Source organism: Choristoneura fumiferana, chromosome 20 (genome assembly GCF_025370935.1).
Source record: "Choristoneura fumiferana chromosome 20, NRCan_CFum_1, whole genome shotgun sequence".
In the NCBI taxonomy this organism is placed as follows: domain Eukaryota; kingdom Metazoa; phylum Arthropoda; class Insecta; order Lepidoptera; family Tortricidae; genus Choristoneura; species Choristoneura fumiferana.
This window is the reverse complement of record NC_133491.1, coordinates 6,530,547-6,602,635: the sequence shown is the minus strand read 5'-3', so window position 1 is coordinate 6,602,635 and position 72,089 is coordinate 6,530,547. Positions and strand designations below refer to the sequence as shown.

The 72,089-nt window shown below is 36.0% G+C and overlaps 2 long non-coding RNA genes across 2 annotated transcripts; both read right to left on the bottom strand.

The window, feature by feature from the left end:
* Nucleotides 1–45,112: 45,112 nt before the first annotated feature.
* LOC141438976 (uncharacterized) lies at nt 45,113–47,297 on the bottom strand. The gene is made up of 3 exons (XR_012452539.1): nt 46,947–47,297; nt 46,643–46,780; nt 45,113–46,445 (listed from the first exon to the last, which is right to left on the bottom strand). It is a non-coding gene; the product is annotated as an uncharacterized lncRNA (long non-coding RNA).
* A 1,712-nt stretch (nt 47,298–49,009) lies between these two features.
* LOC141438977 (uncharacterized) lies at nt 49,010–51,153 on the bottom strand. Its single transcript, XR_012452540.1, has 2 exons — nt 49,834–51,153; nt 49,010–49,735 (listed from the first exon to the last, which is right to left on the bottom strand). It is a non-coding gene; the product is annotated as an uncharacterized lncRNA (long non-coding RNA).
* Nucleotides 51,154–72,089: the final 20,936 nt, after the last annotated feature.

Here is a 72,089-nt window from a genome sequence, read left to right as displayed (position 1 = left end):
GTAAGTAGGTAAATCTACCTACAAAGATCATTTACCGAACGTGTTAACAATAACTCCAATAATATTTTAACGAGTTTATAAGACCGCAAAACAACTGAACAAAGTTCGACGACGTGGAATGATAACAAAATGTTCGCAGTTTTGATTTAATCGGTTACAAATTAATTAAACTTTTGAATGAGTTAGCACGCAACAAGAACTGATTATAACTTAATAAAAGCAGAACTTTGTAAATTCTGTGTGGGGGCGCGGCACCTAACGCGTGAGAAAATTATAAAATCCCGATCACTTAGTAATGCGCAAAACACAAAACACTTACAAATTTAACTTCAACACCTACATGATTTTTTTAATGATCATTAAAAAATAAAAATAACCTTCATAATGTGAGTCGACGGCATAGTTTCCAGGAGACGTAGTTCTTAGTTGGTAAAGTTTCAAAAAATATTTTATAATATTTCCTTTTCCACATTTATATATTACAGTACTCGTAGTCTATGTAAGTAGAATTATTATTCAACTATGTACGCGTTACCTAACTAAACCTATAGCTTATTAAAATTATATCATTTTTCATATACTAAACAAGCATAACTATATGAAACAAAGTGCCTTCAAAATTGTACAAAATCGATGCCTAAGCATTTCGTTCATTCCACAGCGGGCCACGTCCCCAGGCGCCGCGGGCAAGTCTCTCGCAACTCTGATTCCTTTTTTAAACCTGACGAGTGGAGTGCGACTCGTAAAATATTGCAAATTCAATTTCACTGAATCAGAAGGTGCGAGATGTTACAATGATGGCAGAGTAACGGGAGGCGCCAAGGCGGTGGGAAAACGCGTAACGTTGTACGTTGCTTATTCGTACGTGAAGTTGGGCTGTTTTAGTATTTTTTACCCGGCTGCAAGGAGTGGTATTGTTTACCTGCCTGTACCAGTTTAGAGATTCCACGGCTTAAAAATAAAATGCAAACCCTTATGGGATTCCTTTGCTGTCAGTCTGTTTGATAAGTTTTGACACCCGCTTCCGCTCCGTTGACCTCAATCTCGAAATTCAGCCAGAATTATATATGAATTTGACATCCCAAGTAAAGGTATAAATATGAAAATCTTTAATTTGCAGTGTTATCATGTTAAAAAGGAACTTTTTCGGAAATATAACACATTTTTGGAGTTTGCGAATTAGCTAGATGCTAGATATATCGATTAGATCGAGTTAGATGTTTCTGCAACAAACTTGGTCAAACTTATGTTAGAAGTTTGTCTTATGATTACGGGAACTAATATTTAAAAAAAAAACCGAACTCTGGCTGATTCTCAATGTCAAGCGCAAACCTTTGGACCTAGAGTTTTACATAATGTCATAAACTGAATATTCCTTCATGGAGGATTTTGCTAAATTGCCAAGTGTTATAAAATTCTGCGAAAGGGCCGAAGCATCAGACTTTAGTTAGTTAAGTAATAGATACAAAAGATGAAATTAAAATGTACTTAATACATTTTGCATCACAATTAGTATCAGACAAAGAGCTCACTTAACCAGTAAATAGTAAGCTGCCTCATCCAGCTAACCTGAAAGATCGTGATTTTGCTCCAGACGTTTTGCATAACAGAGTTGAAGTAGGCAACGATAATTCTCAGACAAAATGGCTGCTACAACGTTCTTGAGATCAAGGCGAGCAGCGCTGCCTTGTCTTATTCTGTTTATTTTGAAATGGTAAAACCTATTGTTTTTTCGTGATACATATTTAATCATGTTACTGGTTCAGTTCATTAAATCAAATCAGGGGCACCCAAAATTATATACGACAAATGAGAAAAAAAATTTCTAGCTCTAGCTGAACATTAATTTTCCACCCCGTCAAAAACTTATTCTGTATTGTTATAACTTTGGGGGCGTGTTATGATAAAGAAACAATATAAATTCTGTTTGTTTTGTATAATTATTCTTCGTATTTGACGATTTTCAATGAGCTAGACAGACATCTGTCATCCTTATATCACTGTAGATAACTTGCAAAAAAAACATAGCTAACCCTGAATTTTGCTCCCAATTGGTCACCGTAAAACCTTGGGCTTAAACTTTTGAAGACTTTGGTGATACAATGCAATATAACAACATGCCAAGTAACATCATTATTCATTGACAACGTACAATATATATTATTTAACCGTTTCCTCGCTCCATTTTGTGGCAATTTTTGACAAAACTCGTCGTTTAAGTGATGCCGGAGGGAACAATTGGGGCATGCTTCGTTGACGCCTTTGTGCCTGATTGTATTAAGCGTCGATTATTTTACGCGATAGCATAAAAATTGCCTAAGGTGTCTTTGGTTATGTTTTGGCACATTTTTGACCGGCTAGCGCAGAGGAGGGTTATGTTTTACTCTCTACTCACTGCTGGGTAGAATGAAAGGGTTTGGGCCATATATTCCACGCAGGCCCAGTAAGGGTTGGAAACTTCACACCACCACCATTCGCACCATTGAATTTCTTCGCAGGTGTGTGCAGGTTTCCTCACGATGCTTTCATTGACCACAAAGCTCATGGTAAATTTAAAATGTAGTTTCGCACATGAACCTACTACATACTCGATTGTAAACTACTCCTCTCTAAACATTAAAGAAGCGCTCGTTTGTTTTGTAATTTTAACGCCTTATTGAGGTTTTTTTTGTTATAAAATATTGTGACTTTTAATAACATACGAGGAATAAACAGATGCGGTAGGTATCAATTTTAAGAAAATATTTTTTTAAGAAGTACGAAATCCATTCACAACTTTCTCTTAAAAAATTGTAAGTTTAAAACTATCTACTAGGATTGGTTTTTTGGAATCTTTTGTATTTTTTATTTCAATTCCAAATTTTTACTTTTACGGTCATCCCGTAAAACCGAAATTGAAAATACAAACTGAAATACAGATGCACAGAAAAAACAGAAAAATGAGACCATCACTGGGAATCGAACCCAGGTCCTCGGTAATCCGTACCGCGTGCTATACCACCACCATCCGTGGTGTTGACCATCAGTGGTGTAGCGGTATAGCACGCGGTACGGATTACCGAGGACCTGGGTTCGATTCCCAGTGATGGTCTCATTTTTCTGTTTTTCTGTGCATCTGTATTTCAGTTTGTATTTTCTATCTACTAGGCTTGGAACGAAACTTGAAACATGGCAACACATTTTGTCATAGTTTATGTAAAATGTATTACAAACTTTCTTTTTTAGTCTCGCGTGGTCTCGCTCCTATTTTATGATTTAAAGTTTAATATGAAATAACTCCAAAGTCATCCAACATTAAGTCTATACATATGAGTCTACATATAAGTTATACAATTCATAGCTGATCTGAGCTAAAACATTGTAAATAAGCTCTAGGATAACCCCTTTCAAGGAATAGACCGAATTACAAGTCACCCTGTATATGCTTCACATCACGACCATATACGCCCACTGCTGGGCACAGGCCTCTTCTTAGAATAAGAGGCCTTGGACCTTAGTTGCTCCGTGCCTAGTGCAAATTTGAAACTTTACACATAATTATAATGCTTCATCTCTACGCTACCACGGCTTTCGTATACATTCTGATCTCTACATATAGAGTGTGTTACCGACAGCTAGGCTTTTTTTAAGGGAGATTAAAGTAACGTATTAACTTAACCGTGACATTAATTTAAATAAGAAACTAAAATTCAGACTTTGTTACCTGTCAATCTACTTTGCTGTACATTGCTGCCAATTATAATTTTGTTAGAAAGTTAACAGTCTGAATTTTAGTTTATTAAATATAAGGTTAAGTTACAGAAATAGGTACGTTACTTTAAACTCCCTTAAAAAACGCATGGCTGCCGGTAACACGGTGTATATAAATATAAATTAACTGAAAAAAATGTATATATTCGCGAGCTTCAGAAACACCATGCACTATCAAATAGGTGCAACCGTTTTAATCATTTTAATTTATCATTTAATTCGCACGCAGTTCCGCCTATTTTCTCCTGTATTTTTAACTATCAGAAGAAGCTTGGTATAAAAGAAAATGTTTGACAAATTGTAACAGAAAGAAAAGTAAAAAAAATATGTAAAAAGTGAGTGAGTGATACAGAAGATTTGATCTCATTTTGTTCATTAGCACAGTCGTGCGAAGCCGAGACTGGCAGCTGGTATTACTATATTTAGTCTTTTGTCTCTCAGGCTGTCTCGAATACAGGGCCTGGACTAAAACTTATCCTTAAGTGCACCATCTGCAGCGCAGCCCCAACACCGGATGTCCGGCCAGCAAACTCTTCATCTACAAATAACTTACTCAAACTGTAGTAGGTATAGCTACTAAAATCCTTACTAATGGTATAGAGTGGTACGGAATTAATTCGAGACACTAGAAAGGCCCTTATCATCATCATCATATCAGCCGTAGGACGTCCACTGTTGGATATAGGCCTCCCCATAAACCTTCAGTTGCTTCGCCGGTTGGAAGCGGCCTGCATCCAACGTGAACGCCCGCGGCTTTCCGAGGTCATCCATCCATCACGTTGGTGGACGTCCTACGTTGCGCTTGCCGATCCGCGGTTTTCATTCGAGAACTTTTCGGCCCCAACGGCCATTAGTTCTCCGTGCTATATCTATAGCCTGCCCATTGCCACTCCAACGAGCTAATTCGTTTGGCTATATCGTAAGGAGCACTATCTGTCATCTTGTAATAATTAAGCTTTATCATAGTTTATTTATTTATATGTTGCTGTTTATCCCACTGCCTATATTTATTTTAGACGTACGGTGTATTTATGTACGATGTATGAATTATTTGTTGCTTTTTAACATTCTGATCTACTGTTGATGCACCATCTGCTCTACCTAAACTGTCCTTACTTCTTTCTGTAAAAAGGTTGCCTGAAAGAGAGCGCTCTTAAGCAATAAGGCCGCCTATTGCTTACCTTGTAATTTTCTCTCTGTGTAGGTACTGTGGGGTCTGTAACTTAGTAAGAGCTTAGGTACTGGGGATCAACGCGCGTGACTTTAAACTATTATGAAATAAACAGCATCTTCAATCATTAATTAATTATATTTTTATTTTAGAACTTGGTAGTACTTATAAATAGATTTACATAAATGGTTCCAGCCGCTTAGGCTATTGGGAGCAATCTGCGCTCCGGCAGTACCTATCTGTTTTCTGTATCGCTTACTATTTCTGGTGTACAATAAAGAGTCATTGTATTGTAATTTAACCTAACATATCTATTTTTTCGTTTTCAGTATCCAAAACAACGTTCTCTAATTTAAATCTCAAAATTTCACACCTAATTCCTCTAGGCCGCTGCTGGCAGGAAATATGAAAATTTGTTTATACGCCTTGATTGCTTAACACTCGTAGGATTTGAATCGCAAATAAACCTGAGAATGTTCGGCGGCTTTTTGTGATGGAAAGATTTTCATAGTAAACAAGGACAATATGTCTCGTCGCGATTGCTCGTGGTTCCGTAAAGCCCGTTTAGAGCTGCAATAAGAAACATGTGTACTCTGTTTATTAAACCAATATACTTATTAAAATGATGTTTCATGACTGTGTTACCTGAGCCCGTATTGTCTAGCGGGCGATCGCTTGCTATCGCATACACTATTTCTTTCTGTCAAACGGTGTACGATATACACAATAAGGCCTCTATTTTTTACATCTCATAAATAGTGATGTGCTACAACCGGTAATCACCGAAAAGTTTCGGTAAGTACCTAATGTTATACGTATAAAAAGTACTCGTGAAGATATGAACTAACACACATAGGGCACTTAAGGCATTCAAAAAAAGGTAAAATGGGCCTAGTGAAAATGCCATCGTTTAGGAGATAAGTATTTAGAATTTTTGTAAATATTGATGTTTAAGTTTCATTTTGATTCCAAGCAAGACCTGTTTAAAAGCTCAATGCTTATGGAAAGTAGAATATTGAATGATATTTCATTTTTTTTTGTTTCCATAAAATATTGTTTTATCGATTATTTGCAATTATATCTAAAACCAAAATCAGAGAGTATTACTACTCGTACTATGCTGGTCACATTATTTTTACATTTGACATTTCATACTGTCACTATAGTATCTTGGTTAAATAAACAGAGAATAAGTAGCATTACATAGCGAGGCCGTAAAGTGAACGAGTATGAAGTGGTTAATTGAGCGGCGCAATGTACATAATGCAATTATAAAAAAAACTTGCAGGTCTAAACTAGGGTTTAGATTACAAAACTTTTGTTTTTAAACATGAGTTGCAGGTTTAAATAACATTAACAAAACGTGAATATCTCGATTTTATTTTGAGTTACAATATCATTATCAACGAATTCTGCGCATACGAAGTCATAAACAACAGCTGGTATTGATTAAGTTTAATATATTCTTAACTAGCTGTTGCTCGCGACGCCGTCCATCCAGAATTCGTTTGTCGCTACCCCGCGGATCATAGGCAATTTTCTGGGATAAAAACCCATTTCCCAGGATGTCATACTAAATATCAACGACATGGGTTCCCTTAGAGGTATAAGCCTTAAGAAGTAACATACAGACAGACAGATAGAATTATTTTTCGCATTTATTATATTAAGTAAAGTTCCTAATTTGCACGGAGCTCGCGTGGGAACTATGGCCCAAGCCCAGATTCAGAGGAGAAGCCTGTGCTCTGTAGGACCTATATACGCCGAGATTATATTTTTATATAAGAAGGAGCAAACATTTTATTATGTGAGGATTATTAAGGATGCTAAACTGTACTCTTCTTTGTACTGCAGAGAAATAATAACTCTGCGGAACCCCAAAAAGCTGAGGATAAATCTGGCTCGGCGCTAAATCCATTTCGTTCGATTCAACGGCTTCGCCCAAAATCCGGATTCCAGCTAATACACTTTGTGTTTATTATTCTAATATTTGCCGCCTAAGTCTTGAATAAGTTTGGTGTCAAAAAACACTTTAAATGTAAGCTTTTTTGTTGATGAATGATGATACTACAATATTAAATATCTGCCACAGCACAGCGGAGGCCACTGCCACTTACTTGTCGTACCTACCTACCTACTAAAGGATTCATCATTATGAAATTTCAACCTCTAAATATTTATGTAATGTAATAGCTATTCATTTAAATAACGGTCCAAATTGTAGATAGTTCCCACGCGGGCCCAGTGCGGATTGGGAACTTCATCATTATGTTTATCCTAAATAAATTAATTGGTATTTTCAATGTACGGCATCCAATAGTCTAAATGACATCGCCCGTTATGTAACAAAAAGACGGATTTCGCAAAACATTGCTTGGCCAATTAAACTTTAAACTATAACAAAAAACATAATACAAGTTATTTTCAAAAGTTGTAGAACTACATAAATTAGCTCAAGATGAAGAGTGGAAGCTGTGGTTTAATTTTTTGCTCCTGTTACAGGGCCTAACTTGTATACAACAACAAAGTACCTATTTGAACCCAAATCGTAATTACTTAGCAATTGCTAATGAAGCTGGTTTCAACTCGAATTGTTCAAGTGAAATCAGTACTTAATTTACCTGCCTAATAGTTTGCTGATAAATCTAAAATTGAGTGAATTTCGAAATTAAGCGAAGTAGTTATAATCCATCTTGTGGATTCCAGAGAGGATTTGAAATTGAATTTTCAAAGCGGTGTACTTACAACCACTCTACGCTGTGCTGTACAGTCGCCATTAGATATTTCTGAGCGGCCATGATGGTCAAAAATATCGGAATATGCACTCTATAATTGACAAGATTATTTTTTTTTAACACCTGTAACATACTACAGGAATCGAAAGAGTTTTGCCTCCTGAAAATGGGAAAATATTTATTAAAAAAAATACAAAAAATTTAAAAAATATATCTTAATTTGCCAACACTACCACAGAATAGACATGTTTCCTTTGTCTTTTTCAACAGAAAAAAGAGCTGTCATAAATTTGACAACGTCTACGTCCGATTTACGTGATCTTTTTTTTAATAGAGACTAGACAAAAGTAATGGATCTATTGTGTAGTAGTTTTGGCGTTATGCCCTTTTAGAATAAGCACATCTTAAAAAAATGTAATAAATTAATTAATAATCGTAGCGAAATTTAAAAAATATCAGCGTCTTTCTCTTTCCAAACAGAATACAGAGAACGAATCAAATTATAGTGTTAGAAATATGAAATCTTGTCAATTAAGGTATAGAGATACTTAGAGTTCATTATTTTTTTTGGGGAGAGGCTACAAGAGATGATGATGATGATGATGAGAGATCATGTTCCGATATTTTTGATTACCTTCGCCGCTCCGAAATATCTGGTGAAGACTGTACTAACATTAAAGTTAGGTCGGTACACAAAGAATAAGTATAAGGCACATAGGTATGTATATTTTCGCTATCGGCATGCGAAAGTACAGAAATGTAGAGTTCTTGTAGGTAATTTGTTATAATATTGTCTGATATATCTGAAATTAACTTTCCGTACTTTTATTAATTCCAGTTACGAATTTCCGTGATCTATTTTTAGCATTCACATTATTAACTAATAGGCCCTTCATAACACAGTCAGTTTCCGACACGCAGTGTGTCAGTCTGCCCACATAACACTGACCTATGAAACAGTTAACGAGGCTTCAAATTTTAATGTTATGTGAAAAAGATAGAGGTCTGCTTTCGTTGGTTATTGTATTAAATGTCATAGCCTTGCGTGTTGTGATTAAATCTGCTTGTCCGTCATGGGAAATAAATGATTCATTCGCGTATAGGGTTGGATTGGTGATTGAAAAATTTGTCGGGTTATCATCAACACAATACGAGAGGAATAGGTTTACTTGGGTTGGTCTATTTTTTTGTTTGTAACGTCATTCAGCAGTCCATTTGTTACGGTTTTTGATATAGGTAGGCCCCCGTAACGAACAGACAGCGGATAGGCAAACAGATAGTGCAGATATCAAAACGTTTTGATTTTGAATTGATTCTTCGCGGCCGCAAAGAGCTCTTCGAGATATTGTAGGTTACCCTTCGCATACGGAACCCTACGTGAAATAAAAAAAAACTTATTATTATGATCTTAAGATTGTATGTATATCAGTGGAATGGCGTTTTAACAACTCGATTTCCACTGGGTTGCCTACATTTCTTACACGATATCATTGATGACAAATGTGGCTTAGTTTTTGTACACTTACTTCGAGGGGTAGCATTCGAAGATATACCTAAGTAACTCACGTTTCTCTCTCTCGGGGTTGCCTAACGATAATGTTTTCTCCACACCACTATTGTATAGTTAAAATAATCAGATCCGGCTAGCTGCTTAATTTTATCCAAATCTATCTAGCCGCTAAGTGTAAAAGAGTAACAAGCAAACTCATATTATAAAAAACCGGTCAAGAGCATGTCGGGCCATGCTCGCTCAGTGTAGGGTTCCGTAGTTCCCGACTAAAATCTAAAATACGACTTTTTTAGTTAGAATAGGTAGGTGCTAACTATTATAGTTTAGAGGGGAAAAACGGGCCAATTTCCCACAACACATGTCAACTCAACAGTACCCACGAACGAAAGAAAACTAGACAAAGACCAAGGACCACCAACGCAAATTGAAAACGAGATTTATTTGACCTAACATCAAGCATATCCGTGCCGATCCCGTTAACTCAGGAAAAATCTTAACAGTATAAAGTAGAATTTCAACGTCGGGGTTACAGCGCCATCTATCGGCAAATTGGATAACTAATTGGCAGGCTAGAACTATAATTGTATGTTTTTTCAGAGGTAAATTCTAGGTAATAGTTGACTACGGAACCCTTAAAACATGCAAGCAAACGCACACACACTTATAAGCTATCGTATTTATAACATTAAGTATTAAATTTACTTGTAAGATATGAGCGCTAAAATCAACAATATACGCAAGAGACTAGAGCCAAACTTTAGTTACCAAAGATTAAATTTCACTTATCGAATTAAACAAGAAACTATGGGCCATTAACGGCAGTACCTAATTTCTTGGACCGAGTTGAATTGGCTCCAGTTCAAGATCTACCAATTATAAGTTGGGCTTTCCATTACATGTTGTCAATTAGGGCATAATGTAGCGAAAGGTGTGGCCCAAGTGAAACGTTTTACTATTACAACTCGCGCACTGTATTCGCGGCATTAGAGGGTTTTGCACTACCCACCTACTTCCGATTCAAATCTGAACCGAATCCGTGAAATATGGTCCGTAGTAGTCGTAGAACTATGTATTTGTAGGGTAGTTTAGATCTTTTGTTGTATAGCGAGATAAAAGATAGTAGAATAAATATAATTCAACACACATTATTGATATTTGTCTCTTGGTGTTTGTAGTGATGTGGCAAAAGAATATTTGTCAAATCTAGAAAGGTTGATTTCATCAAAAACATAAATATTAAAACATTTCTGAGAATTTGGTTCTACTCGGAATTTGGTCTTTGTCCAGGGCATGCACGACGAATTGCAAAATTCGAACTTCGTAACTTGCCGTCCCGCGGACGCTTATATTATTTAATAAGAGAGTGAGAGGGACGAAACGACACGAACTTCGATTTTCGAATTTCGTAGTAGCGTCCAGGGGGCCTATTTCGAAATTCAAAAATCGAAGTTCGTAGCATCCTGTTCCTCTCGCTCTCGTTATAAATAGTATTTTAATTGTAAGAGGGACGAACGACACGAACTTCGATTTTCGAATTTCATGGTAGCCCTGCAGGGATAGACACGTTTTATTCGGTTGTATAACAACGTCGTTAATCGTTTGAGACTTGTGACGCCTGCGCACTAGATTAATGTGATAGCGGGATTCGCAAGTCGCTTCCATTACACGCGTCATAATTGTCAATCCCGTTGGCAATGACAGATGGCTCATTAGCGACCTTATCTGCGAGCGAACTTGTACCGATTGACACTTTGGCTGTTGGTTCGCGTTGTGCTACATTTACTAAAATATACATGGTGTAACATTCATATCGGTCAGTATGGGAAAGTCTGAAAGTATAATATACTTTTCCTTCACTGTGGAACTTTTCCTTCACTGTGGAAGCTTGCTCATGTAATTCCTCTCCCAAAAACCTCAAATCCAACATCCTTCACTGAGTACCGCCCAATTTCGATACTCCCTGTCCTTTCCAAGGTTATTGAACATTTTGTAAATCGCCGTCTGTCATCTCATCTCAACAGACATAACCTGCTTAATCCTCTACAATCCGGTTTCCGCCCCGGCATAGCACGGTCACAGCTTTGGTGAAGGTCACTGATGACATTCGTCATAATATCCAGCGTAAAATGCTTACCATCCTAGTTCTTTTGGATTTTAGTAGTGCCTTCAATACCGTGGATTTTGATATCCTAATCGGAACCCTACAGAATCTTAACTTGTCTCCATCTGCTATTTCTTGGTTTCGTGCATATCTCTTTGGAAGACGCCAGAAAGTTAGGATTGATGATCACTCCTCAGAGTGGCACGATCTTGCTGCTGGTGTTCCTCAGGGTGGTGTGTTATCTCCTCTTCTTTTTTCAATTTTTATTAATGGTATTACCAAGTCCCTTTACTCATCTTATCATTTATACGCTGATGACCTGCAAATCTATGCGGCGGCTGGCTTTGACGATGTGCCGTCTCTGATTGATCAAATTAACACTGATCTGAATACCATCAATGGCTGGGCCACACAGTTTGGCCTGAAGGTTAATGCTGCAAAGACGCAGGCTATAATAATTGGCAGTTCCTACTTTATCGATAGACTGTCGGAAGTGGTAATACCTAAAATCTTATTTGGAGGGACTACGATCCCGTTGTCAAGTACGGTTAAGAATTTGGGTATTATCATGGACCAAACTCTTTCGTGGACTGCTCATATAAATGAGATTAGCCGTAAGCTCTTTGCATCACTTCACTCCTTGAGACGTCTGCAGAACTTTTTTCCGTTTCAAACGAAACTTACTCTCGCTCGTTCTCTGCTCTTGCCTCTCCTCGATTATGGTGATATTGCTTTTGTTGACCTAAGAGAGGAGTTGCTTGACAAGCTGGAACGTTTGCAGAATGTGTGTATCAGGTACATTTATGGTCTACGTAAGTATGATCATGTCTCCCAATTCCGCAAACAGCTTCATTGGCTACCTATTCGTCATCGCAGAGACATTCATACCCTTTGTCTTCTTTATAATGTCCTGTTTAACCCTGCTTCTCCTTCTTACCTGTCTGAAAGATTTAGCTACTTGGCCACTGGAAGTGGACACCGTTTGCGGTCGAGTTCCAAACTTACACTTGCCTCCCGCCTAACAACGCGCGCTCTTATGCTAAATCTTTCACTTTCCATTCAGTCAAGCTGTGGAACGATTTACCCTTGTCTCTAAGGGAATCTCCGTCTGTGGCCTCGTTCAGGGAGAGTTTAAAGAAATTATGGCTGGACACTGACACCTGAGATGAGACTGTTTCGATTTTGTAATTGTTTGTTATATTTCTTTTGTTTTATGTTAGTTTTAATGTAAATAATGTTGTATTTATTTTATCTCTTTTGAGTATTTCTGTTTTGTCTCTTGACCGCACGTAATTTTCACTGTCTGCTTATCCTTTATATAACCAAATGTTTTTTCCTAACTAGGTTAGCTGGAAGAGATCCCTTTTTAGGGATAAGCTCGCCTTTGTTCTCCTCTCTGTGTATTTGTATTTTTATTTTTATGTGCAATAAAGAGTTTACATACATTACATACATACATACATAATACATACGAAGATCCGTTCTTAGGAACCATGTCATCGATTTAAATAACAAGAAATCCATACATTTTCAAAAACTTGTACTCAGCTCGGGAATCAAAAATGGATGTTTTGAAAAATAAAACTTACATTATTAAAGAAGATGAAATACAATGCCTTTTATTCATTTTAGATATCGTACCTACTTCATAGTAGCATTTATTGCTTATGACCTGCACTACCGATATCGAAATATAAATAATGTTTTACTTTTCAAAATGACCGGGTTCGATTCCCGAGTAAGTTTTTTTTTTTGTAAATGTATGAATGCAGTTTTCTTCTTATTAAAATCGAAGACCTAAGAATGCCCGAGTGCTCGACACGGTAATCCCCAATAGACGAAACCCTGCTGTCATTTCTATTGCTAATGACATAAGATTAAATATGCCAACTATTGGGGCAGTGAGAAGCACTCGTACGTATATCTTACCTATCCAAAAGTACAGAGTGTTTTAATCACAATCGGCGTATGAACGGACGAACGAGCATTGATGAGCTTAGGTCAGCTCCACAGAACGTATAATGCGGTATATAAAGAAAGAAAGAAAGAATATTTATTTGCTTAAACATGGTAAGTACAATGTAGGTGGTTATTATAACAATTACCTATAATTGTATTTATTTACATGTTTATATTCTACTTAATATCTAATAAATATAAATATCAGTAGCAATAGGCGGGCCCCATCGCTCGAAGAACAGATAACCGTTGAGAGACGACCACGAACCGGAATACGAAGCGTTAGCACGCCTCCCACTAGGTGGACTGACGACATCGTAAAAATTGCGTGTAACCGGTGGATACAAGTGCCCAGTTATCGTATATTGTGGCGTTCTAAATTCATTTTCGATTAGTTAAAAAAAACGGTAAATGACTCCCTAAAATAACACTAGCCGTTAACCGCGACTCTGTCCGCGCAAAATTCGTTTATCGCTATCCCGCGGGAACTACGCAATTTTCCGGGATAAAAAGTTCCCTATGTCTTTTCCGGAATTCAACCTATCTATATACCAAATTTCATTTTAATCGGTTCAGTGGTTTAGACGTGATGAAGTAACAAACAAACAAACAAACCAACAAACAAACAGACTTACAAACTTTCGCATTTATAATATTAAGTGGGATAAAACTAAACATGCCAAATACTAGGGCAGTGACCAGCACTCGGACGCCTACCTTATTTCAAATTACTGCCGAAGCACGATCTTAAAACTCACAAATTGAATTACTGTCGGTCGGTACTAAAGTTTTCGCCTTGCACTTGAGGTTTCAGTTACCTGAGTCAGTTGTAACTTTCCCTGTCGGAAGCTAAATCGCAAACTCTGTGGATCTTACACATGCTTGTAAACTTGCAGATGTATTACCAAATAGAATTTGTATACAGGCTAATTCTGGAAACCCACACAACTTAGGAAATGTATACCGTATACCTACAAATCCTAAAGAAAAAGATGGACCAAAGTTATTAATACCCGGGCATATTAAATGATATTGTAACAGATAACTCACGTCTTAAATCGAGTTTAGCTCGACATGTTTCGGGCTATTTCGTAGCCCTTCTTCATAGGAGCACGCGACTCGGCGGCTGCCACAACACGCGCACTACGCGCCACCGCTCCGCTCGCGCGACTGCCCGGTTGCGGTGCGCGGTTGTTGTGAACGTGCTTTTACGGAGCGATGTTGTTAGTGTTGTGTGCTACCCTACATTTGACAGTGACAACAAAAATGACGATAAAAATGCGGGTAGTTGAACGCCGGTGCTAATTTCGTCGCGAGCAGAGCGGTGGCGGGTAGTGCGCGTGTTGTGGCAGCCGCCGAGTCGCGTGCTCCTAAGAAGAAGGGCTACGAAATAGCCCGAAACATGTCAAGCTAAACGTGAGTTATCCGTTACAACATCATTTAATATGAGTGAGTCTCGCGGTAGTTTCATGTTCAAAACACCCGGGCATTATGTAATAGCAAGCTATACCGGCCCAAGTGATAATTATTATCTAAACTTTATTAATTTATCACATTGTCCGGTCATTGATCGTTTAGCAATTTGATTGCAACTGATCTTTGGGCAACTTAAGTTTATGGGTTTAAATGGCTTGAAAAATATGCAAGTTGAAGTGGCAATGAGCGGGCCACGTCGCTCGAAGAACAGATAACCGTTGGGGAAGAAAAGTCCTCGAGTAGCGACCACGACTGGGAGACGAAGCATTGGCTTGACAGGCTTGGCTGATCGTGAGAGTTGCGGGCAACCGGTAGATGCAAGTGACGAGTATTCGTTAATTGAGACGTGCTATGGTGACGCCTTTGTTAAGCAGTGGACGTCTTTCGTCTGTCTGATGATGACGATGATGTCATCTAATACTGACTAGAACCAAAAATACCGGTACATAACGCTTTAGCAACCAGTATTTTCAGTCTCGTTTCAAGCACTAGTACCAAAAATACCGGTACTAAAGCGGTATATACCAGTATTTTGCTACGCTGATTGCCAGCGACAAACATTTCAAATATTGTTCGAGTCCACAGGGGATTAAACAAGGTCTATTACCTGGCGTGAAATGAGGAATGTCTACGGTTTCCGACATGCAAAGCACGTTCACTTGCAATGTCTATCTATCTCGATATTGTCTGTAGGTTAATATTAAGTAGTGACTTGATACTGATAGCAGATAGAATATGCAAATTAAGACTGCATTTTAGAATAGTAAACTTGATACTTGTAATAAACAATCATTGGAAGTTTCATCATTATAAACACTAATGAGTGAATACAGCGGTAATTAAACCTTGAACAGTTTTATAATGCTTAAAACTTTCGTTATATTCACTCATAAATATTAAGACACTCGGGTCTTTCATGCTTAACGAAACGAGTAATAATTACCTCGACGTTTCGGCCACATGGCAGTGGCCGTGGTCACGACTAGACTGAAGTGTATAGGGTTTGCTTAGCAGCACGAGTTTTTCTAACTATCCGCACTTGATTCCTTTAGTATCAGCGCCCGTATTTTGATCTACTTGCACCCCCATCACATTAGTCACCAACACAACAGTGACAATATCCGGCAGTCCTTCCAAAAATTCATCCCGTCACCGATATTTGTTTATTATAGGAGTCTATGGCGATGAAAACTTATTACGAGTATTCATCATCCCGGTTGAAACTTTTGTGTGCACTACAATGTGTCCGAAACGTCGAGGTAATTATTACTCTTATCTTTAATTTTGTTAAGTCCCGGATGTCGTCACTGTGCTATAACCACATGACAGTCCGACGATACCATGCTGGTATCCAAAACCAAAATGCTTGAAACCGTCCGTGGATACTTTAGTATCGTAAAGTTTAACCTGGATTTTGTGAATAAATATACATGCTATTGTATACTCTTGTTTTATAAATAGTATTTGAATAAGTAAACATTAACTTACGTCTTAGTATTTCTTCTTTATTCAAAACCCTGTAGTTAAAAAAATTGTGGGAACACAGCGCGTTTTATCCGTCGATAAAAAACCCGGACGGTTTGAGGCATATTGGTCGCGCGCTCCGGACTGTCAAGTGGCTAAGCGAGAATCACGAAACTTTAAAACATTACAACGGTCATTCTCATTTTATCGTGCACCTGTCTAATTACCGTGTCATTAGTGCGGAAAAAGCGCTACGGTAATTTAATTAGACAGGTGCGACAAAGAGACGTAAACGAAGACCATAATACAAATTTTTGAAATTCACTAAAGTTGTTAAAATATAGTTCACGCGCGAATCCACGGGTAAAAGCTAATCCACAATATATTATGTCCATTAAACCGACACATACAAATCGTAATTTGGATCAAACTAAATAGAGTCTGCACGGTCCCCACGGGCCTCAATCAGCCAATACGAATGAGCTCCGCAAATACCTGAGAACACGCTCAATTATACACCTAGGGGACCTCCCGCATTACTGTTTATAATTGCAGCGCCCTAGCTACCAAAATAGAGAAAGTTTGGAGGTAAACATGACGTTAGTACGTTCGCTTCTGGTCCACAGATCCATTGTTTTTAACTTCTGACATAAAAAGAGGAGTGTTATAAGATTGACGCCAATATCTGAATGTCTGTTTATCGCGATTTATTATGGAAAGCTAGTTTCTTAGCTATGTTTGATAAAAAATCAGCTTCAGCTGTTTTGAGATATTGAACTTGGAAATGATAATGTCGGAAGTTTCGACTTTACTAGGTTGGTTAAGTAATTATAAAATTGTGGTACTACGAGCTGTTGCTGGCAACACAGGTTTTTAGATTGTTAAGCCTATTATCGACCTGCGAGAAAAAGCGTGTAAGTTACATTACGTTCGGAAGCCGTAAAGCGAACGAGTTATGCACTCGTGAATATGTGGGAAGAAGGAAGCGGGGCGCGGCGGGTCAAGATAGGTTGGTGATATTATAATATAATACGGGTATTTTTAGGTAAGTAATTCTTTCGTGTTACTAAAAAAAACATATTTTCAAATATAACGTGTATACGCGGTATATAAAACGTCTAGTTTTCTGATCGTTCGAAAGCTTATGACCTACCTACCGCGCACTTGCTACGCCGTACTAAGGGCTTAAGCTTATTTTATTTTTTGAGGCGACTTTGGGATTTTTTACTATCGAAATAATTACAAGTAATCGTATTTCTACAGTGTTTACAGAGTAAATTTGCAAAACTTACCTACATAATGAGTTTCAAAACTAAGCTTTAGGTAACTAGTTAATGATACAACAAGGAATTACTTAAATGAATGAAATAAATAAATACGCCTAGAAACTATCTCTTAAAATATCATTCGACTGTTACTTGCTGGGCTTTATAATGCAATAGCTCTTGCCCGCGGCTCCGCCCGCGTGTAATTCGGTTATCGCGCGCCGTTCCCTCGGGAACTGTGCATTTTTCAGGGATAAAAAGTAGCCACTCTCTGGCCCATAAACGCAATCTCTATGCCAATGATCCGTCGCTCCGTTTCGACGTGGAAGACGGACAAACATACAAACACACTTTCGCATTTTTAATAAATATGGATTGTCCGACACTTCACTACATTATCTACTACAAAGCTAGGCCACGTCGATCGCTAAAGGAGCATGTCAGTGCTCCCACGCACCATTTGACCGTGCAATTATGCGTGCAGTTCAGAACGGAGGTAATTGTAGGTACAAGCTGTAACAGCCTGTACATACAAGCAGAGTACCTACCAAGTAAATGTTTGACTGTCTACATCGATGACTTCTTGTTGTTAGATGGGGGAAGCATTCTAAACTTCCACTGAACGTAGATAATAGTTAAGATGTTTAGAGCTAGGTTTCTAAATAACATATAGCCTGTTATTTTTTTAATATGTTTTTTTTATGAAATTTGCAAACATCAAAATACAGTAAATTTTAGAAATTACCATAGAATTCCAGTTTTGTATAGAACAGATGTATTCATATTTTGTTTTCTCTTTATTCGTTTGAGAATGACGTAACAAAAGCACCTCCAAGTTGTAATGTAACCGGCAGTTGCCCAAAGTCATTATCATGCGAGGGCTGGGCACAGTTACTAGTCTTAGAACAGTATAATGTTACTTAGGTGCATTCAAAAATACTATTTAACTACTACCTACCATATACCTATACTACCTTAAAATATGCATGACAGAGACATAAGATGATTGCGAGGTTGATTTAGTCGAGTTGGACGGCTATAGTTCCTAATTGATATAAATACATTTATTTTGAGCAGCATCTTGGCATTGACAGAAACATCGATATATTTTACTGGAAAAATATTAGTATCCGTGCCCTAAGATAGCACACGCATTGTTTTATTTTTAAGTCTTATTTAACTGAATTCGGGAACTAAAAATATTGGTTTAATTTAATAAAGTTCCCGCACGAACTGTAACAACGATCATAATAATCATTTCAACAAAACACCCAGAAAAACTGGTTAGATACATAACCAAGGATGTCTTTAGTTGTCTCTAACAAGCGCCGCAAGCCGTCAATTCAATTTATTTCTAAACCCCCGGTTAACAATATGCCCCAATTAATAAGTAAGTATAACTTTCTAATCCCCAGGAAAGCCTTATTCTATGCTTACTCTCAGCATCATCCATACTAATATTATAAATGCGCAAGTGTGTGTGTTTGTATGTTTGTCCGTCTTTCACGTCGAAACGAAGCAACGGATCAACATGATTTTTGGCATAGACATAGTATGTAAGCCCGAGAGTGACATTGGCTACTTTTTATCCCGGAAAATACACAGTTCCTGAGAGAACAGCGCGAGCTAGTTTATTATATAATTACAAATACAAATACAAATATTCTTTATTGCACACCATAAATTAGTACAAAAAACTTATAATATAAACACTAACTAACTTATAATTTCGTGGTCTTGTTCAATATCAGCCACTAATCCATATCAAATACATCCCTGTGAGTTTAATTAAACAAGACAATGGTTGTCTTGAATGTCCAGCTTCTTGGTGTTTTTATGAAATATCCCTTAAAAAATTACTTATCTACATTAACTTTACAGTACTGTCGCATCTTTGGAGACTGCGACCATAACCCGACACTCAACTCTAGCCGATTGGGCCCAACCCGAAAGTTGGGATTCCTCCATCACCTACTAACATGCCCATTGACTTTTAATCCCTAGTTACGAAGGTAGATTAGGCTGTGTAACGGATCGGATGTGTCACACGACCGTCACTGGGAATAAATTAGTAGAAAATTGTTAGTGGGGCCATCTATGAAGGTTTGATGGAAACTCGAAACAAAAACATGTCGACAAAGACAGTTAAATAAAAGTAATTGAGATTAGAATGTCGACGTAATTAAAGCAGGGATAATTTAGCAGTCAATTTAATGAGTAAATGTTAAATTTAATTGGAGATTAGAATTGTGATGTTCGGGTATAATAATTAATGTAAAGAAACGCCATCTATGGTCAATTAGAGGAATTAATGGTAGGCGCCATGGAAAATTAGCGAGCTAATGCCGAACTGGGTTTAGCGGCAGATTAACCTGGGAGGCTATTTAGTTAGTTTCACGTGGAATTATAGAGGTCGCTTTTGGTAATGGAAATGTAAATTTTATCTAAAAACAAGAAATATGGTCACAAATTCATCAAAAATAGACTTGATATAGTAATAGAATCATTAGTATTAGTCTAGAGTAGATCTTAGATACATTTGATGTTAATAATTATGTTAATTTAAAGAAATATCAACGGAAGCATCATGGAAACGGCAAGTTGTCGAAATTAGCTAAATAAGTTAAGAAAAACCGAAAATGCAAGCATTACGTAATCATAGTATAGATTATTGGTTCATTATCTATTATAAATTTAAGTTTTCATTCAAAACGGAGTAGTATTAGCAGAGTAATTACACATTTAGTTAAGACGAAATTACAAGTACTCTGTCGCACTGATTTAAAGTAGGAACGTGGCGAAATTATAAGCAAATTTTGAGTGGCGCTAATACGACAAAGGGAACTATGAATAAACGGCGCGAATTGGGGATACCAGTTTATAATTGTAGGCAAATTAGCTATTTTTTAACGAACAATAGAAGTATGTAATTGGCTATTTATATTCAAAGAGTGTAGGGAGTAATAAGTAGAAAATTATCATTAGAAGTAAGATTATTGTTAGATAGGTTAAGGAAATTAAAACGTTGAGGTAAAATTGAAGTATTTGACAAATACATATAAATATTTATTGAAAATTGTTGTTGTAGCACAATATAAAAACGAAACGTATTTACTAGAATAGTAAGCTAGGATAGTGTCAAGATAAATAGGAAATTTTAGTTCAAAAATAAATTTTACGGATAAAATTTGGCTATTTTGAGATAAGGATTTGGCAGAAGAAAAAGCGAGAGCTGGCAATGTCAACGTTGTCGACTTTGGTAAGCTTGGCGTCGTTTGGTCGCTTGGCGCGAAAATACCAGAGGTCCCGGGAGAGAAGCTATAAATAGAGGTGACACAAAAAGGGCGTAGGCCAGATGGATTTCGATTTCGTAGAGTCAACACCGTTATTTTGCTAGTCGGGGGGTTTAGTTTCTGTGCGCCATTTTGTTAACAAATTAGAGTCAATAGTATCGGGTAATTTTATTTCATTAATGTTAATTGGGGTTTTTGATTTTATTTAATTAGAATTAATTTTAATTTACAAGAAATGTGAGTATTTCTTCAGGAAGTAAAGTGTCGGGGTCTTGATCATTAATCTTCGGAATAATGATTAACTCTCTGGTTTTTTATTATTTGTGAAATATTTAGTGCTGATTTTCATTCGGAAAATCTTTATGTGAGGGACTTTGCGGTCTTGTGGCGGTGAAGTCCTTTATTTGTTCTTGTAGTGTGGAGTGATCGTTTTATAGCGTTTCATTTCAGCCTACGTATATTTTGTACTAACCCATAACTTTTCTGTGTTTTTCCCAACTTAATGGAAATGACTTTGGTTCCTCCATAACGTACCTTGGTTGAGCTTTAAGTCCGTCTATATCGTCTGACACCTAACGGTGACAACCGTGGATGATATAGGCTTCCACTTCCTGAAGCTGTGGCGGCTTCAGCGGCAAATTACTGTCGTACCAGCCACCAGTGGATTCTGTTTGTCTTTTGTAACGACTAAGTAGCGCTCGTCGAAGTGAATGCGTGTCTTGTTGACGCTTGGTTTGTGCTTAAGAAACTCAGAATTCCTGCCCCCTATTTATTTACGTATTTATGCACAACGTTAGGTATTCTGCTGTTCCGCGGGCTCCCCGTCATAGGGACTTTCCTTCGGGAAAGTTGGAGCTCAGCACCATTTAGGGACCGATAGGGCTTTAGGTATACACACCATCATTGTTGATAGGAGATTAGAAGAAATTCATTGCACCGTGAATTTCTACATTACACTAAATGTACATGTGGGATTAATTCCCTAGTTTTGCTAATCACAGACAGAGAGTAGGGGCCTCAGGCAAGCTTAAAGTACAATTGTAGGATTTATTAGGGCTATATAGGTAGGGAAGTTCATAGGGCTTAGCTAGAGTAGCGTTTCCTTACACCGGGAAAAGTTACTATTTTAACTCACCACACAATTAGTTCACCTATGAGGTTTTTCTCCAAATTGCTAAACTTCAACACAGAGCTAGGGAAGGTTAAACTCGCACACACATAGTTTTAAGGCATAAACTAGATTTTAAGAAAATAAAATAAAACATAAAAATTATTTAAGTACTTACGTCAAAACTTCATTATACAAAACTTAGTTCATAAGAACTTGACTACGAATAACGATATTAAATTCAATGAGTTGATTTCAAATTAAACCCATCGTTTGATCATTTTGTTAAGAGTAAATAACAATAACATATTTTAGCTGTCTTTCCTATAATGAATAAGCGGGAATTGATATGACACGATCTCATAGCTAAGTGGACAATTAAATGCCAGATAACTTACTGAATAATATTTAACACAATTATCATCTAATTTCGATTTGAATTACGATTGCCAGCTAAAATAAGCTTTGTTTTGATAAAATTAATATCAAACATCATATTCATACTTTTGATTAAGATCTCATCAAATTATGTCTAGTAATAAGTTAGAGATAAAATCGTAGAGGGTTTTGGACCATCTATCAATTAGAATACAAAAGTCTATCGTGTTATAAATACATACTATCTGTTTAGTTGTCGTCCTTACATTGAGTGAACGGATGTAGAAATCCTGACTACGGTCGATAGCTTACGTTGACACATACCAGGCAACAGTCTATCTGGAAATTTATGTACTTTTCATTCGATCTCGATTTAAACATAATTGATTAAGGATTGATAGTTGAAACAGTTTATTGTTCATTTAAAATATATGAATTGAGACAAAACTAGTCATAGACGAGTCCAAAACCTAATACAAAGGTTATCTTGAATACCCAAGGGTTATCTAGTTATAAGCTAGTTAGATTATTATTAACGCTTGTGTTCTGGGCGTAAAGTATAGAAATCGGTACTTACTTTCTGCTTTACTCTGGTAACGCCAAATGCTGGTAGAACTAGAAAATTAGACTAAGTAGATAGCTCATTAAAATAAGTGAAAGTCACTATGAGATTAGTAATTATACCAAAATAAAATTATGTCAAATTAGACATTTCATATATCTAAGATAGATAAGACGTAATCTAAATTAAGAGATACTAGCGCCTATAGTAAATGAAAAGCTATAGTGTCTAAACTCATTCCTGAACTAATTATCAAAGTTATAATTAAGCATCTCATAGAGTATTCTAATATAAGCATAGAATAAGTAACCATAAGTCTAAAATTAGATTCAACTTGTTACAAAACATTGTGTTTGTATTTCCATACTTTGATTTGAATGCACCGAAAGTTAGTGCTTAGTCTAGTAAAATCACAACTTGACATATCCATAGAGATATATTGCTCTGGAGTGCGAAAGGAAAGGATCGGGGGTGGCTGGAAGAGATCCTCCGAGACCTCAGGTCTCGGTATTAAACTTAGTTTTAAGTCTAAATAGATTCAGAAGTAATACAAACACAAACACTATCCGTAGTAGAAATATTTCCTCTCATTTTTCCAAACTGATTATTCTAGGTAACCTGAAAGATCCATTTCTAGAACCATCCAGTCTAAACATACTAGTATATCTAAATTCACATCTCAGTAATTAAAGTTTCACCCTAAAGTTCAGTAGAGTTCAATCTAGAGTCAAAATTATCACGAAGTTAGGTACTGCTTAATTAATTATAACATTAGAAACACAACTGTAGGCTTTTCAAATTAATTCTCAAATAAAAGCACTTAGGTTATTGCTGGGCATAAGGTAGGTTCCTAATCCACTAGACGATTCACGATCACAAGGCCATAAATTAATTTAAGTTAAATCACCATAGCGTTACCTCAAGTTAAGTGTAGTATTAAGTAGGTTAAGAAGGGGTAGTTAGTTAGTCTTTAAAATTAGCTATTAATTCAAGGCCAGTATAATTAAAAATAAAGCCATCAAAAGACTGTTACAATTTGTTGGCCGTGACCAGCATAAGTACAGTCAAGTACAAGTACAATTAAAGATAATAAAAAAAATACTTATTATATCATCACCTATTACAAACAGACTATTACAATCGTGACCAGATTCAATAAAACTATTACATATAGTGATCAAAGGGATTACAATATGGTATGCCATGACCAGGAAGAACTTAATTTAATTTACTTAAGTAATTTAGAGTTTGGTGTTAGTTTAATCATAGTCTGTTTACAGTTTGCAAAGCTGTGAGCTAGAATACAAACAAAAGTAGAAAGAAAATCATGACCAAAATGAGTATTTAATTAATAACATAGATAAAAATAATAACAAGTGTTGTAAATAAAAAGATTTGAGGTTAAGAATTAATTTAGATATAGATTGTAGTAAGTAAAAGATAGGTAATATAGCATAAAATCAGTAACGTTTTCCAAAACAGTGGTTGTTCTTTTAGACTGCCACAATTTGCTGTTCGTGAAATGGAGTTTGAGATTAATTTGAATTAAAGTTGTGATAGTATAGAGAATCAGCTCTCTCATTCTGAGAGGAGACCTGTATGCTTAGTAGTAGGATATGCATAGGCTGGGGTGATGATGATGATGATTATAATCAGTTTGTATAGCAGTATGGAGATAGGAATAACTTGAGAATAGTTTAATAATTTAATAAATTTAGCGGGTCACAACATAAAGAACTTCTTGTCGAAATGAAGACGGTCGTAAGCACTTCCTATTTTAATTCACTTCACTAAAAACACTAAGATAGGTTATTCTTGATTGACGAACATTCACAGAAGTAAGACGAGGGTCCACCCTTGGTTAAAAGCTGCAATGATCACAAGATCTAGGCGTGATGTAGGAGTAATCGATGCACTGTTTTCTTCGGCCTTAGTAATGAATAGTCATCTGTTTCATTAGAAGTAGCGTAGACAGTTTAGTAATATCAGATTTGAGAGCTAAGCGGATTAAAAACTCAAATAAAAGTAGCGTTTTTTTGTTCGTTGACAGTTAGAACACGTTAGAACAGGGTTAGAACTGCAGGACTACTACAAACTCGAAAATCAAAGTTCGTATCGCATCGTCTCTTTTACTCGCATATTAAATGACTTAAGCGTCGGCGGGACGGCAACATGCGAGGTTCGAGTTTTGCACTTTCGTGGTATAGGGCCAGACTTCACACATGCGCATGCGTAGACGTGAAACAAGACGCCATTTTAGATATGAAAAAATACCGGTCAAACGACATTTCATACATCAAAAGTTAGAGAGAGATAGCAATATTTTAGTTTAAGCCCAAGTAAAGCTCGGTTGCCAGGCATTCTTAAGTAATAGGGGAAATGATTTATAAAGTATGTATTAATTACTCAGGATTAGTATATTAATGAGAAGTTTGTGCTTTAATCAGATTAGTCATGAGTAAAATATTATTTTTAGTCACAATGCCTAGAAAGTTAAGCGCAGAGAATAGAAGTTGAATCAAGCAAAACAGTAATATATGATAGATTACAGAGATCAGAAATTAACATAAAGTAAAAATCTGTTACTTTAGAATTTAATTTATGAGGGGAAAGCGAGAAAGTCAATTACATTTTATTACATTAAGTTTACTTTATAAATTGGTATAAACAAATCAGTAAATAACTAACGGGGTCGCTTTGTTGTTATATGAAAGTTGAGATAATTGTTATTAATAGTTTACCAAATTTAATGATTGAGTAATTAATGAAAATAATAGTAGAGGGTTATAGGTAAAGAAATAAAACAATATACCAAAATTAATCATAACCTAAAAGCGTTAAAATTTATTTAAGAGGAAATGTCTGCGGGGACAGCGTTTATAGTTAGAGTGAGATAGTTCAATGATGGTAGCAGGAGTGCACACAAGTTCAAATCGTGAGAGGTAGACACATAGTTCAATCCATGCTCAAGTATGTGTGATATAGTGATGTTCAGCGCTCATCTGTCATTAGATTATCACACTTTCTGTAAATAAAAGAAAGAAATAAATAACAGAAAGAGTAGTTTGAAGTTAGAGTAGAATGAATTTTAATTGGGTTTTAGCTTACACAAACATTTGGAGTATAATGTCACNTAGTTCGCATTCACGTGGATCAAAGACAAATTGAGTCGATTTTCTGTTTTAAATGATACCTAATATTTATTCGCGAGGATAGGGTAGGTAATATAGCGATAATATTCACATTCTTTAGTAACTTACTCGCAAGTAATTTTGGTAAATACCTAAATACTTACTAAATGAAAAAAATACTTGCGCAACGTCTAATCTATTCTTATAGCATCATCATCAGCAAGGAATATAAAACCCAAGTCCATAAGATAAAGAATGAGAAATTCAAAGGTGAAAATTATGTTTCTGTGTATAGCTAGCGACAGGTGTTCACGATGCCCATTGGTTTATAAAGTGGCCCAGATGCCTAGTGAGTTGTTTAGGGTGACCGTTTGTCATAGCGATTGAGCGTCGCCGGGGCCGTAGCACGCGTGCTGATTAAGTATATACGCATAGCATCGCAATCAGATGGCGGCGGGAGAGATCGTACCAAACAGCTACCGAAATTGGGGTTAGGTTTTTTGCGGTGCGCTTGCGCCTTGCGCCGAGGAGGCGCGGGGTCGATGCGCCGGCGCGTCCAGCGCCCCCGCGCCCCCCATCCTTGCGACCAGTTCCACCACAAGGTGCAGCGGCCGCTGCGACCAACCAACCCTACATACCTATCACCTGTCAGACACTATGTGGGTATATGCGGCTTCAACTCGATACAATCGACATTTGACTTTTGAGAGGAACAGGAAAAATCAACTTATTTTTAAACTTTAAACGTATTGCTTTATACATATAAATATATATTATAATATAATAAATAGACCCGTGTGGTGTCAGGTTACAATTACACCTCTCCGTTTCTTCCGTGGATGTCATAAGGGGCGACAAAGGATGTTAAGGTATACCGTAGGCGACAGGCTAGCAACCTGTCACTATTATACCTTTTTTTTGTCAAACTTTAAACCTAAAATTGCTAAAAGAGGCTCCGAAGCGGTAACGTTTCGTGTGCTCTGCCTAACCCATTTGGGATACAGGCGTGATGTTTGTGTGTGTGTGTGTGTGTGTGTGTGTGTGTGTGTGTGTGTTTAAATTGACTCTACACAAAGTAGTTAACAATAAAATAAACAAACGTTCACACTAAAGAGTAAATAAATGCTGTCCAAAATCAAATAGATATTAATGTAAGAAAGTAAGCATTACGGGCCGAGGCAAAAGATGCCCTGGGGGTCGAGTTTTGAAATTATATCTGTAAAAACAGCGTTCCAAAGTGAAGAAAACTGTGATGATTTATAAATGTGAAATGAGTAGAAAATAATTACTATCCAAATACAGATATGGTTTTAAAATCAGCCCCTGGACGATACAGATAGATACTAGATTACAGTGCTGCCTGCATCTAATACTGTAGGCAGGTACAATATACAAAGCCTCTCATAAAATCTAAAACGGCTAGCTTGCCACCAGCCAATTTGCAGTTCTTAAATGGAGACTGCGTTTTTCTAACGCTCTTTGTAAATTATTCTTTTTTACCCGTCGCGTCGAGATCGGCCTGCAGATAGACGCGTATGAATGACGCGTCTAGACTCAAGTCGGCCCAACTGTCATATTACAGTCTGGCTGGCCGTTTTTTTTTTGTACATGCTAAACGTGCTATGCAGCGCGCCTCGCGACATATTTTTTTTTATTCGACTGGATGGCAAACGAGCAAGTGGGTCACTTGATGGTAAGAGATCACCACCGCCCATAAACATTTGCAACACCAGGGGTATTGCAGATGCGTTGCCAACTTAGAGGCCTAAGATGGGATACCTCAAGTGCCAGTAATTTCACCGGCTGTCTTACTCTCCACGCCGAAACACAACAGTGCAAGCACTGCTGCTTCACGGCAGGATTAGCGTGCAAGATGGTAGTAGCAATCCTAACAATAACAATATTGCGTTTTTTAAACCCTCGCGTCATTTTTAAAATAATTACAACAATACAATACAATAACTCTTTATTGCACACCAATACAGTAAACAGTACAGAGAAAACAAGTATATACATAGAGATTTTCTAAGGTAAGCAATAGGCGGCCTTATCGCTTCAGAGCGATCTCTTCCAGGCAACCTTTACAATGGACAGAAATAAGGAATACATTTTAGCAGGTGGTGCAATTTACAGTAGATCAGAGCTGAAAAAATTAAAGTCTGATTAAAGTCTGAAGTAAAGTTATCTTCTGTTTACATTTAGAGCTCATAGGTACTTATATGTCTATCAGAGGCGCGGAGTGAACATTGTCGTTTGTAACTGAGTGAGAGAAGCATGCATAAGGGTGCAACACACTACCTATGCCATACTAAAGGCAGAAGAAGCCTATTCACAGAATTGTTGTTTGCCAAATGTTTAATTTGCTAAATGTTTCATTTTCCCATCTCTCAATATTCCCCGAAACCAAAAAAAAAATTTGGGTGTATTTTCTTATGCTTATAAAGAACATACTAGGTTAGGTAGATTTATGGAATTTATATAAACATGGTTTCATAGAAAATCGTGTGTTGGGAAAAGAAACAGTTGGGAATCGTGAGTCGGGAAAAGGCAGAGAACCATTACTGACACTAATAAAATTTAGCCAAGTTGGTTTGAATCGAGTTGTAACAGCGCCATGCCACTGTTAACTTTAAAGGAATCGATAGCTAGCTATACCTAGGTTTGTTTCACTGCGATTAGTATTAGAAAGGCACATCAGGACCTTTTGCCACACTGTGCCCCGGACCGGGTCTGTGCTGCAAGCGTGCATTGAATATAATGCCACTAAATTGTGTTTTTACGATGCTTCTTACGCCCTGCTCTTTGAATACGAAATTTTCCACTATTATAGTATAAGTATATTTAGATGTGTCAGCTTCAATTTAATTTACGTAGGTAATCAATAACACAGTGCGTTAATTTTATTGAAAAAAAGTTTTCTTGTGAAAAAGATCCCGGATTACAAGTAACAAAAATATCAAATTATCTCGCGGCTGTCTGCATAAGGTGAATATATTATCCTAAAAAACACAATTAGTCTTTCTGAATTAATGGTATGGAGCACAAAAACATCTCTGATTATCTAAGACTCCAAACATTAATGTAAGGCTTTTGTTTTGCAAATCAATTAATGTCTCTACCCCATCTCTACCCGATTTTATGAAGTCATGACACATTTCATCCTGAACGAATAGTGGTTCATACATACCCATTAACTGATGATGATGACAGATAAAGAGGACAAAAATTCTAAAAATGATTGTTTTCTGTTCTGAATATTTACAGTTTTATGTTATGTAAAATATCCATTTGAAATTTTGAGTTAAGTACTCAAAAGTTAGTGTGTCAATTATGGCAGCATTAAATTTAAATTCATCTCGGTGGCCAATTTCGAAAATGGTGAAATTTGAATTACCTAATGTTGTTCAGTTTGACGAGTACGATATAGATCGTAGGTTTTAATTGTTTGCTCGTATTACATGCCACACCCGGTACCTATATCGTTACAAAATTATCGCTGGATAAATCGGATTCGCCCATAAAGCGGAACCCTTGCAGTTGGAACATCTTTTTTTGCCAAAGCCGTTCGAAAATTTCAACTTGAAAATAAAAGAAACTTGAGTACCTACGGTGTAAAGTTTAAATAAAAAAAAAAAAGTAGATTTTATCAGGTTTTGTTTTATGGTATTAAAATACTGAAACTCTTAAAACTAAGATCATGGCACCATGGACATAGAAGATTGCTTTTACTATTTTTTACCAAGAAAAATTTACAAAAATGCGATCTCTCCAGCCACGCTGGGATATTCACTAAATACTAACTTACTTACAGTTATATTTTTTTTATATTTTTATTTTTCATATAATTCATACTCGTAGGTACCTACTCGTAGATACCATATACCTAACCTACAACCTTCGAGAAATTCTAGCGTGTAGATGTGTATCACGGTTCAAAGTTACTAACCGGCAAACAGATAGTCCAGGTGGATAGACAAAAGGTGGCGCTTTACTAATCCCATTAATTACGACTTAAAAGTGAATAAGCACAACCAAGTGCAAAAATATGTAAACCTACTTGTCGATTCGAACCGCTATAATTATGTACTTAACAGTCACGAAGGTTAATTTGGTACCCACTTAAGATCGAATATAAGTCATTTTGCATGACAATTCAAAGGATTTTGTTCACGAAATGGGTTCTAAATTAATGTTCTTGACCTTACCACGACCTATTTACTGTTACATATGAATAAGTTTACGTGGTTCATATTTTTGAAGCGTTGCAGAAGTACATATTTTACACTCGACTGTATAAACTAAAGAGTTCGTTGCCAAGTACGGATAGAGCGTCGACTTGCAGCGAAGTCTAGAGAGTTTGAACTGTCTCCAACTTGCAGTGCAGACGAGAAAATTTCATTACAATTGCATTCTGCACTCGTACAAAGTATACATCAGAACCCCGCTTATATTAACACCGCGAGTGCACTTACAAATAATTCCTTTTGTACCCGTAGCTGACCATTTCAAGCTAACTCGGAGTTACTGCTATAACAATGAAGCTGAGTGCTTTAAATAACAATGTGGTTCGTTAATTCAAGCTAAGTTTAAACAAACCCAATTGCAAATTATTAAATTATTAGTTCTCTGTCTCGCTGATCTGTTAGGTTCTAACACCTCAAGCAATTAATCTGGAAGTTCTTTAACTTATAGGTCCAAATGAAACCCATGTACGGGTCCAAACCAAAGATAATTATTATTGATTCTAAGTCTGAGGTAAAGTTAAACACTGGTGGTGTTAAGTAAGCATCAATCCACAAAATATAAAAAAGGCATCCATGTCTTATGGAACAACGAAGTGAAAGACTCCAATGCATTAATAATCGTGCCTTTTTTTTAAACAAATGCAAACTTCATGAGTGTTAAGTTCAATTAAATTCGCCACCTACATTATTAATTCTCTCGAATCACGCGTTCACTTTGAATCATCGAATAGGGAAAATTTGAGTTTAGGATGCGTGACTAAGTAAATACGTAGGTATGTCGATACGCTGAACCAAACTAACACAGCTACATTTGTGGTATCACGTCACATTGTAAGCGGAGCGCGTCTAGACAGGCCGCAGACGAATTTTTAATACGGTCACGACCGCAGCTCTACGAGTAGGTACTCGCTAAAGCTGCACATGACACAATCTGCTGCCAGCGACGCACGCATTGTGTTAGTGACAGCTGTCATAATATTAATGTATCGTAATGCTGGATGATTACACCCGTATTACTGATGTGCACAAATTGAGTAAGTATTAATAACTCAAAGCAATACTTACACGAAATACAATACACCTTCCTAAACTAGACCGAGCCTCGGCGACAATTCGTGGGACTACTCTTGTAAAGAATGTTTGCCAATGATTTGTTGTTGTTGTTTCTTTAAAAAATATGGCTCTGTCCATTGGAGGACAATTTTGCCAGTGTCTAGTAGTTTTTGTTTTGCCGTTGTACGGTAAAAAAATTCTAGAAAACGAAATATCTGCCAATGATTTATTTTTAATGAAAAAAAATTGTTTAGCCGCCTAAAATTTAATTAGTGTTCGAATGTCGAACACACCAATGAATAAGACGAGGGTTGTCTTTTATTCAAATCAACAGGCCTTCATTAGGGTGTTACCAAAATCTAAACAGCGCCATTCAGGAATGGCATGCACTCATTGTTAGCCGAGTCAGCGACATCCACGGGAGAATAAATTATCTAGAACGAAACTAACTTACCTGAGGATGACCAAAATTATTAAACTTAACTTAATTTTACCCTTTTGATTAGTTGCATTCCAATACCACACCCTTTTAGCTAGAAAAATCCTGGAATTGAAAAGAACCTACAATATTGTCAATGAAGTCATTTTACTTATTCATTTTACTTGATTTGTTCAAAACGGAAGCCGTAACTAAGACCCCTAGCTGTTTCGCAATCTTGCATTCCGTTGAAGAAGGTCGTCAGGTCTTTTGAATCCTTGGGCTTAATTTCACAGCATAACACACAGCTGGCCAATGACATTATGAGATCAATAATGATGGCACGAGTAAATGCTGTGAATCAACAGTAATGGACTATACACATAAATAAACCTACGTACTTAGTAGTTAGACTTAGATGTAAAGAAAAAACGGCTTCATGGATTTTATCGGTAGGTAACAGGAAAATAAAAATATGTTTATAGTTTTACGCAAACACATAATATCCAATAAAAAGTATATCTATTTTATTTTATTCGAATTGTATTGTAATATGTACCTAAAACCCTAAATTGAATATAAAGTTTTTTAAAAATACACATTATTATTCATACTTTTATTTTAACGATGAAACTCATGTGGTCCCTTATTATCTTTTAAGTAATATAATATATTTAAATAAATACTAGTAATCTGGACTACTTATTCAAAGTAACTTCAAATATTAGCACTGTCTGTCAACTTATTCTTAGCTCACCGACCAGTTTTTCTACCGCTTCATTCAATGTATTTTGGGATGTGTGACGCCGTAGGCTAAATTTACTAAGTTAATCAATTTCCCCACCCTACCTGCAATTCTGCATAATAATAATGGTTAGTTTTTTTCTGATTTCACTGTCCCAGGAAGTCAACCAGACGTTGGAAACGTAATAGTTCCAATTCGACTGTCATTAAGGTCGACCGTAGATTTGCATACAGATTTTTCAATGGATATTATAATAGCATACCAACTCCTGACAAATCGCCATTATCGTTGTTCATAAAGGTTGCTTGATTTATTTCCGTGCTGTTCAATTTCTATGGCTGTATGGATGTAATAAGTGAATAAAAAAATTGAGCTTCGTCACTTTTTGACGTCGGTCTAAAACCCAAAAGGTAGTATATATACGACTGTAGGTAGGTGGCTAGGTATGCTCCTGCTGACTCGTGTTGAGGTACCGACTTTAAACAGATTAACTAGGATTCTGTTGTAGCACATCAATACTTCTTCCTTTAGCTTGTAACATGGCAAACCTCCGCGGTGCGCAACTGGCCGCTTACAGAGGAACAAAATTCTAAATTCTAAATTGTTGATACTCATTTGTTTTTTTTCCGCGATTGGCTCTACTATTTGGCAGGGCGTAAGCCGAAATTTGATTATTTATAGAAAAAATTAATTATTTCACTTTGTGATAGCTAATTCACTGACTTTTACTTGTGATATAAGGGCTGCCACTATTGCAGCCCTTCCTTTTTCCTGCTGAATCCAAATCATCATCTCCACTTCCTCTCCGTTCTGCTGCCTCGGAGCAGATCGCCGTCGCGATTGGACGCTTCGAGGCTACCTCAACACCCTGCCCTGTTTCCCTACCTATCCTACAAGTCTCAGGCCAGTGTTTTTTTTTAAATTTATCTACACGAGCAGTGCTGACTGAAATAATTGTATATATTTTCTTTTATATTATATTTTTATTTTGTAACCACACGCCTTTTATTTCTCCGACCGGCTAGCCGGTTACAAGCTTTCCCTTACCTCGAAAGAAAAAACGGAACCCTTATAAGATCACTCGTATATACGTTGTGTCTGTCTGCTGTCTGTTTATCCATCTGTCATAGCCGATTACCTTAAAAAAAACTAGACCAATCTGGCGGCACGGTAGGGGGCACTACCACGGGCCAAGTCGAGCGCGAAGCAAACACTGCCGTACCATCCTTTACTGGAACCATTTCGCCGCATTTTCAGGCCCCTATTTGAGGACCTCTGGATAAGACCAAACGCAGAAATTTTCGTCATCCAGTAAGCTATAATCACACACTTAAAATCCAACATTTCAAGTCTGTAGGTCATTTAGTTCCGAAGTTAAGCGAACGCAAAGTTTCGCATTTATGACACTCACTCATCATCAAAATAGAACTAGTACTTCCCATAAACTCAGAGAGCTGAAATTTGGTACAGAGTTAGGGTTTAATGGCCACATAAAGGAAAAAATTATAAAAACTAGGATAATCAAAGATCTGGAGTACATGGTGACCCTGATTAGAAAACACAAGAGTTCAACCAAACTATTAGAGATCGACATACCGCCTTTACAAATTTTCTACAAAAAGAAGTGAAATCCCACCAAAAACATTCTGTAAAAAACTAGCCAAGTCGATGGAGCTGCTTGTTTATCTCTAAAAAGTAATGAAATCTAGACAAAGTCGTGCCAAGTCTAAGGTTCCTTACTGTGATTTCTTTATATTGTCCGCGTATTGAGTCTGAACATTTACTGGATAAGACTTAAGACTCAACATTCTTTATACGTGAGTGGGTACAAGTTAACGGCCAAGTCGCACAACATTAACTATAATAATATCTGCGCATAAGTTCAAGAGGTCGTGGTAGTAGCTTTAATCTGGGCGTCATCATGTCGTAGAAACACTGACTATATAAAATGAAAAAAAATTGATATAAATCTTTTTTTTCGTTTCTTTACTTAGTTCTGGCCCATATAGCAATATCTCTAAATTTCCGCAAATGTAGCGCATCGAAAGTACACCTTCATAGGCATTGCGGTTGGGGTGAAATAGCCTATTTGACAGTGAAGTATCTAGACCACGTCTACGTGTCTAGACGTCTGCTCCAGGAGGTCAGACAGGCCAAAGTACTGCTTTCACGTGCCGGCCGCGCCTCTCGCACGCGCCGACATACAGCTCTACAGTGTATATTATGACAAACAAGCCGAACTTCAAGAATTCCGCGGCACACCGGTAACTACACAAACTGTGCAGAATTTTAGCAGAAACCTAGGTCTCCAATTAATGTGACTCAGTGACAGTGACTCAGACATGTGTCACGTGTATAACATGTGTTTTGTGTGTGTGTGTGTGTGCGTGCGTGCGTGCGTGCGTGCATGCGTGTGAGTGGGTCAATCAACTTTTTTACCGACACTAATCTGTCCGCGACATTTTTCAAACAATTGCAGATTTTTGTAAGTAAACATGTTTTTTCTGTAATTTAATAATGGTGTATTTGAATACATGCCATCCTGCGTAAGTTCAACCTATTAAACCGTGAAATATCTTGTTGGAAGTACGATTTTTTGGTAACGCAGGAGACGCCCAAAGTGTCGGTAAAATAGTTGATTGGCCCGAGTGCGTGTGAGTGTGTGAGTGTGCGCGTGTGTGTGTGTGTGTGTGTGTGTGTGTGTGTGTGTGTGTGTGTGTGTGTGTGTGTGTGTGTGTGTGTGTGTGTGTGTGTGTGTGTGTGTGTGTGTGTGTGTGCAAATACATCATAAATATTGTGAAAGTGAACAATTCGTTGATTGATTATTCAGATCGGTAGTTCAGTATCAATTATCAAGCCCTTGAGTGAGTGATAGAGCCGCTTTCACATCGGCTCGTAACATCTGCCTGTCTGCATCATTCTGCCTTCTGCAGAATCACTGGTCAACGGATGGTAGTTAAGTATCCAAGTTTCAAGGAGTTGGGGACGTGCAAGCGGGTTTTTTAGCCGGTGAAAGTCCGGCACTGTCTAGTTCAGGGATGGGGAAACTTTTTCCTTCGCGTGCCAATATATACTAACGAAATATATGGCGGGCCAAGTTGATGCATATTTGGCTGTTATTTACTGTAAAAAAAAGATTGATACGTAGGGCCGCAGCATATCCTTGGTCAAGTTCCTCCGTTCCTTTCGTCCATAATGGATTTTTCCCGACTGCATCTTCTATGAAACACCTTACCTATAAAATTAAAAACTAAAGCAAGTAAACAAAAGCAAGGATAGTGGCTTGGTCCTTAAAACGATTCACCCCAAAAAAAGTTATTACCGCAATGTTGATAGGTAATGAAAAAGCAGAATAATGATGTTATAGTTAGTTGTCGAACTTTATTTCAGTCAATTGTAGTACAGCCGGCACCAGGGGCTCAGTATATTGGTGATGCTTAGGTACCTACGTAACTTAGAACAGGAGGTCGTCTGCCTATTTCCATTACATTAACTTTGTTTTGTTCGGCTGGGCACGTAATGTTAACATTATTTTAATAATTATTCTGAACACTATTCAAAAATTTTGTCATGTAGACATAGTTGAATCGCGCAGAATTCTCTTCCTTCCATAAGGTAAACGTACAAGTGCTCGTCACTATCGCAATAGAGATGACAGTGGGGGTGTCGTCTGTTGGGCATTAGCGTATCGAGCACTCGTACATTTACCTTACTAATGTCATAAATATGAAACTAACTGTCTGTCTGTTATCTCTTCAAGCTTAACTTATAAACGCGATATAAATATAATAATTATAATAATAGATATAGCTTAGCGACATAAATTAAGTTTAGTATTTGGTAGTTTGAAACCCTGAGAATTAGGTATCCCGGAAAATTGCGGTAGGTACACGCGGGATAGCGATTAACGAATTCTTGACAGTCGATGTCGCCAGCAAAAGCTAGTAGTATGTGTATACCTATGGTCCAGCAAGCGTCACGAAATGAAGCTCAATTTCCAACCACCTTTAATTGTGTTTTAGTTGGATGGAGGAGTTTCATTTGAAATGGGACGTATTTCGCCACCTATCCAGCCTCTGCGCACAAGTTAAAGGTCATCGGAGAAGTAAAAAACAAATATTCGGAAGGTGATTTAACAAAAAAGCTCATTTTGGTGATTTCTCATTTCTTTGTTTACTAATATTTTTAACCGACTTCAAAATAGGAGGAGGTTCTATGTTCCAATGATTGTATTTTTTTTTAATGTATGTTCACCGAAGTCAATTGTGGACCGATTTTCAAACTTATTTTTTTAATCGGAAGGGTATTCTTCTGAGGTAGTCCCATTGTCACCAAGTCAAGATCTGATGATGGAATCCTAGGGAAATCGAGGGCAAACCTCAAAATTTATAGGCACACTGTAACGGTTCGGATGTGTCACACGACCGTCACTGGGAATAAATTAGTAGAAAATTGTTAGTGGGGCCATCTATGAAGGTTTGATGGAAACTCGAAACAAAAACATGTCGACAAAGACAGTTAAATAAGAGTAATTGAGATTAGAATGTCGATGTAATTAAAGCAGGGATAATTTAGCAGTCAATTTAATGAGTAAATGTTAAATTTAATTGGAGATTAGAATTGTGTTGTTCGGGTATAATAATTAATGTAAAAAAACGCCATCTATGGTCAATTAAAGGAATTAATGGTAGGCGTCATGGAAAATTAGTGAACTAATGCCGAACTGGGTTTAGCGGCAGATTAACCTGAGAGGCTATTTAGTTAGTTTCACGTGGGAATTATAGAGGTCGCTTTAGGTAATGGAAATGTAAATTTTATCTAAAACAAGAAATATGGTCACAAATTCATCAAAAATAGACTTGATATAGTAATAGAATCATTAGTATTAGTCTACAGTAGATCTTAGATACATTTGATGTTAATAATTATGTTAATTTAAAGAAATATCAACGAAAGCATCATGGAAACGGCAAGTTGTCGAAATTAGCTAAATAAGTTAAGAAAAACCGAAAATGCAAGCATTACGTAATCGTAGTATAGATCATTGGTTCATTATCTATTATAAATTTAAGTTTTCATTCAAAACGGAGTAGTATTAGCAGAGTAATTACACATTTAGTTAAGACGAAATTACAAGTACTCTGTCGCACTGACTTAAAGTAGGAACGTGGCGAAATTATAAGCAAATTTTGAGTAGCGTTAGTTCGACAAAGGAAACTATGAATAAACGGCGCGAATTGGGGATACCAGTTAATAATTGTAGGCAAATTAGCTATTTTATAACGAACAATAGAAGTATGTAATTGGCTATTTATATTCAAAGAGTGTAGGGAGTAATAAGTAGAAAATTATCATTAGAAGTAAGATTATTGTTAGATAGGTTAAGGAAATTAAAACGTTGAGGTAAAATTGAAGTATTTGACAAATACATATAAATATTTATTGAAAATTATTGTTGTAGCACAATATAAAAATGGAACGTATTTACTAGAATAGTTAAGCTAGGATAGTGTCAAGATAAATAGGAAATTTTAGTTCAAAAATAAATTTTACGGATAAAATTTGGCTATTTTGAGATAAGGATTTGGCAGAAGAAAAAGCGAGAGCTGGCAATGTCAACGTTGTCGACTTTGGTAAGCTTGGCGTCGTTTGGTCGCTTGGCGCGAAAATACCAGAGGTCCCGGGAGAGAAGCTATAAATAGAGGTGACACAAAAAGGGCGGGGGCCAGATGGATTTAGATTTCGTAGAGTCAACATCGTTATTTTGCTAGTCGGGGGTTTAGTTTCTGTGCGCCATTTTGTTAACAAATTAGAGTCAATAGTATCGGGTAATTTTACTTCATTAATTTTAAATGGGGTTTTGATTTTATTTAATTTGAATTAATTTTAATTTACAAGAAATGTGAGTATTTCTTCAGGAAGTAAAGTGTCGGGGTCTTGATCATTAATCTTCGGAATAATGATTAACTCTCTGGTTTTTAACTATTTGTGAAATATTTAGTGCTGATTTTCATTCGGAAAATCTCTGTGTGAGGGAAACTTTGCGGTCTTGTGGCGGTGAAGTTCCTTATTTGTTCTTGTAGTGTGGAGTGATCGTTTTATAGCGTTTCATTTCAGCCTACGTATATTTTGTACTAACCCATAACTTTTCTGTGTTTTCCCAACTTAATGGAAATGACTTTGGTTCCTCCATAACGTACCTTGGTTGAGCTTTAAGTCCGTCTATATCGTCTGACACCTAACGGTGACAACCGTGGACGAAATAGGCTTCCACTTCCTGAAGCTGTGGCGGCTTCAGCGGCAAATTACTGTCGTACCAGCCACCAGTGGATTCTGTTTGTCTTTTGTAACGACTAAGTAGCGCTCGTCGAAGTGAATGCGTGTCTTGTTGACGCTTGGTTTGTACTTAAGAAACTCAGAATTCCTGTCCCCTATTTATTTACGTATTTATGCACAACGTTAGGTATTCTGCTGTTCCGCGGGGCTCCCCGTCATAGGGACTTTCCTTCGGGAAAGTTGGGAGCTCAGCTTTAGGTATACACACCATCATTGTTGATAGGAGATTAGAAGAAATTCATTGCACCGTGAATTTCTACATTACACTAAATGTACATGTGGGATTAATTCTCTAGTTTTGCTAATCACAGACAGAGAGTAGGGGCCTCAGGCAAGCTTAAAGTACAATTGTAGGATTTATTAGGGCTATATAGGTAGGGAAGTTCATAGGGCTTAGCTAGAGTAGCGTTTCCTTACACCGGGAAAAGTTACTATTTTTAACTCACCACACAATTAGTTCACCTATGAGGGTTTTCCTCCAAATTGCTAAACTCCAACACAGAGCTAGGGAAAGCTTAAACTCGCACACACATAGTTTTAAGGCATAAATTAGATTTTAAGAAAAGAGAATAAAACATAAAATTTATTTAAGTACTTACGTCAAAACTTCATTATACAAAACTTAGTTCATAAGAACTTGACTACGAATAACTTTATTAAAATTAGTAAGTTGACTTCAATTTAAAACCAAAATACGGTTTGATCATTTTGTTAAGAGTAAATAACAATAACATATTTTAGCTGTCTTTCCTATAATGAATAAGCGGGAATTGATATGACACGATCTCATAGCTAAGTGGACAATTAAATGCCAGATAACTTACTGAATAATATTTAACACAATTATCATCTAATTTCGATTTGAATTACGATTGCCAGCTAAAATAAGCTTTGTTTTGATAAAATTAATATCAAACATCATATTCATACTTTTGATTAAGATCTCATCAAATTATGTCTAGTAATAAGTTAGAGATAAAATCGTAGAGGGTTTTGGACCATCTATCAATTAGAATACAAAAGTCTATCGTGTTATAAATACATACTATCTGTTTTAGTTGTCGTTCTAACATTGAATGAACGGATGTAGAAATCCTGACTACGGTCGATAGCTTTAAGTTGACACATACCAGGCAACAGTCTATCTGGAAATTTACGTACTTTTCATTCGATCTCGATTTAAACATAATTGATTAAGGATTGATAGTTGAAACAGTTTATTGTTCATTTAAAATATATGAATTGAGACAAAACTAGTCATAGACGAGTCCAAAACCTAATACAGAGGTTATCTTGAATACCCAAGGGTTATCTAGTTATAAGCTAGTTAGATTATTATTAACGCTTGTGTTCTGGGCGTAAAGTATAGAAATCGGTACTTACTTTCTGCTTTACTCCGGTAACGCCAAATGCTGGTAGAACTAGAAAATTAGACTAAGTAGATAGCTCATTAAAATAAGTGAAAGTCACTATGAGATTAGTAATTATACCAAAATAAAATTATGTCAAATTAGACATTCCATATATCTAAGATAGATAAGACATAATCTAAATTAAGAGATACTAGTGCCTATAGTAAATGAATAGCTGTAGTGTCTAAACTCATTCCTGAACTAATTATCAAAGTTATAATTAAGCATCTCATAGAGTATTCTAATATAAACATAGAATAAGTAACCATAAGTCTAAAATTAGATTCAACTTGTTACAAAACATTGTGTTTGTATTTCCATACTTTGATTTGAATGCACCGAAAGTTAGTGCTTAGTCTAGTAAAATCACAACTTGACATATCCATAGAGATATATTGCTCTGGAGTGCGAAAGGAAAGGATCGGGGTGGCTGGAAGAGATCCTCCGAGACCTCAGGTCTCGGTATTAAACTTAGCTTTAAGTCAAAATAGATTCAGAAGTAATACAAACACAAACTCTATCCGTAGTAGAAATATTTCCTCTCATTTTTCCAAACTGATTATTCTAGGTAACCTGAAAGATCCATTTCTAGAACCATCCAGTCTAAACATACTAGTATATCTAAATTCACATCTCAGTAATTAAAGTTTCACCCTAAAGTTCAGTAGAGTTCAATCTAGAGTCAAAATTATCAGGAAGTTAGGTACTGCTTAATTAATTATAACATTAGAAACACAACTGTAGGCTTTTCAAATTAATCTATATAAATAAAAATGAATCGTAAAATGTGTTGCTAAGCGCAAAACTCGAGAACGGCTGGACCAATTCAGCTATTTTTTTTTTCATATCATCGTTAAAGTCTAGGGAAGGTTTTTATGAAGAGAAAAACTGGAAAAATTGCTGGGAAAAAGAAAATGCGAGTATGGAAGTGCGGTAATTAATGCATCACCTGTGGGTTTTAGTAAAATGCGGAGTGATGCGAATGTTTGCTACTCAATTTTATTTAGGCGTTTTGTTTTATTAATCCCCCTTATTTTGCATTTGCATGCTTGCTTGCTTGGCTGGAAGATGTTTGGACCTATAGTGTCTGAAATAGGGACGTTTTCTTCCATTTTTTTTCGTACACTACTTTTTTCGTTTAAAGTGGAACGAAGATTGCCGAGTAAATGAGTTTTATGACATGAGTACCTTAATACTACCTACTAAATAATAACAAAAACAAATTTAAATGAACTAAAATAATTTACTTGCTCACCCGCGACCTTACGAGTGTAGTGTGGTGGTGGTGATGGATGGGTTTGTGTGATTTGTGTGTGTTCTTACAGTGTGGAGGTGGATGAACTGCATGAACACGCATATTTTGCATAAGCTTAGCTATCGTAAGGTCGCGGGTGAGCAAGGAAATTATTTTAGTTCATTGATATGGACCTCCGCAAAGTAACGCCTGATTCAATAAATTATTTAAAAACAAATTTGTTTACGTTCCTCAATTTACATTGACTGGTTGATTTATTTTGTGTTTTGATTTAATCTATTTATACCGAAGCAATTTGGGTCGAAGAACTCGAAATGCTACAAAGCTAATTATCAGAGTAATCGAACAGCCCAGCAACGTCAAGAGCGAAATGAAATTGAAAGGATTCGGATAGCACAAACCAGTGCAGAGCGTAATGAGCTGAATGCAGCTAATAATGTTGTAAGTTTCAATCGAGCTGCTTTCAATTACAATGTTACAATTGACTACAGTGCCTGCCTACCAATGCGTTGCTATTGGATCTATGAACTCAGTTTGCCCATATTGTAAGGCATTGAAGTACAAAAATGAAGCCGCTGGATTGTGTTGCGCAAATGGCAAAGTGAAATTAATACCATTGGTGAAATTAATATATATATTATATATATTTAAAGTACCCAAAAAAATCTGTTCTGATATATTAGGTAGTGAAAATTAATAATTTCATCATATGCGGCATCATCACCAGAATTTAATTATAACAGATAAGTTTTCTACATCATTATATTTAGATAGCCTAGATTTCTGTAGACTTGCTTGCTTCCATGCTCGCTTGCATGCTTGCTTGCTGGCTTGCATACTCGCTTGCTTGCTTTCTTGCATGCTTGCTTGCATGCCAGCTTGCATGCTTGCTTGCTTGCTTGCATACTCGCTGGCTTGCTTTCTTGCATGCTGGCTTGCATGCTTGCTAGCATGCAAGCTTTGTTACACGCTTCCATGTTCGCTAGCGTGCATGCTTGCTTGCATTCTTGCATGCCTGCTTGCATGCTTGGTTACATGCTTCCATGTTCGCTAGCGTGCATGCTTTCTTGCATGCTTGCTTGCATGCATGCTTGGTAACATGCCTCCATGTTCGCTAGCGTGCATGCTTGCTTGCATGCTTGCTTGCATTCTTGCATGCCTGCTTGCATGATTGGTTACATGCTTCCATGTTCGCTAGCGTGCATGCTTGCTTGCATGCATGCTTGGTTACATGCTTCCATGTTCGCTAGCGTGCATGCTTGCTTGCATGCATGCTTGGTTACATGCTTCCATGTTCGCTAGCGTGCATTCTTTCTTGCATGCTTGCTTGCATGCTTGCATGCCTGCTTCCAAGCTTGCTTGCATGCATGCTTGGTAACATGCCTCCATGTTCGCTAGCGTGCATGCTTGCTTGCATGCTTGCTTGCATTCTTGCATGCCTGCTTGCATGATTGGTTACATGCTTCCATGTTCGCTAGCGTGCATGCTTGCTTGCATGCATGCTTGGTTACATGCTTCCGTATTCGCTAGCGTGCATGCTTTCTTGCATGCTTGCTTGCATGCTTGCATGCCTGCTTCCAAGCTTGCATGCCTGCTTCCAAGCTTGCTTGCATGCTTGCTTGCATTCTTGCATGCCTGCTTGCATGCTTGGTTACATGCTTCCATGTTATCTAGCGTGCATGCTTTCTTGCATGCTTGCTTGCATGCATGCTGGGTAACATGCCTCCATGTTCGCTAGCGTGCATGATTGGTTACATGCTTCCATGTTCGCTAGCGTGCATGCTTGCTTGCATGCATGCTTGGTTACATGCTTCCATGTTCGCTAGCGTGCATGCTTGCTTGCATGCATGCTTGGTTACATGCTTCCATGTTCGCTAGCGTGCATTCTTTCTTGCATGCTTGCTTGCATGCTTGCATGCATGCTTGGTAACATGCTTCCATGTTTGCTAGCGTGCATGCTTTCTTGCATGCTTGCTTGCATGCATGCTGGGTAACATGCCTCCATGTTCGCTAGCGTGCATGATTGGTTACATGCTTCCATGTTCGCTAGCGTGCATGCTTGCTTGCATGCTTGCTTGCATGCATGCTTGGTTACATGCTTCCATGTTCGCTAGCGTGCATGCTTGCTTGCATGCATGCTTGGTTACATGCTTCCATGTTCGCTAGCGTGTATGCTTTCTTGCATGCTTGCTTGCATGCTTGCATGCCCGCTTCAAGCTTGCATGCCTGCTTCCAAGCTTGCTTGCATGCATGCTTGGTAACATGCCTCCATGTTCGCTAGCGCGCATGCTTGCTTGCATGCTTGCATGCTTGGTAACATTCCTCCATGTTCGCTAGCGTGCATGCTTGCTTGCATGCTTGCTTGAATTCTTGCATGCCTGCTTGCATGATTGGTTACATGCTTCCATGTTCGCTAGCGTGCATGCTTGCTTGCATGCTTGCTTGCATGCATGCTTGGTTACATGCTTCCATGTTCGCTAGCGTGCATGCTTTCTTGCATGCTTGCTTGCATGCTTGCATGCCTGCTTCCAAGCTTGCATGCCTGCTTCCAAGCTTGCATGCCTGCTTCCAAGCTTGCTTGCATGCATGCTTGGTAACATGCCTCCATGTTCGCTAGCGTGCATGCTTGCTTGCATGCTTGCTTGCATGTTTGCTTGCATGCTTGCTTGCATGCTTGCTTGCATGCTTGCATGCATGCTTGCTTGCATGTTTGCTTGCATGCTTGCTTGCATGCTTGCTTGCATGCTTGCTTGCATGCTTGCTTGCATGCTTGCTTGCATGCTTGCTTGAATACATGCTTCCTTGCGTGCTCGCTTGCATGCATTGTTACTTGCATACATACTTGCTTGCATACTTGGTTGCATGCTTGCTTGCATGCTCGCTTGCGTGCATGGTTACTTGCATACTGGCTTGCATGCATGCTTGCTCCCTCGCTTGCGTGCTCGCATTGATTCCTCACTATAAAAAAAAGTACATGGCTAATAAGGTAACACAATATAAATTGATTTTAAGGCAGAACGAAGTTTGCGGGGCCAGCTAGTTCTCAAATAAAAGCACTTAGGTTATTGCTGGGCATAAGGTAGTTTCCTATCCACTAGACGATTCACGATCACAAGGCCATAAATTAATTTAAGTTAAATCACCATAGCGTTACCACAAGTTAAGTGTAGTATTAAGTAGGTTAAGAAGGGGTAGTTAAGTTAGGTTTTAAAATCTACATATAGAGTACATCAAAGGGCTTATTACAATATGGTATGCCATGACCAGGAAGAACTTAATTTAATTTACTTAAGTAATTTAGAGTTTGGTGTTAGTTTAATCATAGTCTGTTTACAGTTTGCAAAGCTGTGAGCTAGAATACAAACAAAAGTAGAAAGAAAATCATGACCAAAATGAGTATTTAATTAATAACATAGATAAAAATAATAACAAGTGTTGTAAATAAAAAGATTTGAGGTTAAGAATTAATTTAGATATAGATTGTAGTAAGTAAAAGATAGGTAATATAGCATAAAATCAGTAACGTTTTCCAAAACAGTGGTTGTTCTTTTAGACTGCCACAATTTGCTGTTCGTGAAATGGAGTTTGAGATTAATTTGAATTAAAGTTGTGATAGTATAGAGAATCAGCTCTCCCATTCTGAGAGGAGACCTGTATGCTTAGTAGTAGGATATGCATAGGCTGGGGTGATGATGATGATGATTATAATCAGTGTAATAGCAGTATGGAGATAGGAATAACTTGAGAATAGTTTAATAATTTAATAAATTTAGCGGGTCACAACATAAAGAACTTCTTGTCGAAATGAAGACGGTCGTAAGCACTTCCTATTTTTAATTCACTTCACTAAAAACACTAAGATAGTTTATTCTTGATTGACGAACATTCACAGAAGTAAGACGAGGGTCCACCCTTAGTTAAAAGCTGCAATGATCACAATATCTATAGGCGTGATGTAGGAGTAATCGATGCACTGTTTTCTTCGGCCTTAGTAATGAATAGTCATCTGTTTCATTAGAAGTAGCGTAGACAGTTTAGTAATATCAGATTTGAGAGCTAAGCGGATTAAAAACTCATATAAAAGTAGCGTTTGCTTTTGTTGCGAGTTGACAGTTAGAAATTAGAACTGCAGGGCTACTGCGTAACTCGAAAATCGAAGTTCGTATCGCATCGTCTCTTTTACTCGCATATTAAATGACTTAAGCGTCGGCGGGACGGCAACATGCGAAGTTCGAGTTTTGCACTTTCGTGGTATAGGGCCAGACTTCACACATGCGCATGCGTAGACGTGAAACAAGACGCCATTTTAGATATGAAAAAAATACCGGTCAAACGACATTTCATACATCAAAAGTTAGAGAGAGATAGCAATATTTTAGTTTAAGCCCAAGTAAAGCTCGGTTGCCAGACATTCTTAAGTAATAGGGGAAATGAAGTATGTATTAATTACTCAGGATTAGTTTGAGAATTTTGCTTTAGTCAGATTAGTTATGAGTAAAATAGTATTTTTAATCACAATGCCTAGAAAGTAGAGCGCAGATAATAGAAGTTGATCTAAGCAAAACAGTAATATATGATAGATTTACAGATCAGAAATTAACATAAAGTAAAAATCTGTTACTTTAGAATTTAATTTATGAGGGGAAAGCGAGAAAGTCAATTACAATTTATTACATTAAGTTTTACTTGTAAATGGTTGGTATAAACAAATCAGTAAATAACTAACAGGGTTGCTTTGTCGTTATATGAAAGTTGAGACAATTGTTATTAATAGTTTACCAAATTAATGAAATTAATGATTGAGTAATTAATGAAATGATAATAGTAGAGGGTTATAGGTAAAGAAATGAAACAATACACCAAAAATTAATCATAGCACCTAAAAGCGTTTAAATTATTTTATTAAGAGGAAGATGTCTGCGGACAGCGGTATAATTAGAGTGAGAATAGTTCCTTGATTATGTAGCTGGAGTGCACACAAGTTCAAATCGTGAGAGGTAGACACTAGTTCAATCCATGCTCAAGTATGTGTGATATAGTGATGTTCAGCGCCCATCTGTCATTAGATTGTCACACTTTCTGTAAATAAAAGAAAGAAATAAATAACAGAAAGAGTAGTTTGAAATTAGAGTAGAATGAATTTTAATTGGGTTTTAGCTTACACAAACATTTGGAGTTTAAATGTCGCTTGAAATGTAATAACAATAAAGAAATAACTTAACAGTTGAAATTTTATAAGATTATGACATAGTGAGGTTAAGAAAGTTAGTACATACCATTCAATGTCAACAACAATGGGCTGTTGTGGGGTCTGGCTTCATTGAATGAGCTCAGTAAATTTAAATTTCATTATAAGAGCGATCCGAGTGAGCTTTAGACATTTTACATTTGAGATACACTGGGTGAGGTTTTATCTGAAAGATAAAAGGCATTATTATTACACAGTTAACACTTGGACGTATTTAAAACGCGAGCACTGTTAATACCGTTTAAAACAATAGTTAGTTATTGTCGAAACTTGAGGTCAAATCAATAGTTACAGTTAGATCATAGAACGTAAGTTATGTCGGCGGCACTCACCTGTTAAATTATAAACTCGCGGATACGGAAAGTTTTAGTTATCTTTAAATACTTTTAGTGTAATAAAGACAAGCGTAAGTTCATAGTAAATTGAGGTTAGAATCTTTCTTTGACGATAGAATTATAGTGTTGACGTTGGCAGCTGCGCGGTGACAGATAGCGAAGGGCGGTACGAGTATTTATTTTTAAATTACGCGTAAGCAAGGTAAAGGGTTCACGTCCATAGATACGAAACGTGGCGACTTGGAAGCGGAAAATTTAGGTGTACTTTATATTAAAATTAGGGCGATATGAGAAACAAATTTGAAATATAAAACGTATTAAAGAAAAATCAAACCACATAAAATAGAAGTTAGACTGTTATCGTTAAGGTTTAAATTTATTCAAAATCAGTTATTAAGCGGTTAAATTGGGATGTAATTATTAACGTAAAGAATTTTATGAATAATGGGGGAGATGAATTAAAATTTAGAAATAAAATATTTTAACAAGAACAGCTGTGTAAATAAAAATAAAATAAAGTAAGGCACTGTAGTTAAAGTACAAAATTTTATTATTTGTAGTATAAAAGAGGTCAATGGAAAATAAATAATAGAGGAATGTGGATTGTATTAGAGAGGGGAAAATAGTTAGTTAAATTTCATGCACCTGAACCAGAAAATAAAATTAACCACAGTAGAGGATTCAGGGGTTCGCAACTCAACTGGACCGTGACCGAATAAGTTTTCTTAGTAATAAGTTGATTGGCTAAGTTCGAGACATATTTACGTGGAGCTAAAGTGATAATTTTAATAGACCATAAGGCGCTAATATTTGTCTAGAATTAGAGATTATATAATGTTAGAGTGACTAGGTGGATAAATTATTTAGAACAATTCAATTATATATACATAATAGGAAAACATAGTAACAGATGTATTATCAAGATATGTATGTATGTATGTAAACTCTTTATAGTACAAAATAAGTAAACAAACACAATTGACAACCGATGAGATAACTATATGTAGAAAGGCGGACTTATCCTCTACCAGTCAACCTTTGAGTGGATGAGAGGAGCATTTAGATATTTATATCTGAGAGAGATTTATGATAGGGGGAAAAGATAAAGCTACCTGAGATATTATATACAGATTCTGGGGTAAATAAAGAATTGTTAAAATACTTATAAAATATTTCATGATTACATATTGATTTACAAATAGCCGCGGTACTCTTCTTTGATATCCTTCGCTGTCGAAAACAGCTTGTTTTACAAAAAATGCTTTATGTATGATGGTAAAAGTATATAATAATCTACCCATAGAAATAAGGAACTTTGACATGCCTGAGTATAAATATGAATTACGTAAAATTTGAGATAAGTGTTATTATGGCATTAATAATTATTTTGATCCAATAAGCGAATAACTTTCAATTTCATCTTCTGAGTTTGACATAATATAGTATTTTAATGTTATTTAATATGGTACAAATCAATAGTTTATAAGAAAAATTTGCATGCTTGTTTAAGTAAAATGTATGCACTCAAAAATGCTTCTCCAACTGTATTTACTGCTACTTTTTCGCAAATAAATACTCTTATTCTTATTCTTAAATCATATTAGAAATGCTTAAACAGGGGGAAATAAGTCATTATAAAAGGATAAACAACATGCTTAAGAGATATGTAGAATAGAAAAATGACATTTCATATTTTTTATGACATGGGAAACAGGGGAAACGTTAATAGTAGTGACAGGAATGAATAGAAAGGTAGATGTACAACTTATAAGAGAAATCAATATGTAGAAATTAGTATGTAAAGAAATTTGAAGCATAAGTATAAATAGTATAAATAAAGGGTTATATGTAAAAGCTACTAATCCCTATAAAAATGTATGTTCTAGTAGAACCCAATACCAACGAGATGAGGGGAAAATTTTATGCAGTACATTAGTCTAGGTACTACCAGTGAAACCTATTAGAAAGAAAAAAAAGAAAATGGTTGAAGTAGATTCTGAGACACACAAGATAAGAGTTATTTAGTTATGTTTTAATATTTATTTGGGATCAAACGGTACATTATTTTAAACCTAAACATAGTTACTATTTTCATTAACCAATAAGGCTGCCACCAGTTATTAAACACATTGAATTATATAAAATAAGTTGTATCTGGTTGAAATTAATTAAAATAAAAGAATAAAAATAGAGATTAATTAGAATACAGGTTGACATTTCAGTTAAACCACCTGTACAATGCTTATTAATTAGTGGATAAATTTAAATTAGATTAGCTTTTGTTAATTGTTGGTTATTATGCTAGTAGTGTTTAAAATAAATTTAATTAACTACATTAAGACAAGTAGGGTAATTAAGATAAAATTATGCGGTGTTGTGAGTGGTTGATGAAGTAACGGTGGGTATGAAAATAGGGGAAACGATAGAGGGAGGCGGTATGGAATTCTGAAAGTAAAATCACCCTTAAAACACATACAAATAGAAATGAAAAATTAATTTAACATAAAATTAGCTTAGATTACAGGTCTATATTAAATATTATTTATTAACTGAGTAATAAAAAAATTGTAAGCAGAGAAAATTAAACTTAAAAGCTAGTAAATTATAGTGTAACCTTATGTTGCAGCATTTACATTAACTAGAACAAATGTTATACAATGTTGGAAGGAAAAGGGAGTAAGCGCCAGTTGTATATAAGTTTAAAAGAATAGAAGTTTATTTTCCTCGGAGTGGTCATTCGCCAAAGTTATTACAGAGTTGTGGGCCATGTCGTTATTGTGTTGAATCTGAAAGAAAATGTAGACGGTTAGCATTGACATTTTGGTTAGGACAATAACAACATTTTAGATTGGTAGAAACATAAGAAAAAAATTACGATATTCACCTTGCGATTGTAAGCTCCGGCTTTTCGGTTGATGTCAGACAAGATGAGGGGTACAGTAGAGATTTCAATTAAGTACATTAGTGGGACAGCAGAACCTTGGGTTTCGTTCTTCGCGACGATCCCAATTTCACAGATAAAGAGACATGACAGCGATCATAGAGACAAGGAAATTTCAGCAACAATTTATCGGATCTGGTGACAGACATTATAATTCTTTTCCTCTTGCAAACGATTGAACCACGCAGCGTTTCACTTAGTTAGTTACCAAAGTATCCAAAGTAAGCATCTAAAGTTGAGATAGTAGGAAGAGTTTGATGCTACGCGCGCAGATTAGCTTCTTAATAATTAGTGTACAAATTTAAAATTAAATTTAATAACATAGCGTTAATGTAATTAAAAATGCGTCTATTGAAACGGCAATATACGATACGATTTGCTTTGACAGGAGGATTTGACATTTGATTTGAGAGGTTGCCGTAGGGAAGAAAAGTTAGTCACATTGTAGGAAAATTATAACGGAATTTGCGTGTTTTGAGGTGACTCAAACGGACGTACGGTCGGTAGCTAACAGTAAGAGTAATGGTTAGTTCACAAAAAATATATAGATTGCAGTTCGGAAATGAATCTTAAAGGGTCTTAAGTTTATAAATTTAAATTGAGTAAAGGATGCTAAGTTAAAGTTTCAAAAAAGAGGGGAAAAGGAGAGGAAGTATATTATAAGTATAAGTTAATGCCGAGTTGTCAAACAAGTTAGATAGTTAGATACTATAATGATAGGTGGTTTAATAAACGCATTTTGATATTAAAAAGGGGTAAAGCGAAACGCAAAAGTAAATTTGGTTTGGTTTTGTGCCAAATTAATGTTTTAGAGCTGAGTTAAGAGTGTAGAAATAGAATTATTATGGTATCTAAATTGATGACCTAAATTAAGAGTAGATAGAATATTTACAGTAGTATTAGAAATTTTAGCAAATTATATTATAAGCGTTTGGTAGTTAATATGTAGACAGTAAGAGTAGATTTTATGATATGTATATATTAGGCTTAAGTACCTGGGAAAAAAAAAAACAAACACGTAGGAAAAGGTGATAAATGGGAAGGATATTTATGATTAGGATAGGGTAGAAAAAATAATGTTGATGGGAACTATCATTGAAAAAAAAAGGGGTTAAGAAATAATTTTGAGAGTAAAACAAAAGAAGTCTGGTTAAACTAATTGGGGTTATTGATTGTTCAAGACAGCGAGCAATAATGAAACAAAAAAAAATGAAAGAGTGGTGATGGAAATGTTGTGTGAAATTATATGCTAGAACAACGAGAGGGGTTCTGAAAAGAGAGTGTATTATATTTAAGGAAATGAGGGTCTTGAATAATTAACAATTCTGTAGTATAATCGGATCATTTATTGGTAGTTATAATTGAACACATTACACTTACAACTAGAATTCTTGATAGAGGTGTTAGGATAGGCCAGTAGGCAAAATCAGTTTTGTAGACTGCGTTCAAGGATTTTAGTACTCTACTAGTGGACAGAACTAAAAATTTACACTACACATGCTCCAAGACTAGGAAGTCATTATTGAAGGCTAAGTCTGGACTGGGAGGCAAATGGATTGGGCATTTTGACCTTCTGGTAAGTGAATAATCGAAAGGAATGCCTGGGCTTAAGGAGAGAATCGTAGTTCTACTAGGACTTGATAGTTAGACCTTGCTATCATGCTTTTATTAGAAGCTGAGATACGATTTACTACTAGAGTTATCTTGCCTCACAACCAAGATCTTTCGCAGAGTCTTAGACATTCTGACTGGATTGTAACTGTGTTCATATCTGTGAGTTTCAACACTGGTTCAAATGTAGGCTAGAAATAGTGATAGTCTTAGCTTGGTTAAAAACACACCACACAAAACACATTTCAATTATAAAGACTAATAAAATTTTATTTTAAATTTTAAATATTGACATAAGTGTGATAGACCAATTCGGGCGTTAAATTGTATATTAACTACTTCTTAGTCTATCAAGGGGAAAAGCTGTAACGGTTCGGATGTGTCACACGACCGTCACTGGGAATAAATTAGTAGAAAATTGTTAGTGGGGCCATCTATGAAGGTTTGATGGAAACTCGAAACAAAAACATGTCGACAAAGACAGTTAAATAAGAGTAATTGAGATTAGAATGTCGATGTAATTAAAGCAGGGATAATTTAGCAGTCAATTTAATGAGTAAATGTTAAATTTAATTGGAGATTAGAATTGTGTTGTTCGGGTATAATAATTAATGTAAAAAAACGCCATCTATGGTCAATTAAAGGAATTAATGGTAGGCGTCATGGAAAATTAGTGAACTAATGCCGAACTGGGTTTAGCGGCAGATTAACCTGGGAGGCTATTTAGTTAGTTTCACGTGGGAATTATAGAGGTCGCTTTAGGTAATGGAAATGTAAATTTTATCTAAAAACAAGAAATATGGTCACAAATTCATCAAAAATAGACTTGATATAGTAATAGAATCATTAGTATTAGTCTACAGTAGATCTTAGATACATTTGATGTTAATAATTATGTTAATTTAAAGAAATATCAACGAAAGCATCATGGAAACGGCAAGTTGTCGAAATTAGCTAAATAAGTTAAGAAAAACCGAAAATGCAAGCATTACGTAATCGTAGTATAGATCATTGGTTCATTATCTATTATAAATTTAAGTTTTCATTCAAAACGGAGTAGTATTAGCAGAGTAATTACACATTTAGTTATGACGAAATTACAAGCACTCTGTCGCACTGACTTAAAGTAGGAACGTGGCGAAATTATAAGCAAATTTTGAGTAGCGTTAATACGACAAAGGAAACTATGAATAAACGGCGCGAATTGGGGATACCAGTTAATAATTGTAGGCAAATTAGCTATTTTATAACGAACAATAGAAGTATGTAATTGGCTATTTATATTCAAAGAGTGTAGGGAGTAATAAGTAGAAAATTATCATTAGAAGTAAGATTATTGTTAGATAGGTTAAGGAAATTAAAACGTTGAGGTAAAATTGAAGTATTTGACAAATACATATAAATATTTATTGAAAATTATTGTTGTAGCACAATATAAAAATGAAACGTATTTACTAGAATAGTTAAGCTAGGATAGTGTCAAGATAAATAGGAAATTTTAGTTCAAAAATAAATTTTACGGATAAAATTTGGCTATTTTGAGATAAGGATTTGGCAGAAGAAAAAGCGAGAGCTGGCAATGTCAACGTTGTCGACTTTGGTAAGCTTGGCGTCGTTTGGTCGCTTGGCGCGAAAATACCAGAGGTCCCGGGAGAGAAGCTATAAATAGAGGTGACACAAAAAGGGCGGGAGCCAGATGGATTTAGATTTCGTAGAGTCAACATCGTTATTTTGCTAGTCGGGGGGTTTAGTTTCTGTGCGCCATTTTGTTAACAAATTAGAGTCAATAGTATCGGGTAATTTTATTTCATTAATTTTAATTGGGTTTTTGATTTTATTTAATTTGAATTAATTTTAATTTACAAGAAATGTGAGTATTTCTTCAGGAAGTAAAGTGTCGGGGTCTTGATCATTAATCTGCGGAATAATGATTAACTCTCTGGTTTTTTAATTATTTGTGAAATATTTAGTGCTGATTTTCATTCGGAAAATCTTTGTGTGAGGGAATCTTTGCGGTCTTGTGGCGGTGAAGTCCCTTATTTGTTCTTGTAGTGTGGAGTGATCGTTTTATAGCGTTTCATTTCAGCCTACGTATATTTTGTACTAACCCATAACTTTTCTGTGTTTTTCCCAACTTAATGGAAATGACTTTGGTTCCTCCATAACGTACCTTGGTTGAGCTTTAAGTCCGTTTATATCGTCTGACACCTAACGGTGACAACCGTGGACGAAATAGGCTTCCACTTCCTGAAGCTGTGGCGGCTTCAGCGGCAAATTACTGTCGTACCAGCCACCAGTGGATTCTGTTTGTCTTTTGTAACGACTAAGTAGCGCTCGTCGAAGTGAATGCGTGTCTTGTTGACGCTTGGTTTGTACTTAAGAAACTCAGAATTCCTGTCCCCTATTTATTTACGTATTTATGCACAACGTTAGGTATTCTGCTGTTCCGCGGGGCTCTCCGTCATAGGGACTTTCCTTCGGGAAAGTTGAGAGCTCAGCACCATTTAGGGACCGATAGGGCTTTAGGTATACACACCATCATTGTTGATAGGAGATTAGAAGAAATTCATTGCACCGTGAATTTCTACATTACACTAAATGTACATGTGGGATTAATTCTCTAGTTTTGCTAATCACAGACAGAGAGTAGGGGCCTCAGGCAAGCTTAAAGTACAATTGTAGGATTTATTAGGGCTATATAGGTAGGGAAGTTCATAGGGCTTAGCTAGAGTAGCGTTTCCTTACACCGGGAAAAGTTACTATTTTAACTCACCACACAATTAGTTCACCTATGAGGGTTTTCCTCCAAATTGCTAAACTTCAACACAGAGCTAGGGAAAGTTTAAACTCGCACACACATAGTTTTAAGACATAAACTAGATTTTAAGAATATAAAACATAAAACTTATTTAAGTACTTACGTCAAAACTTTATTACTTACTTATACAAAACTTAATTCATAAGAACTTGACTACGAATAACTTTATTAAAATTAGTAAGTTGACTTCAATTTAAAACCAAAATACGGTTTGATCATTTTGTTAAGAGTAAATAACAATAACATATTTTAGCTGTCTTTCCTATAATGAATAAGCGGGAATTGATATGACACGATCTCATAGCTAAGTGGACAATTAAATGCCAGATAACTTACTGAATAATATTTAACACAATTATCATCTAATTTCGATTTGAATTACGATTGCCAGCTAAAATAAGCTTTGTTTTGATAAAATTAATATCAAACATCATATTCATACTTTTGATTAAGATCTCATCAAATTATGTCTAGTAATAAGTTAGAGATAAAATCGTAGAGGGTTTTGGACCATCTATCAATTAAAATACAAAAGTCTTTCGTGTTATAAATACATACTAGCTGTTTTAGTTGTCGTACCTACTTACATTGAGTGAACGGATGTAGAAATCCTGACTACGGTCGATAGCTTACGTTGACACATACCAGGCAACAGTCTATCTGGAAATTTACGTACTTTTCATTCGATCTCGATTTAAACATAATTGATTAAGGATTGATAGTTGAAACAGTTTATTGTTCATTTAAAATATATGAATTGAGACAAAACTAGTCATAGACGAGTCCAAAACCTAATACAGAGGTTATCTTGAATACCCAAGGGTTATCTAGTTATAAGCTAGTTAGATTATTATTAACGCTTGTGTTCTGGGCGTAAAGTATAGAAATCGGTACTTACTTTCTGCTTTACTCTGGTAACGCCAAATGCTGGTAGAACTAGAAAATTAGACTAAGTAGATAGCTCATTAAAATAAGTGAAAGTCACTATGAGATTAGTAATTATACCAAAATAAAATTATGTCAAATTAGACATTCCATATATCTAAGATAGATAAGACATAATCTAAATTAAGAGATACTAGTGCCTATAGTAAATGAATAGCTGTAGTGTCTAAACTCATTCCTGAACTAATTATCAAAGTTATAATTAAGCATCTCATAGAGTATTCTAATATAAGCATAGAATAAGTAACCATAAGTCTAAAATTAGATTCAACTTGTTACAAAACATTGTGTTTGTATTTCCATACTTTGATTTGAATGCACCGAAAGTTAGTGCTTAGTCTAGTAAAATCACAACTTGACATATCCATAGAGATATATTGCTCTGGTGTGCGAAAGGAAAGGATCGGGGGTGGCTGGAAGAGATCCTCCGAGACCTCAGGTCTCGGTATTAAACTTAGTTTTAAGTCAAAATAGATTCAGAAGTAATACAAACACAAACACTATCCGTAGTAGAAATATTTCCTCTCATTTTTCCAAACTGATTATTCTAGGTAACCTGAAAGATCCATTTCTAGAACTATCCAGTCTAAACATACTAGTATATCTAAATTCACATCTCAGTAATTAAAGTTTCACCCTAAAGTTCAGTAGAGTTCAATCTAGAGTCAAAATTATCACGAAGTTAGGTACTGCTTAATTAATTATAACATTAGAAACACAACTGTAGGCTTTTCAAATTAATTCTCAAATAAAAGCACTTAGGTTATTGCTGGGCATAAGGTAGGTTCCTATCCACTAGACGATTCACGATCACAAGGCCATAAATTAATTTAAGTTAAATCACCATAGCGTTACCACAAGTTAAGTGTAGTATTAAGTAGGTTAAGAAGGGGTAGTTAGTTAGTCTTTAAAATTAGCTATTAATTCAAGGCCAGTATAATTAAAAAAATAAAGTAATCAAAGGGCTGTTACAATTTGTTGGCCGTGACCAGCATAAGTACAGTCAAGTACAAGTACAATTAAAGAAATAAAAAAAATACTTATTATATCATCACCTATTACTGGCAGTAAAAGGACGTATTACAGTATCTCTGAATTGACATAGGCTGCTTTTCTACACCGAATTAATGCAAAATTCCCGCAAGATACAATACATATATAAGTAAATTCATTCATTTGGGGTTGATTTAAAAAGATATTTTACCAATTGGGACTACATTATCCCTGATTAGCATATTGCTACTTTTCTCCGGGAAACGTTTAAAAACTCCCGCGGGATAGCAAAAAGTGAATTCAACTTCCAGGGTTTGATTTATTTTATAATTTGATACCTAACCGAAAAGCCTAAAGGGCAATGGGCCAGGCCACATCGCTCGAAGAACAGATAACCGTTGGGGCGAGAAAAGTCCTCAATGGCGACCACGACCGGCAAGGACGAAAGCGTGGGCAGGGCCTCCACCAGGTGGACTGACGGACATCTGAGAGTAGCGGTCGGAAACCGGTGGAGTGCAAGTGGCAAGTTTGTCGTTCAATTGTGGGGGGGGCGTTCTAAGGACGCCTTTGTCCAGCAGTGGGAACGTCTTCGGGCTGATGATGATGATGATTGATTGCTTATACCTACTCGTACTGAACAGTACCTATGAATGGCTGACTGGACAGACAACCATTAGCCAAACTACTTGGTGCTAGGAGACTTGGATGAAATTGGCATAGATGGACCTAGGAGTAATAATAGAGAGGTGCCACGAGGGAAAGATTTTAGAAAATGCCCACGGGAATAGGAAAATATCTCAACTTTGTTTGTTTCGTTGTTTGTTAAGGGGTAATCTCTGAAACTTACTGAGTTGATTTAAATAATTCTATTACCAATAGGGAAGCTAAATATTCCCTGAGACAGATTCTTTTTTGTTTTATGCAAAAATTTCCGCAGAATAAAAATAAGTGAATTCAATTTCGGGGCCAGATTTCAAATTATTTTAATAATAGAAAGCTACACAATTCTCGAGAGACAATCCTATATCCTGACAGTGTAGGAAGTCGCCGGCAAAAAGAAACGCGTAGTACTTTTTAACGTTTTCAGCGAAAACAGGTGAGGGTTCAGAGTGGTATGATTAATTACGTATGTAGGTTGATTTTTGAATTCAAAAAATGTGCACCAATCTGTCTTAAAACAACGTCTTACTGTATTTTATTATTTCCATGAAATCCTCCAAAAAAATCAATCAGAACAGGAAAAAAAGGAATCGCAGGAAAGAGAATGTATGTTTAATTTTCCCCCAAAAATTTAACGCGAGCGAAGCCGCGGCAAAAGGCTTAGTACGAAATAAAATTGTAGAGGAGTGCCTTCGCCTTCGCCTACACGTAGAGTTGGAAATAATTTAATCTCTTGTCTAAAACCAATAGTGTGAACTTTCGATGGGATAGGTCTGTTCAAAAACATTAAGTAATAGGTTTTTTCTAAAGAACACTTTTCGATTAGTTGTTAGAGTCATTGGAACTCCTATACTTATTGCGTGTGTGCATTTTTTAAATATTGAAAATGTATTTTATTTTGTAACTTATTAAAATCTTATAAATTCATATATTGCAAATATATAATATTTCATGCTTAAAACATATAAAAATTATTTGGTTCTTTATTCGTTCCATAACTAAAAAAAATAATATAAGTTAGCCGAATAACGAAAGTCAATTGCTTTATCATAAAATTGTGTACCTATTGCACATTCTAACCCTATAAATGCATTTACAATGAAAACGTGATGGATTATTATAGCTTACCCGTAGGATTCCGTCCTATTTTCTTTGCTTTTGAGATCTAATCTACAATAAGCATAGTGCATTATTTCAGTGCATCCGTTGCACTGTAGCTGTTTCCGTGCACTTGTTCCGGCCCAGCCACCATTACTGTCGGGATAATGTGCGGCTAACTTGCAGCTATTGGTTGAAATTACCACGGTACGAGGATTATTTCAATATTTACTGGTTTCCTTACTATGTCTATATTGTTCTGGAAATATAGTGTCTATATGTTATTTAGAAAAAGATTTCTGAAAGGAACTTCAATTATTCTTTAACGTTTACAGTTAACAGGCATGAGCGCCAAACAAATAATTAGGAGTCGAAGTGGACACCAAAGAAAATATAACCAGTATGGTCGTCGCGGCCGAAATCAGTCGGGTCATCATCATCATTATCAATATCATTTACCTACTCCTATTTTCCCTCGACAGAAACGTTAGTATTTATCTGCGTAGATATTGAAACCTATTTAATCTCTCTATAATAATCAAGGAACCTCACTCAGCAGAACCGAATTTAAATGCAGATTACTTAATTTTAGCTGTCATATTCTATTAAAATCGGCACAACCTTCTACAAAATTAAAATTTGAAAACCGCCGCGGAGGGCAAGTTATTTTTGTTCTACATGAGTGCGAGGCATTACAGGCGGGGGTTTACGACTCGAATGCGGGTAACGAGTTAGAGGCCGATCATTGCCTATTAAGCTTGATGACAATCTTAGACCATTATGCGCCTGAAACGCTTCTTTACGCCGCCATTGATTAGATAACATTTAATAACGACAGCAAAATCGAACGAGAACGAGATGAAAACCGAACCACAGCGATACCTTAATGCCGAAGAAACGTATTAATAATCATTAAGCCCTGTTTACTTTCGTTATACTGAACAAAAATGAGCGCGGCAAGTGCTTCCGAATCTTGCGCGTAATAAATTACAGGCTTATTGTTAACGCTGAAAAATTTCCCCCAGGAAAGTGGAATATTTACCTATTCTGATGATATTTGTTCAGTGTCACATGTGACTATCTGCTTAACGTTATCGGATTTTATTTAATTGGGACACGCAAAAATTTCACTTTGATGTGACTGAATTTTCGTTTCACAAATGGATTGATTACAAGTTTTCAAAGGGAATATAAATTAACTAGGTACTATCGGTACTGAAAAAATAAAAAAACAACTGGATATTCGAGTCAATTACGAGTAGCAGTACGTTTTTGAATACAGTATCAACGCTATGGTGCACCTGCCACCTATCTACCTATAGTATCTTATAGTACCTAATTATATTTATTTGTTCCATATAAAACTGAAACTAGAATACATGGAAAGAATAGGAAAGTATTGCTTATGTTTGGAATCGAACCCAGTACCTTATCAATCCGTGACGCGTGCTACCATAACACAAAAGCCGCCTCAGCACTCATTGACTCATTGTGCACATATTTCCCACGAATTCTTCTACTTATTATAAAAAAAAAATCCGATTAGTTCTCACTTTAAAGACGTACCACAGCAATGTTTAGAATTATTTTTCGTACGCAGATGACATAATCTTTATGGCGGAAGCGCTAGAAGAGTTGTAACAGCTGCTTGCTGGCCTCACAGTAGGTCGAAAAATTAACTTGGTTAAACCTAGGTCATTATCAACGCCCATCTTAAAATATTAAGATTAGAGTCCAAGTGGATTTTTTTTGTTTTATCTTTTTTTTTAATCTAGATTCAAGATCTGTCGTACAAGTACCACCAACTCCTATTTCATACATGTGACCAGTGGCAAATGAAATACATTGTTGACTTGAGCAGTTGGGTGTCGTGAGCTGCAAAGCTAAAATACTTACACCTCCAAATAGATAAAATGGATATTTATGAAAAATAGCTAGGAGTAAGCTGGATGCGTCAGACCAAAGACAAATATAGGATAGAGCACAGGGCTGCAGGGGTACAGGGTATAATGGCGCGCTTTAAGCGAAGCCAATGTCCACCAGACCAATCGGCTATAACCAGAAGCATCGCAATTAAATGACAGTTTTTGTATGCGAAATCTGTCATTTGCTTGCGATCGCGAGCGTCAGAAACATTAGGCAATACGGCATCTGATGATAATGTTTGAGATCGCATTCACCATTCACTTTGTTTTCACGACAATCTCTAGGTACTCAAGATAATATCTTCTTTTCCCTATATTTTTTTAAGTAGGTATATAAAGTTAGGTTTTAGTTGGTGCACCCGCCGACATCGTGTCAGCCTTTAATAGTTCACTATTTGATTATAAAGTGTATGCAAATGGCTGGCATCAGGCGGACTGCTATTATGTTAAGCACGGAAAGTCTCAATACATATTCAATGACCACATTACCAACGGTGAGGACGCCTCCTCGCGGGACGGAGTGTTCATCTAGGTACTATGACAAATAAGCCGACGCAATTTTATTCACTTTATTGCTGGGCTGTCGCTGATTATATGCCTCATTTTCATTGTAAAAAGCTTAGGTTTCCGCAATATGCCTATAATTCTATACAATAACTTATGCGAGCATTTTTAACCGACTTCAAATAATAGAGGAGGTTTACAATTCGGATAATAGTCAACAACACAGTCGTCTACCTTACCTACAAAATATCTACTGGGTTTCTATCACTCCTGCTGGCTCATGCTGAGGCACTGACTTCAAACTAGTAGAAAATTATTTTCATGTGTTATGTCATTTAAATTTTATGCTATAAGTATTTTTTCTTCTTATTTGATAAAGTTCTGTCCACAGCATTAAATTTTTGTTGTGGTATTATTTTAATTTATAAGCCATATTTTCTACTTCTTATTATCTGCGTAGAAATTTGTAAGTCAATTTTAATTTTAATTTAACCCAAATAACACAATGCGCAAATCTACAGTTATTAATGGTATAAATAGATGAGCGGCAGCTGGATTTCCAATGCAGTTACGCAATTATGGAGATAAATTACTGACTATCACGTTTATTAGAGCGCCGAGTTCATGGGAATATGCGAATGCATAAATAGAAGTGTTTTGTAGCCATAGTCGTTACTTATAGTATAGTTATATACGTGTTCTATACGCTATCGTGAATATTGTAGTAAATGATGATGATACGAGTATAATCTGACGGTCCCAACGGAAGACCGCGCCGACATTTCGTAACAATTTGTTTCTATACGAGTACTACTGTCTACGTTGTTTGTAATAGTAAATCTACCGACCGGACGGCCAAGTGGTTAGAGAATCTGACTACGAAGCTTGAGGTCCCGGGTTTGATTCCCGGCCGGGGCAGATATTTTTATGTATAATACGAATATTTTTTCTTGGGTCTTGGATGTTCAAATATGTATTTAAGTATATTTTTGTTTGTCTGTATAAGTTATCCGTTGCCTAGTATCCATAGTACAAGCTTTGCTTAGTTTGGCGGGACTAGGTCAATTGGTGTCAAGTTTAGTGTCCCATGATATTTTTTTATTAATCTTATAATGCCAGGAATAACTGTTTTCTTTATTTATTTATTTTGTTTCGTTCGTGGTCCATTATCCTCTTAAGTATTTTTATGTCACCTATGGTAATTTCGATATATTTAGTAGAGTAACTCGTGCATTTGCTCTTGAAAATCTGATGATGAAGACCACATTTGACCAACGACGATTTGAGCGACTACAAGTACAGTCAAGTGTAAAAATATGAACTTATTCAAAGTTTCAAAAATAAGTACCAAATAGTCTTATTCCGACGCAATAATGCCTTACTTATTGCATACTACGGCCGTAGTAACATATTTTTGAGTGGTTCGAATAGATAGATACTTATTTTTGCATTTGACTGTACCTCTGGGGTTGAATTTCAATTATTTTAACACAGTTGCTAAGCAATTTAAGCTCATCTTAATGCATATGGTGAACTGGAACGGGTGACGAAGCACCGGGACTCCTCAATAATGAACGTCTCTGCATCGGAAAAAGCAATTTTTCGTAAAAGGTGATGAGGTCATGACATTAAGCTATTGTACCTTAGATCTTTTACACTAAAAAGCGTGAAAAAAAGTTATAGCAAAAAATTGAACCGACTACAAAAAACCATGAAAATCATTTTCTACCAGTCTGAAGTCGGCGCCTCAGCACAAGCCAGCAGGAGTGATGGAAGTCCAATATACGCGTATAGTATTGTAGGTGAGGTAAACGACTATAGGTCCACTCCTGCTAGCTCGTGCTGAGCCACCGACTTCAGACTGGTAGAAAATTATTTTCATGGTTTTTTGTAGTCGGTTCAATTTTTTTCATAGCTTCCAGTCGATTACTATACACACACCAATGAAGGATTTTAATCAACTTTGAGAAATCAACTCCGTTACAGACTTAGTTGGGAAAATAATGGTTTTACGGCTGTTTTAATGATTTAAGTAAGTACATTAACAAAACCGCCCAACGCCCAAGTAAGTTCTTCACTCTACCCGTGATCATGATTCAAATATCGGGAGCTCATTAAAGGTCCCACATCAAATTCTACATCCGTAACAAATTTATGTTCTAGTAGGTAGCATGTAGTTTAAAACTTTTTTGATCCCACAGAACCATACATTAATTCGGGATAAAAAGTAGCCTATGTTAATCCAGAGTACGAGTATATTACCTGTATGCCAAATTTCATACCGATAATATTTACCGTACACAAAGTATGCGGTCACTGGTCTAAACTATACAAACTAAATACTGCACGTCCAGCTAAACAAGAATCGCTCTAGGAGGATGCCGGCTGTTATGAGTCGCGAACAGCTACGGGTTTGATAGTTAAACTCTCCGGTCCAGAACCATTTAACTTTGAGGTCCGTCCGTTAGATTGTTGGCGGTTCAATGTATATGTTGCATCTGTGGCATCGCTGAAGCACGGCTTTTTATCGAATATCAGTATTCTACATATACGTATTAAACAGCTGAGCCGTCTGTCGAAGTTAAAGGAAATCAAGAAAAACACTGTGTAGTTATGTTGTATAAGTGAGTAATCTGGCCAGTGTCTTGTATTAACTTAGTGAACTGTTGATGTTATGTCCCTACACAACACCAACAGTTCACTAAATATCCCTATATAATGTCTTAATACTAAAATTTATTAAATCATGCACGAGAAAATATCGTTCTAAAATGGTGAATATCTGCTGAATTGCCACTTTAATTCAATTACATGACTAGACTACATTCAATTTGCAATAAGGAAACACATATCAAAGGTAACTTTATTTTTCAGGATGACCGTATTTTTCTGGTTTAATACATCACGAGTGCGATTTGACGCTCGGAACACTATTTCCATGTAAATGATTGGATTAAAAATCACATCTTTTCTCGTCAAAGTTTGGTAAAGTTGCTTCCCTTAATACCGACACTAGCTCACTCACCCGTTGCCTGAATGTTTGACAAGGAATTATATCAAAAGTTTCGATCTGAGCTCAAGGGGTATGATAAAGATAGCAAACGACCCCCATGCGACCGTGTAAGGAAAATTTAAATATATTACTCTTACATGGCATGTGCTTCTGATTTATTTAAATTGCTAAAAGGTTTTACATAGATATGCTCGCGACATCGTCTCAGTACAGTTTTTCCGACTCGCACGTGGCCGGTTTTTTTAATGTGTCAGTATATCGCGGCCTTATTGCCATGGTTGGTTATAACGCTGACAGATGGCGCGGGTAAATCAACCGGGCAACGTAACGGCGCTAATCTATCCGCGGAATTAAGTCGCACGTGCGTTGTTTACCGCGAGGCGAAGGGCAGAGGGCATCGCACTTAACGCGGGATTATGTGTAATTCGTACGTCATTCGGCGGGTAAACGAAAACGGTTAGAACATGGAGTTTTCAGAATGAATTGGTCAAAATCGCAAAAACATGCATGGCATGTCGTTTCGCCATGTCCATCTGTTCTGTTCGTGCATATTATTATGTCTGGCATAGCTTATGGACTATTTTTGTGTTAAAAAAACTTTAATTTAGCATGGGAATGCGTAACAATAATGACAATAAAATGGTAAAATAAAATTAGAAAAAAATACATTTTTGCTTGGGCACCTCCGCTACAATAGTTGAGATGAAATTTTATTTCTCATTCATCACATTGTATGACAGAAAGAAATCATTTATTCGTGACAGCCTTCGAAATAAGAAAAATAAATTAAAGTTTATCCATGCCACGAAATCGTCCCAAATCAGCTAAAACTAAAAATAATATATATATATATATATATATTATGAATGGAAATCATCGGCTATATATGATAACAGTTAGTTTAATTTTCATTAATGTTAAAAACCGGGGGACCCGCCACCCGCCTTCCTCCTTCCCCTCAGTTTTTGGGTAGTTATCTGAAAAAGACACGAGGTAATGAGGGCTATCGTTTTTTGTCTCACTAGATGGCGCACTGTTGCGTGAGGTTTTTAAGTATGGCTTTCAAAGTCTGTTATTACAGGCGTGAAAACAAAGTTTAGATTAAAATCATATTTAATGCACCTTAAAACCGTACCATAAAAATATCGAGCATGCTAGTGTTGCGTAGTCCCCGTTTTGTTCGGAAAAAAGGGAGGACAAAGGTTTTCGAAAGACAAAACTGTCTCAAAACACAGACATTCATTGCCCTGGAACGCATATTTTCCATAATTAATTTCAGATATTGCAAAATATTCACAATTTTTTTTAAATTATAAATAGACCCGCGTAGATCACCCAAAAACTATGAGATTTGACATTTCGGAGACCTCACGCTACACTAGCGCCTCTAGTGGCGAATTCATACGCGATAGCCCTCATTAACAGCCTGCACTTTTATAAGTGTATTAAAAACACTCCCACATAAAAAACATCAAACAGAACAAAGGCTCTACAATATTACAGATTTAAAGAAAACGTAATGTTCATATACTTCTGACACTCTATTTTTCTAATGGAGATTAAAATTCACTCCACGGACTGAGTTAAAGCTCAATGTTGTTTTTCTTCGCGAGCCATTATTTATTTCGTACTTAAAATATGCCTTTTTTTACATACATTTATCTCTAAATAAAAGGCTCTTTGCTAAGCTACTACAAATATTACAGAAAGAAAATGTGTATGTAGAGCTCAACCAGCCAAGTATTAAAGGTAATGGTAAAATCCATTCTTTATAGCGCGGAGGAAAATATTTTTAGGCTTTTTTGCATTTTTGAATGGAACTAATAATACATAAAAAAACCTACCTTTAAAAACAAATTCCTTCAAAAAATGTCTCTACACTAACGAAGCAGTTGAAAGGTCCCAGAAATGAAAGTACATAACTGTTTCAAATATTCTTACGTGAACGCAACATAGTAGCTTCAAATAAAGAATTCCGAAATACTGCAACTAAAATACTGCACCAGACGAATAAATAACCCGCTACCGATATTTTTATTAAAGATTGGGTGTTATATTGTTTTTTTTTATTTATTTACATCTACTGGCACGAGTAGGTTTTTTAAAGTAACTGAATAAATATACTTACTCAGCTGCACAAAATTTGGCCCACTCTACATACAAAATTACCTATTATTGCATACATTTGGGGGCCAGATTTTTTTGCGCTCAGTATGTTTTTGAGCCGGGATGCACGACGTGCGATTTGGTCTGAACTCTGAACTACCAGAAATCAAAATCCACAAAGGCCACAGAGGCTTTTTTATATCATTTTTAAAGTCATTTCCGAATGATAATCGCTACCAAGAAGAACATAGTAAGAAAAACCGGCCAAGAGCGTGTCGGACACGCCCAAAATAGGGTTCCGTAGCCATTACGATAAAATTAAGTAATATTTTTTAAAGAATTTCGTATTTTGTACGGAATATTCCATGTTTAGGTATATTTTATACCTTAGGCTGCTATTTACTCTTAAACTACTAATAATTCTCAAGAAAACTTAAACGTTATAGTTTTCCTTGTAAGTTTCATATACTGACTACCATCCTGAATCTTTTCAAACTTTTCCACCCTCCGGTTTAGATTTTAGAGGGGGAGGGGACGCTCGATTTTAATGAAAATTTGCACTTGGAAGTTGAATATTTTGCAAACATATCAATGAATCGAAAAATCGTTTTAGCAGTCCCTAATGGTTTTAAAAGACCTATCCAACGATACTCCACACTACAAGGTTGGATGAGAAAAAAAAACACCCCCACTTTACGTCTATGGGAGGTACTCTAAAAAAATTCATTTTGATTTTTTTTATTGTACTATTTTGTCGGCATAGTTTACATATACAATATTCGTGCAAAATAACAGCTTTCTAGCATTGATAGTCCCTGAGAAAAGCCGCAGACGGACAGACAAACAGACATGGCGAAACTATAAGGGTTCCATTTTTGCCATTTTGGCTACGGAACCCTAAAAATGGCAGTAGGTACTAAAAGCAAATTGCAATATCTACCATTTTTTATGGTCATGGTCGTTATTATAAATAACTTGTATCAACTCTGGTGTAATGACTTCAGTGTTAAGTTCACGAGTATTCGCTTGAACTACCCTACTAATATTATGAACGCGAAAGTTACTATGTTTGGTATGGTAGCTGGACGTCTGAATTAACTCATAAGTTACTTTTTATCTCGATATTTGCACGGAATCCTTAGTATCCTTTCCAACTCAAGAGAACATAAGCATCAAGACCAGTGTTATGCCCATTTACCACCACGGACTAAGAGTTTAACTCAAATGAAGAATTTCATAGAACGTCGGGTGAGAATGCGTTTGTGCCATATCCATTTTTTACCAAAATGGATTTCGAGTTAAGCTTAATATTTCAGATCGTGAATAATCTTTTGCACAAATCGTTGTGTCAAAATACTTATTTTTTACTAAGTAAATTACATTCAATTTGTACCATATCCACGGTACGAAATAAATGGTAATCACAAATGTGTGCTATACCCGGATATAGCACAAAACAATGCTTAAACTCAAGTAAACATTGTGACAAACGACATGATCTTTAACAATTTTGTGACACATCCACTCTCAATCACCTATGGAATTACCATTTATATACCTTCTGCCGCCTAATTTTGCCTAAAAGTTTACCACCAATTCTGAATGAGAAAAACATTAATAAAAGTATAAGTAAAAAAATATCGGACATTCTATGTTGACATTCATGCCCAAAGACGATACATCTTTTTACAAGCTTATTATTTAGTTTCACCTGCCCGTTGTCTGTTTGTCTGTCTGTAATCAAATCTTGCAAGTTAAATTTGACCGACTTCCAGTAGTCAAATTGACTTGAAATTTGGACGATACAATAATCTGGTAGTGACATCCTGGTAGTCTAGCCAGGATCATCTCCACAGGGCGGAACTCTGCAGCGGTTAATGGCATCGACTTGAAATTCGGTATGCAAATTTAGTTTGAGTGACAATGCAAGTAAAGTTGACAAAAAGTACAGTCAATCATATGAAAAATGGAATTTTTGTCAAAAACTTATTCTGAAGTCTCATTAAAATAGAAAATTTGACATAAATAAAAAAATAAATTAATATAAAAAAAAAACTATAATTATTGAATTTATAATGGATGTGGTACAAATTTAACTAAAAGTAATGAACCATCTGGTGCCATATCCAAGTATTTGTGCCATATCATACATTAAGCGATAGACAACTGTTCATTAAAAATGGATATAGCAATCGCAAATCTGCAAAAATCTCATTAATAACACTATACTGAGTGTATGTTTATTGTACTAAGACTATTCATACTTAAAGAATATTCATACTTAATCCTGTGAATTTATTCAGTAACTAATAAATAAACCATAGAAATTAAGATTATTAATTTCAAATCGTTGCCTTTATCGTGGATATTTTGACGTTTTGTATTGAAACAAAATACTGTTGTGATGCAGGCCTAGCCTGTTTTAAGGAACACAACATAAACATTACATAGCATGTTACAGAAAACAGTTTTTTTGAGTAGTTAAGGTATCTTAAATGTCCGTAGGATGCCATAATATGAGAGAGAGAGAGAGAGAGAGAGAGAGAGAAACATTTATTTACACATATTCGATACACATAAAAATACATTAGATGGAACAAAAATAAAAATAACATCGAATAGTATAAAGTGGACCCCACTCAGCATAATGTTACAGCAAGCCGCAACGCTGTTTTTCAGTAGGACCCATTTAAAAACTAAAATATATAAAAACATACAACACACTATGACGACACGAACGCCAGCGGAAAGAAGTTCGCAAAGATACTTTCAATCCGGAAATAATGGCAACACTCGATCAGTTTAACCATTTTCGAAAAACCGGACACGCCCAAGGGGAGACGCTCAATTTTAATGAAAATTTTGTGCTGTAAAATTTGGAAAATTTGTGTTGAATATTTCGGAAACAGATCACTGAATCGAAAAATCATCTTGGACAATAGTTTTAAAAAACCTATCCAAAGATACCCCACGCTGTAGGGTTAATCGAGACAAAAAATCACCCCCACTTTACATTTATGCTTTTTTATTGCTTTGTCGACGTGACTGATATGTATATTCATGCCAAATTACAGCTTTATAGTACTAACGGTCTCTGAGCTTAGCCGCGGACAGATAGACAGACAGACGGACGGACAGACATGGCGAAACTATAAGAGTTTATAGTTGACTACGGAACCCTACAAACGTCCAACCCGATTTTAATGAAACACAACTTAAAGCTACGTCAGACAGGCAGGGATTGGTGTCAAACTAACAACACCCCTCTTTTTAATTCGGGGTTTAACCCGACTTAACTATAATATAGTTAGTTACAACTATTCTTTCTAACTACGTTTTATAATAAAAAAAAGGTTAGAGAGTTATCATAACGTTAATAATATTTACCATCTTGCACTACCCTTTTCTTGTAACTGCATAGCACGTGGTATTGATTTGCCAGCAGATGTTGGAAAATTTCCTTTTCACCTCAGCAGCTCAAATAGGCAGGTTTTGCTATGAAAAATCAGTGAGCAAAATCGCATTTTGCTCACTCCGTGAGACAAAGTAGCTTTTTAATTATTTTTTTTAAATGCTGAGGACAGTGCTGTGTCCACTCACTGAATGCCAAATAATTGAACTTGACTTTGATCTGTCACTTTCACTTCAATATGAAAAAAGCGAGAGTTAGTATCAAATCGATACTAAGTTCGATTTTCAAATTCTGTAGCCCTAAAAAGAAACAAACAAACGTTCGGATATAACCGCAAAATTACAAAACGTCTGTTATATTAAATAGGTATATAGAGCATTATTAGAGGGATTTTTTAGTATAGCACTTATTGCTCGAAGCTTGTACGGTGCTATTCTCAAATATAAACTAAAAACTACAAAGTTAAATTAGCAAACAAAACGAGCATAAATGAACGAATATCCCGCTCAATTTTACTTTTTTCTTAGTTTTTTTTTTACTTTTTAATTAAGCAAGAAGCATTATACCAACCTAATAAAAAATAATGTGTTGACCTTTAGCATTAAAATAATATAATATGTCAAAAATGAATTAATTATAATAAGGACAAATGAAAAAACAAAAATTTTAAAAAACAGTGAATTATATGACAGCGAAATATTTCCGAAATGTTACAATTTTCCCACTCTTTTAATAAAGTATGCAACCTCGTGCTCTTGTTTTTTTTAATAAATTCGTTCCGTATACTGCCTATCTCTTAAAGTTGGATCAAATATTTGTCAAATTGAATGAATTTGAAAGTAATCTATTTATATTTATGTTCTTATATTTATTATATTCATGTTCAAACAATATAAATCCTAATAAAATCATATTTAAAGGTTTATTTTTATAGTGGATACTTTTTCGTTCCATATTCAAAACCTATCTACTTACCGGAGACTTTTGATCGTTGTCTGGCATTCTTAAGTGACTTTTTAAAGATGTAATGGCGACTGTATGAATCATTTTCGAGATAAAGTTTTAAATATGATTAAGTAAGTAGGTACTATATTTATTTCTAAACAGTCGAATTATATTTTAAAGTTTTTGATATTTTTTGTCTTCTAAATATATGTGGTTTTGTTTTAACCTTTAATTTAAATGTTCTCGCTGCTCAGGTGAAAAGTTGTATGTGTCACACGAGACCAAAGTTTTTTTGCATCTCGTGTGTTTGATATCCCTCGCTGATCTCATGATTCTAAACTAGAATCACTCGCTATCACTCGTGATTCAATTGTAGAATCCTTCGCTTACTCGGGATTCAAAATCAACACTCGCACCAAAAAACGACTTTGCTCTCTTGTTGCACAAATAACTATTTACCATTGTTCGATCCATATTTTAACATATTTTGAATTTGGTTAGCACAAGTAAGTAAAAGGCGAATTGCTAAACTAAAGCATAAAGGGTGACTATTGACTTATTACAATTTTTCAAGTTAAAAAATGTCCTATAGGAGTTGATAAGTAAATAAGTCAATCGAAATTATTTGTTTTATGTATTAAAAGATGAAGGATAAAATGCTGCGTTTATTAATGCTCCTACATACTTGTATAATAAACCTTGTTTCCGGTTCTTAGTCTCGATCCTATTCTGAATGTCCGTGAATTTCAATCCAATTGATTTGAAAAAGGTATATAGGGGCAACCCTAGCCGGAGTGACGGGTATTAGTCGTGCGGGAAGTTTCTTTTCCATTACACCCATACCGGTTCCATAATTTCCTCATAAAGTATTGGTGATGCAAGAAGAATTATCGAGGGTTGTTTATCGTAAACTCCGAATGAAAATTACATTCTGATCACGCAAAGTGCGAAATAGCTTCGCTCCATCGGCATGAATCAATTTATTAACTGATTTCCCTCCTTCTTTTGCATATTTCATCCTGACACATTTCTGACAATTCTTGAGATGTTCCTTTTCAAACTGGAGAAGTTGACCGAGTCAAGTGACAAGACGAAAAACTAAGCAAGTCAATAATATTATAGAATTATAATCTTAATATGTAACTAAATGTAAAAAAATAAGTATAAAGAATAGTAAAAAGTACGTATGTAGTGTTGTATGTTGTATGTGTGTGTGTATGTGTGTGTGTGTGTGTGTGTGTGTGTGTGTGTGTGTGTGTGTGTGTGTGTGTGTGTTACCCTTTGACTCTAAAACGGCTAGACGGACTTGACATATAGCTATGCATTGGGTCTCTTGAATAATACATAGGCTACTTTTTATTATCTCGATATTCCCACTGGATGGCATGTAAAGTTGACAAATTACATTTTTCACTAGTTTTCTTAATGTTACTTAGGTGATAAAATGGAAAACTTAGGAAGACAGCATTAAAACGCACTTTCAACTGTATTTTATGCTTAATAAAAAATAAAGAATATTCTGTTACTTATAGACTTATAACAAAAGGAACTTCGTTTCAACAAGTTGTCCCACGAAACCCCTTGCGTTTCTTTACAAGCTTATACTTAGTAGTAAACTTACTTTAACTTAAGTTTATGGCGTGTACGTGTATGCATTTTTGAGTCTACCATTTACTTTAATAACTTGATGAGTCTGAAGAGAATATTACCTAGGAATAATAATTTAAGTAATTTTTTGTTCCTAGGTATTATGGTAAGAATTTGAACCAGCGCCAACTGGAAAAGGACGTAAAAGTAGCACAGTTTAACATCTCTAAATCCATGTAAAAAAAAGCCTTTACGGTGTCCCAGCTGGGCAAAGGCCTCGCCTTTCTCCTGCCACACATATACATTCTATCCAACCGTAGTAGTAAATAAAAATAAATCCACCGAATACCCTGTATGCACATAGATAGTGCGTGTATACATAGTACACTGTTCTGGGTCAAGCGAATCGGCTGGCTCAGTATTAAATTGATATACAATCTTGGAAGTGCTAATCGATGCTATAAATCGCCTGGGATCAGAGGTCTTGAAACCGCTTCACACTGGATGCAGACGAGCAAACCGTGGCGTAGCGGCACGTTTTGGCAACTAAATTTTCGTGTTTTATAGGATTTTTTTTGACGA